The sequence below is a fragment of the Labrus mixtus genome, chromosome 8 (genome assembly GCF_963584025.1).
Source record: "Labrus mixtus chromosome 8, fLabMix1.1, whole genome shotgun sequence".
NCBI lineage: Eukaryota > Metazoa > Chordata > Actinopteri > Labriformes > Labridae > Labrus > Labrus mixtus.
Window position 1 is genome coordinate 12,050,810 of NC_083619.1, and position 72,089 is coordinate 12,122,898.

General features: G+C 40.5%; 2 protein-coding genes across 2 annotated transcripts in view; both read right to left on the bottom strand.

The window, feature by feature from the left end:
- LOC132978948 (uncharacterized) overlaps positions 1–1,028 on the bottom strand; it is a 20,761-nt gene extending 19,733 nt beyond the window's left edge. Inside the window, exon 1 of the mRNA XM_061044339.1 lies at positions 851–1,028. The gene's annotated coding sequence lies outside the window, so the exon portion shown is untranslated. The remainder of the gene's footprint in view (positions 1–850) is intronic.
- A 4,542-nt stretch (positions 1,029–5,570) lies between these two features.
- kcnn1a (potassium intermediate/small conductance calcium-activated channel, subfamily N, member 1a) lies at positions 5,571–56,969 on the bottom strand. Its single transcript, XM_061044338.1, has 9 exons — positions 55,583–56,969; positions 35,814–36,287; positions 32,265–32,360; positions 30,666–31,084; positions 19,379–19,520; positions 19,029–19,139; positions 16,907–17,034; positions 12,567–12,636; positions 5,571–10,217 (listed from the first exon to the last, which is right to left on the bottom strand). The coding sequence occupies exons 1-9, from the start codon at positions 56,819–56,821 to the stop codon at positions 9,912–9,914; spliced, it is 2,985 nt and encodes a 994-aa protein (XP_060900321.1). The 5' UTR covers positions 56,822–56,969; the 3' UTR covers positions 5,571–9,911.
- Between the last annotated feature and the right edge of the window lie 15,120 nt (positions 56,970–72,089).

Consider the following 72,089-nt stretch of genomic DNA (forward strand, 5'->3'; position numbering starts at 1 on the left):
AACCATAACAATGAGTTGAAGGACAATTCAACATTCTGTAGTGTTTGGGGGAATCAAGAAGGCTTGTACCTCATGTATCTATTTAAACCTGTCATACAAACAGATTTAATGTGGATTAAGTCAGGTCACATGAAATACTATTACAAAAAGTAATGTCTTCACCTCTGTGTGGCTTGTCACTATATAAATACAAATTAATTCATTGAACATGAAATCAAAATCTTGCTATTTCATCAGTATAAAAATAGTTGTTGAATGAACTTCTCTGGAACACATTTTATTTCCGGGTTGATCGAATGCAGTCACACATAATTTATATGTCACACGCAAGGTGAACATGAGGCCTATCATTTACACTTTCACATATCATCCAAAAATATTGTTAATAGTTGCTTTTAACTGGGATGACGTGTTCATAATAAGCACAACATCTCTTTTCCTTTTGGTCCATCTTACATTACATTATCTTACAGCTTCATTGTTTGTTAAAAGTTTATGAGTGGCAATCAGTATACGTTATTTGTGCCACTCTAACCAAAACAATTCAAATCCAGTGGAACAGTCCTAAAGTATGCAAGACTCTCTTCTAGTAGAGAGAAAACACAGCATGACTACAGTACAGGAATTTGCTTCCCCAATGCTTGCACTTTTATAGGGTTGTAATGGCTCAACTAATAAGAAAGCAGTTTAAGCTGCGCTGTGAATCACAGCAAGCTTCTGCACAAGCTTTTAATGCACAGCTCCAGTCGTGAAACTGTCACAGCAGATCCCAGTGGGAGCACTGTAATAATACAGAGCACTTTTTTGGAAGAAAATTAGATAAATCTCAAAACCAAAAAACTTGTCTTACCGCTCTCACCCCATTTACCCACTGGTCATACAGATGTTAGTCCCTTTTAGGACCTGTTTGGTACTGTAAAATGGCCGCAGTTTGTCGAGAGGACCCACACAGTCCACACTCTTCAGTCTCTCAGGTGACTCACTCCTGATGGTAGATACTCAGTTCCACACATGCAGGGCGATTGGCCAATGTGTCTGTGGAGAGCTGAGGGGGAAGTAAAAGCTTAAACATTAAACCTGAACCGCCCCCGTGCTGTTAGTGACTGGCACTATGAGGTTAATCTTTGTGTGTGTGCATGAGAGAGAGAGAGGGAGAGAGAGAGAGAGAGAGAGAGAGAGAGAGAGAGAGAGAGAGAGAGAGAGAGAGAGAAATAACCCAAAAAAAAGTTTGGAGTTGTAAACTGGTGCTTTAAAAAGGCCTGGATGTCCATTAGGCTGATTGAAGTAAAAATGACTTCAAATAATTGATAAAGGCTACATGTTTGATAATCCACTTGTTAAAAACTGCTTGTTACATATTAAAGACTAGTCTAGTTATACTTGAAGCATTACAAACTTTAAACTGCAGTGGCTTGTCTGCAAGATTACACTTATTTAAGAGACAAGCATGTATTTGATATTAGCACTATCTAAGATCTATGAAATACTGCTTTATCATCCCATCTTATATGAATAATTCATAAGCCCGTTAACTGTGACATAGTGCGCTGTGGTCAGAGGGAGACGGAGTGTTTGGCACTAGAGGGCAGCATGCTCCTGTTCTTCTCACTCTGATCCCCTACTGAGTTTGTTCTGTCTCCTCTCCGTTGAATTTACTATCTCTCTTGCTCCCAGTTGCCTTTTCTCTGCTCCCATTTATTGTTTCCTAACCTGGCTGCCCTTTTGAACACAAACTAACGATCTATGCTCTAGTATATTTGACGACGTTTCTTCAGTACCAGAAGCAAAGAGCAGCATGGTATCCCAAAAAAACCCTTCCTGGTGTTGAGGTATTGTAGTGTTTCCAACGAAGCAAAGTGTGGCTGGTTGTTTTGATGTAGCTCTGCCCCTAAGCAATGACTACATGTCTTTTTTTTTTCAATTCAATTTAACTCATGTGACTCCAGGAAAAATTCCTTGTGTATAATGTGACGTCACTCTGTGCCAGCGATTGTTCCAGAGCAGAGCTGATTTTCAGAGAAAGCTCAGGGCAAGGACATCTGTAGTGAACCCCCCCTCCCCCCCTCCCCCCAGTCTCACATACACACATGCTCTGTGCAGCACTCATAACTAATACAGTACAGTAAACACATAATGCAGCCCACTTTCTCAAGTGAGTACACTGAATCCCACCAGTGGCCGTGGCCCGGGGCTCCCTCGTCTGTTGGTACCATGCATGTCCTCTGCTTTAGGAACAGGTGCCTGCTCAGCTGCAAATAATATGCAGAACAATGCAAGACGTATGTAGGCCTATAGGTTGTGTATAAAGCAAATAGCCTAACATGTCAAATAGTTACATAAAGAGCATACATGGAGCTTGCACTGTCCTGTTACATATATTCAGTATTAGAAATGAGTACTGAACCAACTGTTGAAATTGTTTTGATATGCAGCCCTTACAAAAAAAGTAAATTTAGTTAAGATAAGTCATAATGACATTTTTTGTTCACCTGTTATCACTTGTTTGACTTCTAATGATAAACCTGCTAAATGAGTGAGTGATGGATATTTTGAAGGAATATTTAGAAATGTCAAGACCTGGCTTTGTTCAATAACAAACAACCCTGTAAGTCTTAAAGCAGTACTAATGGCTCTGTTATGTTGGAGTTGGGCACAATGGCGTTTTTGTAAGCTTTTTCTCTATGTCTAATTCTAAGTTGATTTAGTTACATTTTCCTACATTAAAATGTTGCCCACTATTCATTGCCCTTTGTGTAGAACTTGATATTATACCGTTGTGACTGATGTGCAGTTTTCTGTTGACCTTCATTCTTTCTTGATATTTTGAAATGGTTATGTGTTGTTTGATGGCAGGTAATTACTTATATCCCCTGTAAAGCCTGGGTAAGAGCCCGGCATCAATCAATAGTCTGACTTTAGGTGACTAACTAATAGTGATGTAATGGTGATATTCAGTATTGATGGCTAAAAGAAGTGAATCCATATAGCTGACAGAAATACCTGATGTGAGATAAAAGGGTCTGAATTTCTAGCCTTGACTGAAATGATTCTGTCAAGTGGAGGACATATAGGAGGATAAATGTAGGCCTATACATTATTTGTGTATCTGTGTCCACACATGCACACACACACACACACTGTAGATACATGTGCACTGTAATGCTTGACCTCACATGGCTTGAGGGCACCAAAAGTTTCCCCATTTCTTTACCGCTGAATGAAGCAGGGAGACTACAGTACGGCAGCCTGACAGACAAGCACATTTGTATGAGATCATCCTGCATCAGGTTTGTTGGAGAGAGAAGTGATGGACAGAGGACGAGAAAGGTAGAGGTAGAAAGATAGAAAGATAGAAAGAGAAATGATTGATGCAGAAATAAATGACTCTCATAAAAACATTTGATGGAATGAAAAGGCCCTTCACACCCACTATCTACCACTAGAGCATTGTGCATTTAAAAAGGCCAAGAACCAAGATCAATACTTATTCTCTCTGATTTGCCAAAGTGCATGCCAAACCACATTAGCTGAAAGTGATAGTGGGGGCATTAAGCATAATGCAACTACTAGCCATTTGCTCCCATAGGAAAGACAGGGAGGAAAGTGGGGCCTTTAATAAATTCAATAAATTACTTCCCTTGTTGGCCACAAGCTGTCCCTGAAGGATCTTTTCACGTTGAGGGGCGATCCTCAACACCAACCCTGCATGCAACCTGATTCCTCACCCCTGTCCTTCCTCAGTACCAGGGTCATCTTCAGCTCTCTTCCTTTTTCTCCTGGCCGTCTCTCCGGGTGGACTGAGCTTCAGATCCCTCGAGGGGAGATCTCTGGTAATTTGATCCCCTCTTTTCTTGTCTTTCACACTTAAACTCAAGATTCAGTTGGACCCAGGTGAAGTCTCTGTGCTCATTAAAGGACGCAGAAGGCAGAGGTTAATTAAAAGGTTACCTAAGCAAGACTTTAGCTGAGCTGTTTATTTCCACTAATCTGATAAGAATCCTGTTGTTTATTATGCGGTTAATAAACAACAGGATTCTTTAATAATATAGTTTTTTAAGATTTATTTTTGGACTTTTTCATGCCTTTTATTGGAGAGACAGGACAGTGGATAGAGTTGGAAATCAGAGAGAGAGAGAGAGAGTGGGGAACGACATGCAGGACAGGAGCCACAGGTGGGATTCGAACCAAGGCCACCTTAAGTACGCACAAACTAACCACTAGTCCACTGGCGCCCCAGCATTCCTTTAATTATGCCATACTTACTTACATAATTATTGCAAAAGTAAAATCCAAGAAAGTTAACCTGCAAAACATTTTCTAAGCTGGGTATCTTTTGCTAATATAGGCCTATTTACTCCTTTTGTGCACTATGCAACACTACCCATACAGATTAGAACAAATGTATTATCATGATATATAATTATAATAACTTAACTGGGTATTAGGCCTGCACGATATGAGAAAAATAAACAATGAGCGATAACGTTGTTGTATATTGTGATAACGATATGAAGTAGAACCGATTAATAAATAGGCCTACTGAAGAATACATATTAGCTGTAACTCACAGTTTGAATGTGTATTTCCCTTTTGTTCACAAAGCCCTTTGGCAGCATGTTTCTCCTGAATAAAAACAAAACAGTTTCTTATCCACCACTAAATTGGCACCAATTAATCTGGTTATGCTGATGTTCCGTGAGAAAGCATGGCTTGTTTACAGAATAATTTATCACGATAAAGTCAGGCTTCTGCGATGTGTTTATTGTGAATGCGCAAATCGCGATAACAATTAAATTACAATTAAATGTGCATATGTGTGCTACTGGGTATGTGTGACTAAATGAGCCTCATTTCTTTATTTTTGCACTGTTTAAGACAAATAGAGTGGCATGGAGTCTGAAACTATCATCACACATCTATTATCAACTTCCACTGCTGCATGTCTTTGGGGTTGTATAGCAACAACTACAGGGTGACTGACTCTGCCACTCTTGCAGGATATGGGTCTGCTGCCAAGTCCCTTCTGATTTGGCTGTAATTAACCAGGCTGAGCCTTGTTTGTGCATGTGGACATGAATAGTAGCTTGTTATTTCAGCATTAATGGCTGTGTGTTTATGTGTGTGTGTGTGTGTGTGTGTGTGTGTGTGTGTGTGTGTGTGTGTGTTCGTGTATAAATGTGTGTGTGGGTTTGTATATGTGTGTGCTGCCCATAGTTCACCTTGGAACAGTGCCTCAGCAGCTGTGTGTCCTCTGGAGCAGTGTTTATGTTTATGTCAATACATCCTCCTGTAATCATGTTTTAGTATGTCCCTGCCTCACAATTTTACAGGAAGAGACGTGTGATGTCTGTATCCATCAACACGTGTGCCAACCAACCTCTCAGTGTCACTATTGGCTCAAGGCAGCTGCCATTTCCCTCGTCCTTCGGGTGGACCTTGTGTGGAAAAGTTTCAGACTGGAGGACAGGCTTTGGCAGGGATTTGGACCGTTGTATTGTTGATTTAATGAGAAAAAGGCACAGGGCATTTAGTCTGCAGGGGCCAAATGAAAAAGAAGAAGAGAGTTGGGGTTATAGCTGAAGATAGTCTTTAATGATTTGACCTTGGTGTCTCTCCTTGCTAGGACAAAAAGTTCACCTGCAAAATGAAGGAACAGCAAACAGCATACAGAGAACATGTTGAACCCATTTGCCATCCATTAAAAGTCAATTTATTCCAGTGCTACTACGTACATTATGCATCATGTGGCAGTGTACACAGAACAATGATTGGGTTACATTTTTTGAAGGGGGGGGGGGTTTCACTTTGTTATTGTTCAGTGGAAATGTGGTCTGATTCCTGCACTATGAGGAAAGCCTACTTTTCAGGATAATGAAAACTCTTGGATGCTTTTTTTCACTTTGACTCATCTACCATCATTGTTATAACATCATGAATTCCCTCGCTAAACTACAAAATAGTTGTCTTTTTTGAATTTCATGGTGGAGAAAATCAGGTCACCATCAAATATTGGAATGGTGTTTTGGCAGGACTTTGTTGGCGAGAGGAAAGGGAGAAAACAAACCTTTGTATCAGTGTAAAAAATATAGCAGAACCTGATCATAGCAGTTATAAAAAAGAAATTAAAGGCTTTGATTCATTTGCCAGTAAGTCAAACATTTCCTATCATCTCTATTTAATGTGGTACTACTGTAAACTTGCAACATGCTGTTCTTTGAACCCAGCCACCCTTACCCCCTGCGGTTCACCATTTGTCCCGTTTACTTGGCGACATCTACAATGAGGTCATATTTACAGGACACCCTCTCTTGCTGTTAACTACCCCCCTGGGCAAAAACGACATCTGTCAGTAAATGAGCTTTTGCTCATTTTACTCTTTTTTTCAAACTACTCTTTCCGGCTGCCAGGTAAAGGATGGAGTCCTTAACACCATCTCTCTGGGGAGGACACTCCAGCATCTGTGATCCTTCCTGTTGTAACTGAATATTACACACTGAGTGCAACATGGAACATGACCTGGGGGTTCCCCTGCTTCTCTCTCTTTTTTTCCATTTGAACCACTCTAAGGTCGTAGCTGTCGGCTATTTAGGAAGCCTCTTAGTAGGGGACTGATGCCCTTAATGATGACAGATGACAAGCGGGCGTCTAAAAACCTTCGATGTAATGAAGAGGTGGAAACCTTAGATCTGAAAAAGCAGGTGAGGTCGTATTCAAGCAGATAATCTTCCATTAGCCTTCCTGACTTGTTGGATGATACTGATTGAAACAGGGACTGTAATGGCATGATGGATTCCTTCATACTTGAAGGGGAGGAGGGGGGGAGTGTAGCAATGCACGTGAAGTGGCTGGAGGTGGGGGCAGTAAAGAGTCATGCTTCATCAACTCAAGATGAAAGGGAAAAAAGCTAATACTCATGCTTAAGTTCCAGTTGTTGAAATCTGAATATGTTCTTAGATGAAGTGCTCTCTTGTCATTGCAGAGCATGTTGGAGAGTGAACTTTGTCCCTGTCTCATACAGATACAATTAAGATCAAGGAATTCATATTGACTGTATTCACTTAGCTGAAGGGGCAAAACATTGTTTTGTTCTTCAGTATGAATCTTTGATTATTTACTATTAAACTATTAGCATGTAGCTGGCTAACTATGGAAGTAATCTATAAAGACCTGAACAAAGAACCCAAGAATTAGTCTGATTCAGTCATATTAGAATTGCTTGACTGTCACATTCACCTGGACAGTGTCTATCCTCTGTATTTACATTACTTTTGAGGAATTTGAGTATTGGGTTTCTTCTACTGGCCTAGACCATCATTTCCATTTAAAATACTTTTATCAAGTATAAAAGCCTTATAAATTAAGTAGTAAAACAAGCAAGACAATTGGAATTGTTTGCAGTTGGAGGTGTTGAGTAATTTGCTGCAATACCCAAAGTGACCTCTGGGTCATTTGTAGAAGGCTATCCAGCTGTGCTGTGTCCCGGTTTTTATGCTACAGGGATGTTGAATCTCATTGAATCTCTGAATTTTGTTTTGTCTTCTGTAGATAACTTTGAAGATTTTTCATATTTTCCCTCAAATCTAAAAGTAAAGTCATCACAACTCGAACTCTCTATGCATCAAACACCATGCCTTTGATATTTGGATTTAAAAATGACTCCTTCGTGAAAGTGGATTAATATGAATGTCCTAATAAAAGAACAAAACAGAGGCTAGATACTGTAAAGTTCATGTAATAGTTGAAATATTAAATATTAAATATATCACTTCCTTGCCGAGAGAAACATGAAAACATTGATCTCAGAAAAAGAAAATCAGAAGCTACCGCTAACAGCTGATTAGCTTAGCTTAGAATGGAGACTAAAAACAGAACAAGGCTGGGCAGTATCTGAAACAAATTGCTTGAACCAGAACATTAAATGCTCAGTAATCAACATGCAGTTTCAAAGTTGTTTTATATCTCCAAAAATTGTACCTGAAAAGTGTAGGCCTATTAATTGGGATTTTTTTTCTGGTCGTTTTGTTACCGTGAGATACTTTCCTGGGTGAAACTCCAGGCCACTTCTATCAACAGCAATATTTAAATATAAGTCTTTGTACAAAAAATAGACAAAAAATATTGTATGGATATATTACTGGACATGACTAGTTGTTCCTCATGTTTCCAGTCAATATGCTGAGCCAAGCAAAACAGCTGCTAGCTGAATCTTTATTTTTTCGTTAAAGGAATGAGGGTGTTCTCACTTTTCTTCATCTAGCTCTTGGTTAGAAGGTGTAGAAGTGCATTTCCAGAAATAAATTCTGGAAATTTAATTTATCCAAGTTTCATCAGCACTTTTTTATTGTAGCAACTTTTCTTTGCCTCATATTTTAAACAGGGAATGCATTACAGAATGACATTACTGCACCTCTCTAGGTACTGCAACTTTAAAAAACCCTAAGTATCCTAGTAAAAATGAGATTTTAATAAAAAAAAGAATTAGCAAAAGAAAGGCAACAAACAAACAAAAGTTAACATTATAGAATCAAAATCAAGTAAAATCATCAAGCCATTCGAGGAAGATTTTTCCTGCAAACAACCATGCAAAGGGGCGGAGCTAGTTTCTCAGTCAGACCATGATGGGATGTGTTCCTACGTGGCTGATAAACCAGCTGACTTCGAGCCATGCCATTATCTGAAGGAAGCTTGAATTAGTGGGGGTGAGAAGAAGGATAGAGTACTACATATTTCATTGTTTTGTGTATAAGCTAAAAGTGAACTCACTGATTCTTCAACAAACACACTCACAAATATTCGTCTATGCTCTTTCTCGCTCAACTTTTTCATTTCTTAAAGTGTTAGTAGAAAAAGAAAAAAGGGTTTCAAAAAACGAGTTGCTGTGCAATGGAGGCAATGTAATGCATTACATTAAGACATTTTCTTTAAATTTTTGGAGAGGAATGTATCTGAAAAAGGAATGCAATGCTGTATTCAGACTGTTAACATCGTAAAAAAGCTCTGAAATTAGTAATTAAATAACCCTCTACTATTTATACATTCAGGCACTGAAAAATCACATGTCAATATGTAACTAAAAAAGATAGTCGCTCTCATTTTCCCTTGGTAAGCTCAGGGAAGCTGAAACCTTGAAGTTGGCAACTGTGTAATTTTTTCCTACCCAGTAGTTATGCCATATGCATTCCCTTGTCTCTCTTGTGACAGTTTCCCCTCCACATTGAGCTCATTTTCATTTACTGACCTCAAGACAGAGCTTTCGGAGCTTTTTCTAAAGCTTTCACCCAAACCTATGGGAAAGAATCCATGACACTAGTCTTTTGAAGGGAAATCCAAAAGGACGTCTCTGTCTCCATCCTGTATAAACAGCTAGCCGAGTCCCTCAGCTCCACAGACCAACTTCCTCCCTCGTGTTTAAGGACTTTCCGGTGTGACAGCCAGCTCTCACCCCAGTGACCCTGAACTCAGTTGTTTTTTAACTATACAAGGGCTTTTACAAAAAAGCTAACTTGAACAGCCATACAATGGCTAAAACATAAACCATATCTCTACTTTATCTCGGTTTTTCAGTCATTTAAACTTTTTTTCTATTTTTCTTTTTTTAAGATGCATTTGTGTTTTTTCTTGTCGCAAGTCTGTTTGCTTTTCTTTGTTCTTTTGGAGTAGCTCTGAACCAGTCCTGTGCTGAACCACTCAGTCACAGAGGAATTGGTTTTTGGATTTGATGTTGGGTGGGGACTGGGGAAGGGGTGGGTGATAGGGAGAGATAAGGTCATAGATCAGGTCAGAGGTCAAGATATGGGTTCATTATAAGTCCAGACATGGACTCGGCCAGCAGTTACAGGGACAGCTTTGGATGAGGTGATGCGTTGGTTTAGGAGTTGGGGGTCAAGGGTGATTGCAATGCTTTGTCAAGGTTATCCACTATCAGAGGAGGTGTGTGGTGCTGTGGAGGGAGAACGCCTTCTACGGGCGGTGGAAGTCCAGGATCGCTCAGAGCGTTCAGAGCGCTCTGAGGCTAGCGAAGCGGGACGAAAGCGGTGAACAAAGCCGTCCAGGAAGTCCTGCTGCTGCTGGGTTATGGCTTGGGAGATGAGGCAGGGCAGCGCCTGCAGGCTGCCAGTCACAGAGTCCAGCTTGTCCTCCAATGTGCCGATGCGCTTGTCCAGCTCCTCACTGCGCTCCTGCAGCTCTGACACCAGGTCATACATCACATTCTGGGTCTAATGAAGAGGAGAAGGTAAATGTGTTTGGGGAGGAGAGAGGAACAGGAGGACAGAGAAGGAAAAGAAGAATGGAGCAACAGAGCAGGAGAAAAGATAAATAACCAGAAATATTTTGTTTAAACTGGATATCCACAATAAGACTAGCAGCTTAAGATAAAGTGCTGTATGTACATATTACCATGTATACATGTGCTCATAAATAACACAAGTAAATAGTCTTAATCTGACCCTCTAAATCTAAGGAGGAGAAAACAATGACAGGACACATTGTGAAGGGGAGCTGTATAGTTTCAGCGATTCAGCACAGATTTTATCTTTCCACTGTTTCGGCTCCTCCAATCCATTTATAGCCAGAGATGCTCTTTAATGCTTTATGTATAAGCCTGACACAACTCATTCATTTAATGAAAAGCGTCTCCATTATTTAGCCACTATTTGTTCCGCAGTGGGTGCAGCGAGGCCAGTGATAATGTACGTTTGTATCCTGCGATTTTCTCATCAGACTGTAAGAGCTTAGTTATATATAAATATACTGTATGTGTCATTTTATGACTTTATATGTTCTACTCTGTGACTTTTTTGTCAAAGTATTTGACACACATTTGAATGGTCCGTAGAAGAGTTAAAAAAAAAGAGACATTAAGCTGCTGTACACAGATGCACCTGAAAATGCCATCCACATCAAATGAGGCCGCTGTCATGTACCTCTCTTTGAACCCCCTCTCTGCTGTGCTTTGGTGGTTCGGACAGCAGCTATCGAGGCATGACTGCATTCCCTCTCTTACAGCCGGATACTGTCTTTTTAGACTTTTTCAAGACTGTGTGGGCATGGGGGCTTGTGCCTGTCCTCCTCCACAAGAATAGTCAAATCTGTCATCGGTTTAATGCACCACTTAACAGTATGTTTTAGTCGTCTTAAACCGAATCAATGAAGCAGGCATTAGGACTTACATTTCCAAAATTATTCTTTCAAGCTGGTCACTGAATAGTGTGTTATAAAATGCTTTGGACTAAAATCTGTTTCTGATACAACTCATTAAAGTATATATTAATAAGTAGATTGGTTGACCAATTATCCAATCAAATCGATGGAAAGTCAAATATCCATCTACATGGACATTTTAATGATACTCCTTTATTTTGAAACACAGATTTAATCTCATTCTAATCCCATAATGACAAGATATGAACTGTACCTATGCTACTTTGAGACACCTGGAGAAAGAGTAGAGGGCTAAGAGAAAGAAGAATATGACTGTCAGAAAGCGGTTGCCATTATGGACAGTGATCAGACAGCTCGACAACTAATTTGTTACACCCCTGCAAATTAACCACTGCACAGAATATGAAGAACATGAAAAGCTTCGGGAGTCAGCGGTCGACCTCGATCAATCAGCTCAGGTACCTGTAAAACAGCAACACTCTCAGCAAACTTTGGCAGAGTCATTCAGCAGAAGATTGCCTTATGATAAGAAGGGCAACATATGGCAAGAAATAAGGAACACTGTCACCAATTATGTTGCAAAGCATATGTTTCCAATTCAAGTGGTTCAAGAGAGATGGATAAAAACAGCTTTGGACTACTTTGGACCAAAGATACACTGTGCGAAGTTTCAAATGCTCCCGTAATACACTTAGTTGAAATATTCAAAAAGTAAATCCTGTTGGCCACTTTGACATGGACATGGATCATTCTTGTACTGTTTGATCACCATACCTGCTCTGGCGATTTCAGTGGGGTTTTTTTTGTATTTACTTGAATGACTCAGTTTTACAATTAACCTGTTACTCTTGAACAAGGTGTTTTTTATTTATATCCTTAACAACATCTAATAAACTTTTAAAAAGAGCGAGATAGTTTTGAGTTTTTTTTTAAGGATGCAAAATATGTTCAATTATTGTTATCTCGATATTTGATGGGATTTTTCTGAATTTTTTTCTGTCAATATCGCAAACCCCTCGGTGAAACACAAGTCTTTGTTAGGGTTGACATTCTTCATTCAAATGTCAGAAACATTAAAGCAATAACATTGTTTAAACATTTGAAAAAAAAATTATCTTTATGTGAAATGTAACATAATGTTGTCCGAAATCGGTTGCAGGCCCCTGAATTGAATCTAAATCATTTCATGGCAGACGTTGGGATACGGGTAAATATCAAGTTGTTGTCCAGAGAATGGATATCGTATCATGATGAAACTAGTGACTAACACTCCTGGTAAGAAGGTTATTTTTGATTTGGGTTTCCAGTGCATTTCCCACCCAGGGACTATACCAGGAATCTATTTGTTTCATAGATATTTTTTCCATTTATTGTTGGTTTTAGTAAGTATACGTTTGACTAACCTTCGCCAGGTCCACCAAGGTGTTGGCCTGATCGTTGAGTTTCCTCTGCTCCATCTTCACACTGCGCAGTCTGGTGGAGGCACAGGGAGGTGGGGACAGGAGGAGGGAGGGAACAGGCGGACAAAGAAGAAAGAGGGGGAGGTGAAGAAGAGTGGCAGAGGGAATAGGGGAATAGAGAGGAGGAAGAGGAGGAAGGCGGTTCGCAGGTGTGGAGCATAGAGTGAGAGACAGGTAGAGGGGCAGAGAGGGCCAAAGAAAAGAAGGATGGAGGAGGAGGAGGAACAAAACATTTTTTTTATCAGGCGTGCTCTCTCACTGATGACATGGACAAGAGAGAGGACAGCCTGCATGCATCATAAATATACTTTACACATCTATACGTATACATGTGTAAAGAAATATATATATGTATGAATATAAACAAGCATTCCTTGTCTTGGTCAATGCAATACCAACCAAAACATGCAAAAATGTGGAAGCATACTACGCTCATTTAAAAGAAAGACCTGTGTTTATCACATTTGACTGAAATCTATCTTTTACTGTCACATTGTTTTAATTATAATTAGGAAGTGGTTAAAGTAAAAAAAAATGCTGTAGTACTCTGACTGCAATCGACATCTTAATACTTAGAGATGATCTCGTTTCAACCAGTGAAACATAATCCAATATAGTGCCAAACAACAAACTTTTACTGTGATAAAACGTAAACATTTTTCCTGTAAAATTGCAATATGCTTCCAGAGAAGAAAACCCCCAGATTCATGTCTGAAATCAAAACATTCCCATTTTTCACCCACCGTAAAGTGCGATGTTGAAAAAGTAAAAAGATGACATGCCCTGTGTCAGTGGTAGGATTCATAGAAACACACTGGTCATTCAGTAAGCGTGCAGTGACTGTGAGTGATTTGGTGCACAATGATCTGGTGGGTCTGGATTTTGTACGTGTTTGTGTGTATGCTCATGAAATTAGAGATGCACCGATTGCGAAAATCAGGACCGATACCGAGTTTTAAAATAACATTTTAGCCGATTGCTGAATCTTCTTTTGGTTTAAGGCAATGGCAGCATTCCTCATGCCTGTAAATGAATACAGATCAGAGTTTGTTCCCAGGTTACTTCTTCTGCCCAATAAAAACCTCTTCACTGAATCAGTAGTAAGGTGTACTAGGTGCCAGCATAAAACTGATTCGTCTTAACAGATTTAAACATCTGCTACTGACATTGGTTCATGCCACATTATTTGCAGATGTGCCAGTGTCTGTAAAAAGGTCTGTTATCGCCTGATACCGATGTTAAACATAGGTGCATCCCTAGTTGAAATGTGTGTGAGTGGATGCCACAGATAAAAGATGCCAGAAATAAACCGTCTAATGACACTGCAGAACATACAACAACATAGACATTTGAAATAACTTGCATAGTGATATATGGGACATGTTTTGTGATGCCTTTGTGCCTCTTTATCTCTAATCAAATACATTATAGCAGTGCCAGAGCTGCTAGCGCTAATGCGAACAATGTGTCATTGTTAGCGGTGGCATCACACAGCCATCAACTGGATGTACGAGAGGAAGTTCCCTGTTCGGCAAATTATGAGACAGGATGACATTCAAGGGCATTTATTCATGTGCAAATCAGTATATCAGAGCAGAGTGAGACTGCTCGCTTTCAGCTCCATCTCTGTGGGAAGCCATTTGGGCTGGTATGTGTCTGTTTGCTCCGCTTTGTCATCCCTTATGGCTGTCGAAGAATGGGGGCCAAATGCTACAAGTGCGACTTATTAGTGTAACAAATTATGAGTGCAACTGTATTCTACAAAATGTCAACCTATTGTGATGTAATGTGTCTTTTTTTAGTCCCTCCGTGATTTTGCAGGCTTTCTTTGTGATTGTTGAGGCCCGATCTTAAAGCAGCTCTTTTTCCAAATTGCTTAGATTTTATTTTATTTTTTCTAAATGAGATTGCTTGATCATACGAGTACTGCACGTGTGGTTGCAACTGCTTGATTTGTCTTACTAACCTTACTAAAAAGACTTTAGATTACAAAGTTGCTTGTTTGATGTGTGATAATATTCAGTATTACAATAACTATGAAGTGTGATTAATAAAATGTAAATACATATTAGCTATAACTCATAGTATGTGGTTTGTTTCCCTTCTGAATCCAAATACATCCAAAAAGCTTCTTTTTTTTTTTTTTTAAATGACTTAATTGACACCATGCCTCTGAGGCTAGCTGATAGCTAGCTGGAGCTTCACATGTGGGGAAACGTGGCCTTTATAACAAAGACTATATCCAGGAGGTAAAAGATGCATACTGAGAAATAAAGCATTGTTTCTTTACACAAAATGTTTTTTATTCATTACCACAAAACCTTTCAAAATGTTTATTGCTCATATTGTGATAGCATGAAAGTGGAATTAATTGTGCATCCCTAGTGAACATAACAGAGCTTCTTTTATCAAAGCAAGGGGGAACTAGGGTTTTTGGTCAAAGCTGTGGTGATTGGATGTAATAACAAGGTCACACAAATTCTGAGGGAATGGTGTTCATTGCAGCCGTCGCAGCTTCCTGGAGGAACTGATTTCAGTGTGAGCTCATGCACAAGCCTTGATGTTTGATCCCGTTTAAGAAAGACAAGCTCAAAATAAATATTAAGAAACATTTGAACTCTAGTATAACTATAAAAAAGTGTTTGTGTTTTCATGTCATCACAAAAGCAACAGGAGTGTAGGATGAGGTTAATATAGCCTCCAGAGCAGCTATATTAATCATGGGCAACACTGTAGATGATAATGAACCGCTGGCAAGGCCAACCAAGTTCCAAGCTCATTCTGTACAAGATGTTTTTTCTTTCACACGTTCTCTCCAAACAACCTCCACTAGTGACACCGGTGGCAAAATGTTGATGCTTATTTTTAGTTTCATTCCATTCAAAGGGGGGATGGGAGGGAGGGGGAAGTAAATGGAAACACTGAAGTAAAAGGATAAAAAAAAAAAAAAAAAAAAATGCATCCAAAAAATCTTCCTTTTTTTTAATTTTTTTGTCATGCATGTCAATCGCGACATGGAGAGGAGGTGGAGGAGGATTATGTTGAGGAAACAATAGGAGAAGGATACATAGAAGACTCAACTTACTTCTGAGCTCTGCGGTGATAGAGCAAAACAAAGACAAAACACAGTACAGAGTTTTAACCCCACAACATTCACGAAACGAGTGAAACCATTACACTTGTCACTGTAAGCACGGGGTCAAAAAGGGGGTCGGAGGGAGAGGGGTGGGGGAGGGGAAGAGGAAGGAACATTACACTAAATTGTAAATGTGTGCGTTTGTGTGTAAAGGTGTAATAGGAGTTCACATGTTGGCAGAAAAGCTGAAGGCAAATGTACTCTCGGGGAGGATATAGTAAGGAGCCTGGGTGATAGTACCAAACAGTCTCATTTTCACCACTGTATTAGCATTATTAACAACACAGTTAAAATACTCAATATGACATGGACTGACTGCCTTCTGAAAGTTGAAGATATATCATTAGTCAAGAACACCCTTATTCAAGCCACATTTTGTCAGTCGAATCCTTGATCTTCTTGACTTTTTTGTTAGCTGCATCATAGTGCATAGATTAATGTGGGAGCGACAACATGGAGGAGCGTGAATGTTACAAATCTTGTTTCAAAATGTTTTTAATGATAACCAAATTACTGACTGAGAGTCCGTCCTCTGCAAAACACACAAACCCTGTAAATAAAACGGGTACAACTCGGAATAAATCTGTTTAATGATAAAAATCTGTATTTCAACGGCAAAGTGGAGCTAACGGTGCATAAATAATAATCACATGCGTGATTGAAATGTTGAGCTTCGACTTGTGTCACCAACGCCTCACTGAAAGCCATTAATTGACGAGCCTCTGAGTGTTGTTGTATGAGTCAGCAGCTCGTCAATACAAAGCACCACACATCCGTTTGTCCACCTTCAATAAAAAACATCTTTTCCAACATCAGATGGCTAAAATCCGGTTTAGTAATTTTTTTTATAAAAGTGGTGATGTGACTAGAAAGGTATGGGCTACTGGAAGATTGATGAATGTAAGTCTTGGAGGTAACCTTAACGGGAAAACAATCTAGCCAGCTACAGGAGTTTGGTGTGTTGCTAAATAAAGGTAAGAGAGAATAGTTAAAGTTTTGCATTAAACAGCCAACTCCCATTCGACTGACAAAATTACCCTTACATTCAGAATTCTTTTTACTAACAGTCATTTTAAATGTTGTTGATTCATTGCCCACCGTGGTTGTTGGTAAAGAAATCATATTTCCGTCACAGAGCAGGACTTACTGGTGAATGGCTTGGAGAAACTTGCGCTGGTGTTTCCGCACTTTGGCATGATCTATCTTCTTGACCAACTTAGTGTGTTTGTAGATGAGCCATGTTTCCCTGAGTACATTGGCAGCTGTGTTCTTTACCTGTGAAGCAAAGGTAAAATCAAGACATCAGATGTACAGTAGCTTCTACAAAGTGTTGAGTCAGGCACCGTCATCCGTGATTAATATTGGCAATTTTGTAAACCAACCTAAGTCTATATTACATGCAATCCAGAGCAAGGAGGAACATGTATAACAAAACAATAAAATATACATTTATAGTATAGTCACACAGAAAAATAGAGCGCCACAGGAATGAGTCCTAAAACCCGGAAGTAAGTTAGCATTTGAGCGCCATGGGGTCTATCCTCTCAAACTCAATGCGGATTTTGAATGGCTTTGTGGTTAGACACCTGAAATAAGGTCTGTGGTTAACACAAGCTTAAGAGATGTTGATGTTTTGTTAGACAACATAAACTACGTTAGGTAATACCCCCACTTGTGAATTTTGAAGTTTTTACGCGTCATTAAAAAGGCGGTTGCTAACAAGTGGCTAAATGTGACTACAGTGGTTGTCGGGGACATTAAACGTCATCACGCCGGACACAGAGGCCGGGAACTCTCTCACTAGTCTGTGATGTCTCCTGTAGGTTTAATCTTTAGGTTAAGGTGAATATTATGTTAGTAAACAATTTATTTATCTACGCGGATTAGTTTATCGTAAATCGTCTGAAGCATAAAGGTAGTGACGTCACAATCATCCGACCGTGGTGTAGTTCACTTGTAGCATTACGTTAGCTTTTTACTTCTGTCGGCCGCATTAACGCTTCAAACATCATAAAAATGGTGTTGATCTGTGAAGATTATCCTGCTGAACAAAACGCCTACGCTTCAGAAACGCGGTTTGCCACAGAGCTTATTTTCTGCAATGATCCAAAATCCAATGCAAAAATCCCGTAGGCGAATTCTCGTTAAGACCTCATGGTGATGCTACTTCCAGGTTGGCCTACAAACATACGTCATATGGTTTGTTCTCTATAACTAATCAAATGACCTGACATTAAACCACAGAAGTTGTAAGTAAATCAAGTGCAGCTTGGAGAAAAAATTCTAAATGAAAAAAATACTTGCAAGAAAATCTAACAAAATGCAAAAAGGTGACAAACAAAAGAAGAGTCTGAGCTCTAAACAATGCCGCTCAGGGCCCTTGCAGCTCAGTACAGTACACTCTTTGACTAATTGTCACGACTCTCCAACACTCTGTGCCCCTCCAACCTCCAACACTCTCAAGCCTCCTCTTATATAGGAGTTGGCACCTACCAAAAGGGGTAAGATTTCAATTTAGGTGAGTATTACCTGTTCTACAAACAACACACAATATCTGCAATAAGGCCAAAAGCATATCAAAATACATTCCAGTTGAATAAATACTTAAACAGCCATTTAAATAACACATTTAATCTCAACAATCTAAACACCCCTCCACCTCGACCTAACATGGCGCCTTACACTTGGCACTTCCCAATATAAGCCCAAGGCAGACGTCAGACCTGTTTGACAGTACTGGTTGAGAAAGGAGTGCAAACAAGGCTGTGGAGCAACAGGTGACTAACAAAGATATATTTGATGTGTAACAATGAATAAAACATTTTAATGTTAACAATAGTCCATGTGTGTTTCTTTTGCTTGAAAATACCATGTTTGAAATTGTTTGCCAATGAGTTATTCTTAAGTTTTGTCAGAAGTCATTCACACCAAGTACTAGTAGCTGGTCATGCTAAGCTAACATTAACACAGGCCTCTCAGCCGGCTTCATGTTACTTCAAGAGTGTCTGTTGTAACATTAGCACATGCATGTGTGTGAATTACTTTAAAGGGCACTGGGTTGCCCCGTGACAAATACCTTTATACCTTTTAAAACTACAGTCTGATCTTTACGTTAAAAATCTTAATCATTCTATAATCAAAATTGTTACATTTCTTAATATGCAACCATTTGTCAGTGGTCACAAGCAGACTAAACTTAGTTTAAAGGGGTTACAAGTCAAATATGTATAATAATAATAATAACACTGTTCGCTCATGCTGGGACTTACTCGTTTGCAGAGTTGTGTGTCCATCATGAAGTTGTGGACGTGCTTCTCAGCCTTGGTCAGCTCCAGCTTTCTGGCTACCACTGCAACCACCAGTGCAGTGCAACCAGCTCCCTATTGCACAAAGAGGAGGTCAGGGAAACTGTTTTTAAAGTGCAATTGGTTAACCTTATTATATTAATCATCTAAATAAAACAAAGCAGGTCAAAGTCAAGAAAAGTCCGGGAAAGTTGTTATACCAAGAAAAGTAAGTTGCAATAACAGATTTGCTGAAACACAAGTTCACTTTTTCTTGACATCAACTACATCAGCAACACATTTTTTCACCAGCTGAAAGTAAAAAGTAAAGTTACCATAATCCCTGTAAGCAGGCAAACGCCCTTCCCACAGTACGTGTTGGGTACCATGTCCCCGTAGCCGATGGAGAGGAAGGTGATCGAAATGAGCCACATGGCTCCCAGGAAGTTACTGGTCACTCCCTGTTTGTCATGATACCTGAAATTATGAAGAGAAGCAGAGTGGGGGATACACAGAGTCAATAAAACAACACAGACCTTCTTGAATGTGAGCATGCTAGAAAATGAAGTGGAGAAGTGTGAACAAAGCAGGGGTGGTGGTGGGTGGAGGAGGTGGAGAAGATCGAGGAGGAAGGAAAAGTCATGATGTAAGGTTTTTTTTATACCTGTTAGGTAAAAACAGTTAAGTAATTGTCAATTCTGAACAACAAAAATAAAGGTATTTTCAATGGATTTGCAAGAGACACTGTAATTCAATTTGTGTTCTGATTGCACTGTTGTAGTTTAATGGAGGGACATGTTTAATGGGAAGGAAACTTAAACTGACATGGGGGCAGAAAAAAGCAAATAGTGTCAGGTTTTTTTTTTTAAGGAAGTTGGTGGAATGATTTCAAACTGAGAGCAAAACCACTGAGCATCATGTTCAGTGTCCTTCAGTAAACAAATGAACCCATTTGGTGAGAGGAATGGGATATGAAAAAAAATCATCTGGGGCCAAATCACTTACTCTTTCTGCACATTAGCATTGGAATGACTTATTCATACAACATGCTGCTATGACAAAGAGATGGGCCATATCACTGTTAATGACTGATACTGTATGTCAAACTTGACTTTAATATTATAACAACAATGTCAGAGCATCCAAAAAGTGCAGACACTGCTGCTTTAAATCAAACTTACAATCTGTCTATTAGTCAAAGTTTTGTTGCAAATCTTCCTCCATTGATTTTATTCTGCCTCCCAAGAAAGGTTTGGCAATGCAAGTCATTACTTCAAAGACGTTTGCTGAAAATAGCTGACAGCCATGCTTGATTTGACAGTCCAAAGCCCCACACTTCTTATGCAAAGATATTTTAAAAAATAACACACTACAAAGCTGGATTGATGATGACATTCCCATATCTTTTTTAAGCAAGACAAAAGTCCACCACAGAGGCAAATCTGCCTCAACCACCCAGTCCCTATTCAACGCACCTCATTATTCCCAATGGGCTGTCTAGGAGGAGATCAGATAAGATTTAATTTTGGAGTTAGAATCAAAGCTTCATTAAACACTTTGAGACAACATCTTGCAAGGATTCTGCGGATAAGAGTACAGAGATAGGGTCCAATTTTGGGAGCGTTTTTCTAAAGGGGGCTCTGACTAGACAAATCATTAATAACCAAGGTCTTCAGACTACCTAGTAGTGACCCAACATGTGGGCTAGATGAGGAATTTTCTTAATACTCGCTTTCCAAACAAAAAACAGATGTATATTAGTAGAAAAGCCAACTCCTCCTCCTCCTCCTCCTCTTCCTCCAAGACAGTTCATTGACAGAAATTTCATATCAACTAATCATGCCTCTGCACTTCTTAAACTCTCATTCCAAAGTTGCTATTCATGCTCAAAGTCAGTGGGAAAATAGCCATGAGCACTTCTTTTTCCTGTGACAAAAAAAAGTGTGCAATCTGTGGGATTCAAGCCCCGAAATGACATGCAGAGAGAAGCAGTCTGTACAACACCATGCAGGAGTAAAGAAGATGTCTGCATCATGCATGCTTCAAAGCCAGTATATTGAGAGCAGGGGGATGGGGAGGGGTTTTGGGGGAAACCTGGGGTCCTGTTTTAGAGATGAAAACCACCTGAGACAGATTCTGCAGCACTATCAGGTGGAGGGGGATCGTACGTCTTCTCGGACAGGCCTTCATTTGTAAACAGCAGGGCAGGATTGGATGAGTAACAAAGGAAGAAGCTCATTGAATTTGACACCCCTGTCTCTTTTACCTGCATCCCAAGCAGCTGCCCTTTGATAGCTGCCGGGGGGCTAAACTTGATCAGCTGGCTAAATATTGTAATTACAAGTGACTAGTATGTTAATTTTATTCATCTTGTCATCAAGGCGTGCAGAGAGTGAGTCATTTCTTCAAGGCAGGGTGAGAAGTGCTGCACCTTTTGGCACACCAATACAATCTATAGCATGACCCTCTCTCTTCTGTAAATATTTCCCATAAATATGCCTGACAAAAATGCCAAAGGCTTACTTTTTTAAGCGATTTAATCTTTTACAAGATGCATTATTTTTTTATGATCTGCTTTCCTAATGGTGGATGTGGCTCTATATTCTCTAGGCACACATATTTCAAGAGACAGCAATAAGGGAATAGAGACAGAGGCTGACGGGGAGCTAATCGATAGCATTTTAAGGCTCTCAATATACTGTGTCAAGTTTTGGAATAGCATGGAGAAGAGCTGGCACCACTTTCAACCTATTCCAGGACAAGAGGTATATAGTGTCCAGAGAAGACAGTTTTATCCCCCGCTGTAAAATCCTCCCTGACAGACACTCTGCAGCGAAAGCATTCTCCTGAAATCACTGACTCTATATCTCAGATTATGCCATTTAACCAGTAAAATAATACTTTAATTTACACTCAAATGACCTTTATAACTGCTTCCGTGGTGGATAAGAGGAGGGAGTACAGCGACAAACACACAATATTAAGAAGCATCTTTATGGCTCAATCTCCAGCTAAACAGCACTACAATAATCCGTTTATTAACCTTAATAAATCTGCTTCCTTGTTGTCCTTGATGTCTTTTAATAACCAGCAATGATTAAACTAATCGAAGTCAGCCCTGCCCTTTATTCAACTATAACAGCCACTCTTGTGTTTTCTCTTCATGTTAAAACATTCCCAGACATGTAATGTTTCAGCTGCAAATATGTACAGATGAGCTTATGATTCTTACAACAAGTGTTAAGTTGACAACGCAACCTCTACAGATGGATCAAATGTGAAACACACTTCCTGCTGCCAAAACACACACATGTATTCATGCAAAAAGGTAATCCTACCCTAAATCTAAATTCAATTTGTGTCACATATACAGTATATATATGTGTGTATTTTCAGCTTTCCCTCTCTCAGTTGGTCAGCGTCTAAACTAGTGCTAACAATTTCCTCCACATTCAAAAGCTACCTCTTAGCATTCTATAGATCCCCTGCATACAACAGCAGGTCTTCCTCTCATCTTTCTGATATCTGGTTTCACATCAACAAAAATAAATAATAAAACAATCAACAAGTACCACCCTTGTTGATCCAACTGAATTTGAGCACCGCCTGAGATTACTTTTGGACAAAATATGTAGTGATGCTCCTCGGGGAGAGTGCTAGTTGCAGTAAACATGAGCAGATTAAACTCAAAGTGATGATGACCTAATTAAAAAACTGCAAACGTAACAGTGTTTTTACAGCGCAGCCAATATGCAGAGCAAGCAAGAAAGCAGGCAGCAGCAGCAGCAGCAGCATCACCATCCAAGCAGGGCTGTAGCAGTTGTATGAGGTGCATTTTAAAAAGTTTCCAAGTTGTGTGAAAATATTAAAATGTAAAAAATAAAAGTTTATTCAGCTTCAACCAAAAACACTGCTTTTAAAACATCATGGCAGTATCCAAAAAACAGATTTTTAATCAAAGTGTAGTTGCAGCTGTTTTAAAGCCAACTCTTGAAACATGGCTTTAGAGATCAGTCTGCCTGTTGGTCTGTCTTTCCCTTTTTACGGATTGAGCCATTTTGAACATCTGTTGGATGAATGTTGGATGAATTACCAAGATTTAAATGTATTACTGTAGTTTCTGATGATATCCCAGCAAAAACTAGTAACACTTCAATTGACCTCAACTGACTTTGAGTTCAGCACTAATTAGCAAATGTTAGCATTATAACATGCTAAAACAATATGGACATGATGACACAATGATGCTGAAATTAAAATGTTAGTATTCTCATTGCAAGCATGTTAGCAGGCTTATGTTAGCATTTAGCTCAAAACTATACTTTACAGAGTGTTTAAAAAGGCTTTTGTCTTGTTTAAATTGAACTTGCATCTGTCAGTAACATTTTATTAGCCCTCTAGGGCAGAAGACACATGTTTGTAACACAAAGTCTTTGCTTGCCTGAGCTACAATGTAACAGAAGGTTTTCACTGTGAGGTCTAATTACACTTTTATGTTCAAGTCAAGCATGTATGCAGAGGACAAAAACGAGTATCTGCAGCCATCTTCATTTTTTGGCTTAGTGCCCAAGTTTAACTGTGGTCGAGTTCTTAAACACACATGACCAGTCAAGGGGCTCAAAGTCACAAATATCTCTCATCTGTTAATCAAACAGGGAGTAGTGTTGTTCTTAGACTGTAGCTTGTATTTGAACTTTAGCCAATCACCATGAAATATGAACCTTTCTGTGTTGCAGAAACTATAGACATCCGCCTTTGATAAAGTGGGATTTGATGATCCTTTGTTTCCAGACAACCTTACCTCATACACCTACAGTATACGTTGTAGGGATTGAATTTTTGTTGTTGCACCAATGGCAATATGATTGCACTGCATTAATAAACTGAACATTTATGTATTTCTGTCGAGCAACTAGGCTATGATTCTAAAGTAAAGAGCTCCTTGGGTTTGCTGACTCGCAGATATTGCAGAAAGGCAGAATCCAGGCCTCTGTTGCCAGAATTGATTAAGTGTGTTTGTGAATCTCATCCATTTCAAAGATGTTGTGTGAGGACTTTATAAGACTCTGCTTTATTGGAATAACTTACAAGATTTCTTGCATGAAACCCTTAGAAAAAAAAAAGTAAGATACAAGACCTACGCTTAAATAAGCCCTCCACATAGCCTTGTATCACTCTAACTTCAAACTCATTTTTGAGCAGAGAACTTCCTTCTTTTTTTATTCCCCACAAGTCAAACCTCTTACATTTCATCTTAATCTACAAATCCACCAGACAGGACACTACATTCGTAAAGCCCTTAATCTGGATGTTACAGAGCTGGAGGGTGGTCATGCGGTTGTCAGACACCCAGTATCCTATGACAGTGGTTTCTTTGAATTAGGCTGCAGTCGGGTCCCAAAAACTAAGCCATGAGTTTTGGTATCAGAGTCTCTGTTGTTCCTTTCAACAAACCCTTGCTTACTGGAAACAAGCTCACAATAGCCCCCATGTCATCTTATGGAAGATATTTCCTTATATAGCTGGGGAAGTTTAAGTTTATTATGCTGCAAACTCTAGGTATTCAACCTTCAAGGGATAACACACGCTTTGAAACACCATCACCACGCCGCCTTCACTGACAACTAAGAACACCAAAACATTTCTTGTTCCCAGTCGTTCCAATGCACCGAGCACTCCACAAAATACCTGCTTCTCTGCCCACAACACCAAGTTGGCTTTAAGGTAGAAATGACTCATTAGGACCTCTGAGATTGCCAGAATGTCTTACCAATGCCTACCTACGTTGTTGTGCCCTACAGTTTGCCTTTTCAAAAGGATTCAATTGTCTTTAAGTTTGAGTTGTATCATATCAAAAGGTTTAACATCTGGGAAAGATGTTTACAATGCTGGGAGACACATTGAAATCTTTTAGAAAAATAAGAATTCTTCTATAAAGCCAGGTTTCTTTTTTACATTTGCACTCCTGAACTTAGAGAATTTCAGGAGGACTGCCCCTGAAATCGTCCTGATCGGGTTATTCACACGTGCACCCCACAGTCGGGAGACGATCTCTGTCAGACAGAATGGGGGTGTCTCCTGAGGCAAGTGGGACGTAAAACGAATGACGCCGAATTGGCAGAGGAAGCAACAGAGTCCGTTATAAGATGCTATAATTAGAATATTTCTATTTATATCAATGCTGTGTAACAGCTCTGTTTCTTTGTTAGCTGTTTGTTTTTATATTGATTCATAAAGGGTTGAAGTATATGTTAACATTTATATTGTACAAATTATTGCTCAGATTTTACAGGACGTATTAAGGTCACGCATCATTCTGGGACATTTAGGAACTTGTGGGTGTATACACGATTGGGGTAATAATTTAGCATGAAAAGAAATTACTTGGCCCTTGTGGAAGTTAAAATCTTAAGCTAATGGAACAACTGTGATATGATTATATTACTCAGCAATTACAATGGTGCATTTTGAATTAAAAAAAAAGACTATGCAAATGCAACGCAAAGGTGTTTCAAATTTTAGTGGAAATGATTGGTTTATTTTAGTTTGAGCTCAAAAAGTGCTGCCGTTGTGGATTTGGTCCTGGCCTAGAGTACTGCAGATCCCAAGACAATGCATCCAAGCTGTGCTGTATTAATACCTTATACACTTTACTTCAGGTAGAGAAATGCATTTCCAAGATCTAGGGGTTGCAGTACTCAAAAACCAGCAAGAATGCCACTGCTGTTTAATGGCTTTGATATCAAATGATTAAAGAAACTCGTACTATTTTTGCTTGGTAACTTGCAGGAATTGAAACATTGTTTTCCTATGTCATGACTCAGCATTAAGTCAGTTTCGGCAATAAGACATTGATAGGAGGATCATCTGACCAAACTGATGCACAAAATCAGTACAGAAAAAAGTAAACTATTCTCTCCAAGAAGTAGGCCAAGTGACTTGAAGGACTTGTTTGTCTGTACATCAGGGACAGCAGATATCTTAGAGTTTGAATTCTCCTGAACTGATGGGAAACATTAACCAGTCTTTGTTGGTTCCAGTTAGTTTCTTTTAGAATGCTAGTTTTGTCTTCCTGTATATTCATTGACGAAGCTACAGAGAGAGTGTAGCCATTTGACCTTAATCTTTTGGTTGTTTGCTTTTCAAAGTCGAAAAGAAAAAGCAATGAGAAAAAACCTCTGAGGGAATTCTTTGAGTTAAAGCGACCACCATAGCTCCTGGAACAAAGGAAAGCACTGGTTCAGCTCATGATCTTCAGTGCAGATCATATCTAAGTTGATAATAACTTCCAAATTCTCTGTTATGCAGACATGCTTTGCGGGCCTTGTATGACTTTGCCATAGTCTGCGATCAATAATGTGCCTGCAGAGCGTGCATATTATTAAAAACACTTTATCAGATCAAGTCATCAAACCGTTGAATATCCACCTGTCCTTGAGGTTGCCATCATTTGCATAAAATCCATCTGTCTTTGTCGTGGAAGAGAGGCTTATTGTACAGATAATCTTGTGAATTAGTCAGATTGAGGGAAAAGTGGATTAGATGCTTTATTTCACGATTAAAAATGCATAGAATCAAGATTAATTTATTTTGTGATCCTTGGGGTTGATTGTTTAGTGAATGGTCTTAACTTTGAATTTGTGTTTTTTCACGAGTGTCCATGACATTTCTGCAAATTTGCACCGAAATGCTTTGGTGTTTGTGCTGTTGCCTCAATTTGTCATTGAGTTGCATTCAAATGTAATCAAACAAACAGAATTAACAGCTTTTTTTTTGTCTTTTCAGCAATGGAGCTGCCTTGTTTCTTGTAGATGTCTGTTTTCCTGTAAACTGTAATATTGTCAAATCCATTTGAATATTTCATGTAAACCTGTGTTTGGTGTGAGAAAGTTCAGGTTGCATTGGTGTGTGTTTCTCTGGTCAGACATTCGGACAGGTTGTTCTTGGCTGGCGCTGTTTGTATCTTGTGGCTAAGTGATGACACAATCTGGTTGTCGGAACTCGGGTGTAGGTGTAGCTGACTAGTAACTCAAGCCTGATAATCCGGCACTGCGCTCTGTGGGAAAGTCAGCTAAACTCTGTGTGAGCTTGTCTTTAACTCAGCCTACGGGTCCTCACCAGAGAAACAGAGGTCTCACATCGCCTCAAAATAGAGCTTTTTGTTACATATACCAGAACAGGGGAGGAAGAGAGTTAGATAACATGTAAAGAGAAATAGGAGCAAGGAACCAGGGAGGCAGGCATGGCATGCATGTCAGTGTGTAAGTGAGAGATTAGGGCCTGCTTGTTATGGATCATGGCAGGCAAAGGGACAGGGAATCAGTAGTGGGGAGAGATGAAGAAAAACTGCAAAGCATGCCACGTTAGATGGGTTACAGTACGAGATCTGCAAGGATCAGTCAGGAGTAAAAGAGAGGGATAGAGGGAGCCTTGTAGTAGTGCGGGAGAAGCCATAGGAGCTTAGTTAAGGAGCTTAGTTGAGGTAGGTTAGCTCTGAAGATGGGCCGTATCAAGAACGACAGAAAACAGGGCCAGTGACCAGTGTAAAATCCATCTACTGTAACATTAACATTTCTCACATCTCCAGCTTTCCTCCACACCTCCATCCCTCTCTGTCCCTGCTGGTGGTGTGTCTTTCATTCCCCCCATCTAGGCGTTTTCCAGGTGGACTCCTTGCTCGTCCAATCTCACACCGCGCAGCCCTTTGATTGGCTCAGGAGCGTGTCAATGTGACAGTGTAACGGTGCATTTAACAGAGGACACAAAAGTAACACACAGCACTTTGGGAAGCAAGCGCTTCTTCTCTATCTCTTGATTTTTGTGCTTGAAATGCTGGGATTGATAAGTAAACAGAAAAACAAGCATGCTGTTTCAATGTTTACCAGAGCAGGAGACAAAGGGGGGTGATGGCACTCAGTTCATGGGTGTAAACATAAACGAGAGACACTGCATTAATTCAAGAAAACTGTGCAACTACTCACAAAGTGATGCTCTAATTCCCCTGCCTATAGCTTTTAGCTGGGTGCGGCTATTCATGCATATTTTGCGATCAAAGTCCTGCTGTGTCAGATATAAAGATGCACTTGAGACCAAAATGACACCGTCTGTCATTTGTCCCCTCCTGGCATACCCAGACCTTTCAAGACAAACTGTCTTGGCCACGAGAGCAAAATCTTTGGGGTAGAAGCCACAAAAGTCTGCTAAAAACCATTACAACACTGTTCAATTAATTTGGTGGAGGGAGACGCATAATGGGATGGTAATGTGTGAACAGAAATAACAGAAAGGCTCTTGCTCCTTGACAAATCTTTTGAGTTGCTGCAAAAAAGACTTTTTGTGTAATATGGATCCATAACAATTACATAAGAAGAGAGAGAGAAAGAATGAGTAAAGACAAATTGCCCTCTGGCTGGTTTGTGAAGGTGACTTGAAGGAGCTGCTCCATTTTAGCTCAAATTTCCTCCTCCTCCTCCTCCTCCTCCTCCTCCTGCTCCTGCTCTCCCCCCTTCTCCTCCTCCCCCTCCTCGCCTTCCAGCTTCTTCATATCCTTCTCCAACCCCTAACGGCCTTACACACAATAGTTAGCAAAGAGACGCTTGCTTCAAAGTGCTGCTCACACCTGTTGGTGTCTGCTGTGCTCCTATAGCCACTAAAAGCCTGATTTCCTTGCAGAAGGTTGGTGCCACTTTCTTGCCAACTACAGGGCCTACCTTATCCTTCACCATACTAAGTGTGTAAATAGTCATTGGTTCATTGGTATAGAGTAGTTGCTCCTTCTTCCCACTCCTACTAACCCACCCTCAAACCCCACTTAGGGCAGTAGTGGCGCCAGCTCGGTGCAAAATGATAAGTTGTTCTTTTGTTTTCCACAGCTAGAGAGCGAGGACTCACATGGTATCCCTATGGAGCAGCATAGTGGGGAAATAGAAAGTACAACAAAACATTATACAAACACACACATGCACGCACGCACACACCTTCATGTGCATGCTTGCACCAGTCTTAAAAACACACATTAACTTACATTCACAAATCCATCCATCGGAACTCAACATATTAATCTGCAACTGAAAGCAAAGGACTAACAGCATGCACTGCTCATGGAAAGTGTGTGTCGAAGTATGTGCGTAAGAAAACCAAGACTCTGATAAATATACATCTCAACCAATCATCTTTTTGAAGCTGTAAAATGTCCTCTCTCATGTATTTTCCTGTGTTTCATGTCTTTTGCCAAGCTAGGCTTACTGGCTACAAATTACAAGTATAGTCATAAGTGTGGTATCTGTTGTAGCTAAATGTAGCCCAGTTAGAGACAACATCCCATTAGCTTGGCTTAAATTAAAAAAGGCTTTGTACCATTTATGGTCTATTTAATGTCTTTTGCTAAGCCGGCTAACTGGCTGCTTGTTATAGCTACATATACTGTATAAAAATAAGTAACGATATTCTGTTAGCATTTTTTTCTTAGATGTCCAAAAGTTCTAAGCTATAACAAGGAGAGGGGGTGAATAGGTTTGCAGCTTTAGTCATGGAATTCCTAAATAGATCTAGGGACCAACTGCATAGTGTGTTGAATTGATTGTGTGCCAAAATCAGGCCCAGATGAAGCCTAATTTTCCTGCCTCCAGAGGAGCTGGGGTCAAAGGTCAGCTTCTATTTTCACTGCCGGTTCACCATGCGAGGTTTAAACCCACCAATGAACAGCTGGAGGTACTGAAAGCCCAAGGTCCAGGACTGGGCGTGCGAGGGGTTATGGTTAGTGACAGGTGTTAACACAGGGGGGTAGTTAAGAGGAGAGGTAGGGGTGGGTGGGGAGGGGAGGTACTTAGTAAAAGCAGGAGAGGTGAGCTGCAGGAGGACACCGTGCATCTGTAGTCCAGCCCTGGACTACTTGACTTTTACAGTTCAGTTCACATGTGCAGGATCACATTGTGTCTGACATAAACTTCTGCTTTCGATCTCCCACTCTCCACCCACCAAACTTAAGCCCCCCTCCTTCTACTCCAGCTACGCAAAAGTGACTTATAAACATCAAAGCTGGCATTAGCGTCTCATTTCCCTATGCAAATGCAAATGCAAAAAAAAAAAAAAAGCTTTCATTTTTCCCTGCCTCTTTCATTTTCATTGAGAATCGTTGCTGCCCTCTTGAGACGAAGCCCGATGTGCAGTTTTGGGGGAAAAACGGGTTAGGGGATCCTGGGGGCTTCTCTGTATTACCAAAACAAACCATTCAGCAAACAAACAATTAAACGCTCATGAATTATGGACTTGCTTTCTAAAATAGCGCTAAACCCACAGACGTCGGGAGTCGTGGAGCAATTGCCGATCTAATGAAACTTACGTCAGGGTGTTTGTAACGCTAAGGCAGAGGGGGAGTACATGGGCGAATCAGTTTATGCCTTTCTGTACACGTGTGAACAGAATTTAAACATAACCTATCCTGATGATACCACACATAGCTGTAAATGAGTGCAGATGAGCGACTTAAGAAAACGAGGTAACACTGAGAAGCCGAGAGTGATGTAGAAAAGAGTACTAAAACCACTATTATAATCCACAACATATGAACGTGCATCAGCCATTTTGTTTTTCAGTATCCATTATTTACAACCCGATGTTTACCTCTCACAGACGCGCACAGTCCATGCAGCAATGATCCAGGAGGATATGCTGAACACCAGCAGAACAGTTCCTGGACAGATGGTCATGAGGGTCTTCATGACAAAGCGTGTATTGAAGTTGATCTTGTTGAGGGCGCCGATGCTGCGAGACGAAGCGTCCGTGAACAGTTTACTGTGGAGCAACATGACCCTGCCTATCAGGTAGAGTCTCAGGAACATGGGGATGGAGAGGATGATGTCCACGTCTGCATCTGCCACCGATGGAGTGTAGGTAAAGGCCAGCCGCGCCGTCCATGTGAAGACGTACTGGCCTGGGATGGGATGGATGGCACACACCAGCAGCTCCAGCACGATGAAGAAGATTCGCTCATACGTCATGGCTATCCTCCAATCGTCTGCACCATTGTCCACCATGAACAGCTGCAGAAGAACAATCACACATTTTAGAACTTTTTGTATCTCCCATCTTCAGTTTGGACATTTGACATTTTCAGCATTTTCTCATCAGCCGCAACACCTTCAAAGGAATTATTACCATTACAAACTGAGATTGCGAGACAAACATTATTTGAATCAAACCCACATGTTTTGCTTGAAATAGGATTAATAAGATGAATAAGACACAATGATGTGTAGCCTACCAAATGAGGTTTAAAGAAATGTAGTTTTTGTGTATTTGCCATTCAAAAATACACTCCTCACAAGATTGAATTTTTTGATGAAATTTACATTTGATGAGTCAAATAAAACAGATGATACACATACTCAGTATGGGATAAGATTCAATTTAAAACCATGCAGAAAATAAAGATAATATAGAGATTTAAAGGTCACATATTATACTATTTGTCAACCAGTTTCAATAAGTCTCAGAGCCCCCATAAACATGTCTGTGAGGGGTTACTGCCCTTTGCGATGTCACAAAGGGAAAAGTCTCCAAACGGCATGTGTGAGCACACATTTTCTGAAAAGTGGAGCAGGCAAACTATGGAGAGGATGGACTTTTCTCATAATTGGGGGTTTTGCAGACAGGCTACAGACACATGAGTGTAAGAAAACCATTGTGAAGTGTATTTAGCATAATATGTGACCTTTAAGGAATCAGATATAATCTTATACCTTTTGTCTACAGATCTATTGTTCTTTTAAATACTCTGATGATGATAGCATCATGTTAATCAACGGTCGTGCTTTCAATGATATGCTGTGTAGAAAACGATATGATATCTTTTAATATAGAATAAAATACCTAAAACAATGACATCACATTAGAATTAATCTAAGTATTTACATGCATACATTACTTTTGTCTGTACCAAGATTAAAAATCATATGCATATTTATTTAGATTTAAATGATAAATATTTATTATTGATTTAAATATTAATTATGTAATTTAATACATTCAATTTGTACAGCAACAATTTTCTAGCATCATTTAATAAATAGTTTTCAGTGTAGCATTGTAGCATTATTTTTTCAAAGTCCAAATGCAAAATAAGAAAACCCTTTTTGCCAGTGCCTTGCTCATTGTTTTCACAATACTGGCATGAAAAGCTGCTTGTATCATGAATGAAGTTATTTGTTGTTGTAGACTCACCTGGATTTCCCGGGCATGGTACATTATTATAAGACCAAGCAATATAACAGTGGAAAGGCTGATAAGGCATTTCAGTGCAAATGAGTATGAAGATTCCTATGGTGAGAGAAAAAGACATGGGGAAAAAGAAGAAATTAGAAACATAATACTGTAGTTAAATTAATAACATTCAAACATTTTTCATGACAATATACAAGCTGATTATATATGTAGGAATACCAAGGTAATCTGCTCTTCTTTGTAATCATCAAGGATGGCATTTTCCATACTTTCACTGTCTATATTTAGCCTCAATAGACGCCATTAGTGACTTATCACTACACAACCTGTGATTTCTGAGCTGCATGTTATTGCTTAGCAACAAGGTGAAATGAGGTAGTTGAGTGAAAGAGGGAAAAAATCAAGTGAAAGCTGAGTGCTTTTACTGTAAGTGAGAATTTAAAATCACGAAATGACGAGTTTTGTTGGTTTTCATTGGTTTGGTTCAACAAAGGTCCCCATAAAGGCATAAATCCAGGTATTCTCACTGGAGTCTTTACGCACACAAACGGACATGCATGCATGCACACACTGTACTTATTTACTTGATAGCCTCACTGAGACCAGATAATGGGGTTTTTACACACAAACAGCACCGTCAGGATGTTGCTTAACAATGCAAGTGCAGGTGTGGGTGCAGCCTGATATTATCTATGGAAGCTGCTCCCCACCATCTAAACTACCAATTAATCAAAGCCCGGCACTAACAGGGGGACTTTCCACTTAATGGTAGGTGCAGAAAAGGCAAGGCTAGCATTAGCAGGGGGGGCACCAAAGTAAACGTTGCTGGTGATAAATAGGCCAGCTGGATGCTATCACTGTAGTGATGTATGTGTGTAGTGCCTACATGGGGACAATAGATCTAGGAAATGAGGACCTGTACTACTCAAGTCCACCATCTATGTTGGTACCATTTGATAAATCAATTTAAGCAGCCTTGGTGTAAAAAAGCCTCTCTGCAGCAGGCTAGTGATCATCGGGTTGTTATTATAACGACATCAACAACAAATGACAAATACAACAAGTGGGAATATCATTCATAATCGTCAGTGAAATGACCGTGAGAGCTGCTCAATATTACTCTGTCCTTCGTTGGTCCATATTACGGAATTTATTTTTAGCTATCAACGAGATTGCTTTGCCCCTTAGGTCGGCAACATTTTCTCAAGACGTTCTAATGCCTGAAATTGTTTTGAGAAATCCCTGGTGAAATAATATTGAGTAAACCAATTAATCCACCTGCCAGAGGTTCAAGGATTTTTCAGTCCCAATGCTCGCTGCCTCTTTGCGTGTTCCCCTCCTTCAGCGCTCAGGAAGCCTTCGCTGAGCCTCGAGTGTCTGCTGCGTGATGTGACGTGACGTGAGACAGTTAAGGACCATCCACAGCACATGCTACCTGTCTAGTGTTGGAGGCAGTGGGTGCTTTGCCACTTTGCTGTGGAGGTAATCCTGATTTCATTTGAGGTCTGCTTGATGAATGGACTGAACCCCACTAAGTAACATCCACAGACAAACCTATTGACCAATTGATAGTTGACCGAGTATAGATTACCACTCTGACTTACACATACACATCTGTAATCAAAAACCCCATTTAGAAATTCTAATAAATCACAAATGGGGGGAAATCTTACCTTAGAAAATACCAATGAGGGGAGTTTGTGCGTTTAGAATATACCTACAAATGTTAAAATCAATGTGTAACTTAAGCTGTTATATGCCAATCTACATTTGTCCACCAGCATACAGCATTTTGACAGTATATTATGAATTATTTCAAAAGGTTCTGGTTGGTCACTCTCTAATGCCTTTTTACAGATACAGCTATTTGTGACAGTAATTTAGCTTTAACATCATTACATAGTTGTCAATATTCCTCTGAAACAATGTTACACAGATGCTTGAAGCCCCGTTCCCTACAGTAGGAAGATGACACTGAATCTGTCTTGTTCTTTGGTGGCCTTTAAACAAAATAAAGCTCTACAAACAACCACTTCCAGTAAAGTGGAAACCAATGGACACCTTAAAGTTAGAAAATAAATCCAATATTTTAATCACTGCTTTAAAATGTAAGCATTTTAGTTTCTTTTAGCTCCTGTTTTGTTCTACAGTCTCCTTTTTTAACAATCTTTTTTTTTTTGCTTCTAATTCATTGTTACAAGGTCTAACAAACCCACTGACACAAAGCAAGAGAACAGATGAAGCAGTCAATATAGTGTAGTATGTGGCGATTTCAGACCTGTTTATTTTTGTAACTAGCTTGTGAAGTAAATCTGTGATTTTCTTTATTGAGAGTTATGGACCCCAAGTGATATTACTGATGGGAATAATGTGCAAAACCGCCTAAAGGTTCTTTAATTCTGCTCATGTCTGTCCTCATACATAGAGTGTGATGTTTAGAAGAAGGAAGAGGCTGTGACCCTTTATACTGCAATGTCACTGCGCAAGTAAACAGCCTTGTAGGTACTGATGATGAAACTGATCACAGTCAATCTGTGATCTGTTCAAATCACCCCCCATGAATCAGGCCCATAGTGATCAACAGATAAATGGAAAATTAAGATTAAGATTAAGATTAACTTTTATTGAATTTCTGTTTTTACACTCTGTAAGTCATGCAACACACACATAGGCTGAAATATACACACATGCACAAACAGGATCCTATGGACATGCACTAATGGAGAGATGTCAGAGTGACGGAGCTGGTGCTCCTGAGCTGATGGGGGGGGGGGGGGGCAGTGCCTTGCTCAAGGGCACCTCAGGAGTGCACAGGAAGCAACCTGGCACCTCTCCAGCCACCAGACCAACTTCCAGACCTGGTCCGCACCGGGACCTGAACCGGCGACCCTCCGGTTCACAGCCGAAGTCCCTACAGACTGAGCTACTGCCGCCCCTTACTGTGTAAAATACACAGTTTAAAATAAATGTTCTCCATTGTTTAAACAAACTCTGAGAGGGAGTGCTGTATTCAGTCCAAAAACTGAAGATACAGAACCTAAACGCAAGCTCCCCGCTTGATTTGTCTGACTCGCATAACACAGGCTGCAGGTCCTTGCTTAAGAGTCTGGCTTGATCTTAAAGCACGTTTGGCTTTCTTAACTCTGATTTACAAGTTTAAGATGCTGATGTGACGTGTAAAGCATCTGTAACTTACCATCTCTTATCTCCATTGCCCTTTCTCTTCATCCTTATTTGTTTTAATGTGGCAACAAATCTCTTTTTAAAACCTTGTTATCCTCCTATCCATCTCTCCATCTATCTCTTCTGCTGTGAATGTAGTGATTTAAGTATCTAGCTTCACAGGGTATGACAGAATGACATGACACTCCTTTTTATTTCTATTTTTACAATAGTCCCCTGACCTTTGTTAAATGGTGTATGTCAGTGTCTGTGATAATAATCACTCTTCATAAATCTGACAGTTGCCATCCACACAAATCAAAATATTAACAACAGCAATAACAACACAAAGCTCCCACTCATGCATCACACACATGCGCAACCTACCTTAGTGTAAACCCCCCATGACAGTTCCGTCTCTGTCACCATGACAACAATCCCAAACATCCCAAAGATGAGTGCGTAGTCGCTGAGCCGCTTCCGCTTCTCGAACAGTGCCCTCCTGTGGCCGAGCTTGTAGCCAATGTCCCTGTTCTTCTTCTGTGGCGCCCTGCCCCCGCTTCGCCCGCTGCCCTCCCTGACCAAGCTCTCATTAGACGCCTTGCTTGGGTCTTCGCCGCCGTTGCCTTTGGATACCACTACCTCCAGGCCAGAGCTGTGCAATGTCTGCAAGGGCTGCGTCTCCGAGTCAAGCTCTGCGAGGTTGCGGCGCGACGAGGATGCCAGGCTGCCCACTAGTGGTCTCACCACTCCGCCATTGTACTTGCAGGTGTTCATGGCTATCTGAGGATGTCGGCCGCTGCTCTCGGAGAGGGAGGGCTTGGATCCAGCATGGCTCAGCTTCTTCTGCTCTGTTGTGGCCTGAGAACAGGAAGAGGAGTGATAAATACAATACTATCACAACAAAAAAGGTGTAAAAAACCGACAGTAGAATGAAGAGACACATCCTGTTTTAGACTTTAAATAGACCATTGATGTGGGAGTTTCATCTCTGTGGATCTGAAGAGGGCACATACAGAGAAGGAGCTTGCAAAACAATTTTGGTTATAAAAGTAGACGGATTTAGTGCTCAGTGTAAATAAAGAGTAGACGTAGCCACTGCTGAGTGGTATCTGCTGTTTTGGAACCTTGAATCCGGCATTTTTGCTGTAACCATCTTTTTTTGCTGGCGATTGAAGATAATGAAGGTGAAAGGCACATTGACATATGTTTACTTTTTGCAAGCAAAAAGGTGTGTCCACTTCTTATACAATCTATTAGCTAAACATACAATTATGCTCCATATCTTCAACAGTTCCAAAGACCCAAATACTCATGGTCTTTTTTTCTTCAGCAACGTATACCGCAAGCAGGTAATGGGAATCGGTTCTTCAATCAGAGCAGCCCAACTTAAACATAACTTTCCTAATAAGAAATGTCCCAATGTTGATAAGAAACACTGTTCACCAATCATTTTGTCAACAACTCAATACTAGAGGCAGAACAGCGCAGGATGTTGTAACATTACCAGAGAAAGGTGAGCAGACAACAGAATCATTTTTACCTGCCCTCTTTTGAAAATGGTCTGACCAGGACAGAGGAAAGTCTGAGACTAATGGAGGCCAGTTTGAGAGAAGGGTGTACAGTACCAAGATGATATACAGCTATAATTTCCTGTGGAGATAAGATTTGTGTGAAACTCGAGAAGAGCTTGTGGGGAAATCAGGCATCAGTCTTTTCAACCTCTTGATGTCTGAGTTAAGGTTTTTACCAAGTCAAGATGAAGATGCCAGTAGCAAAACCTCACAAGAAATGCACCTTTTTACACCTGTTAAAGTCCACTACCTCAATGTATGCCAGAGGAACTGCTTTTGAGAATGTGCTAGTGGCGATCTTGTATAATGAATCAGTTGGTACTAACCACATTAGGCTGTCATTTTTTGTTTTAAACCTGGGGGAGAAAGGGGGGTAAATGTGTTGGGGGGTGTTCTTATGTGTTCAAATATGTGTCATGTTTTAAATTCGTTTTAAGTTGTTTTTTTAAACATTTACGTGACTAAACCACATCCCCATTTTTTGCTTGAAAAACATTCACCACGGAGTTAAAAACTGGATTTATTTAACAGATTGTTTCTTCTGGATCAGCTTTCCCTTGAAGAAAATTGCACCCGAATTTGATGGCTCAAAAGCATAAATTATAAATGGGCTTTGATGTATAAATAAAAACCATATAACTAACAGTGGACCCTACAAAGTGGAGGGAGTAGAATCTTTGCACTGCACAAATTTAGATATAAAACATTAATGCTCAGCATGACCCTGTTTCCCATCAGAGAAACACTCTCTTTCCGTGCAGAGATTAAAAGTAAAGCAAAGAGAATGCAGACAAAGAAATGCGGACCTTCTCAGCTGACTGCTGAGACCAAATGTGAGAATCCACCTTAATGTGTAAAGAAACACCAAAGTAGTCTATTTGAAACATGAACTCTAAACTGTGCTGTAGACTTAACATTAACCTTAGTCTACAGTGTTCAGGTTAATGTCAGCTGAGGGGCAAGTTGTAAAACAGAGGTAAGCATGCACATGAACACCATGTTTGACAAAACCATTATATTTTGTCGATGAAAATTCTATTATGAATGAGATGTCCAAAAACTCTGATTTGAACTTATTTTACTTCTTTATCGCTTGAACAAAATGTTCCTTGTTTTCTTTCTGACCTGCTGCCATTTATTCTCCTCTCTTCTAGGATTGACTCGTTTATTATTGCTGCTCCTCTTGGCAGATAGTAGTGACTTTCTGTCCCGGTTATGCAGACAGTCAGAAAATGTCCTATCCCTGCAGAGTCTGTAGAGCAGTCACCCCAGAAGCATCTATCTGCCTGTCTATCCCCTGCCCTTCAGAGACTCAGCCAGATTATCATAATGGGTTATGAAAACTTCACATGGAACAGTGCTTTTTCCGAAACAAGTCGGGGTGTGTGATAGCACTGCTGGTCCTTTTTATTAGCCTTGACAAAGCATGCCTAATGCCTTTAAATGTTCTGGTGGGAATAAAGAAGGGCGGCCCTAATGGAAATTTACCAACTCTGGTCCTGTGATGCTATCATCCTGCACATATTGTGGCTCCATGAGAACAGGACTAAAGGTTAAGGATTAGTGCAGCCCATAGTGTTTCTAATCCCCTTTTCTGTATTAAATTGCTTTTTAATCTGTGCCATTAGGACCCCTCTACACTTTTGAAGATGGTGCGGTGAGTGAACTTTAGGTTTGAATGACAGGAAAGGCTCCAGAAATAGATGCTGATATGGCAGGATTGGTGGGGTGAACAAAAAACCCAAAAGTGCCTTAAAAAGGCTGAGTGAATTAAATGTCTTGTTCATTCCACAAAAGATGAATTCTTGCAATACATACTCGCAATGAACTATTGCACCATAACACTAAATCACTATCAGGGAAAAGCTTATTGAAGTTAACATGTTCAAACACACAACTGTCCTTCTAGGCTATTTTAATAAGTTGCTTTCCATGCCTCCAACGTATTCACACCCTACAGTCCTTTGTATGTGTTGAATCATCAGGATGAATTTTACAGAAGAACTACAAAACATAATTATCCCTTTGATTGTTAGAGTCACGACATGATGCCTTTCATTGTCAAAAAAAAATCATTTCCTGTTTAGTTGTAGACAGTAAATAACTTTGAAGTCTAAAACAAAGTCCTGCTCTGATCATGTAGTATTTTTAGTTCCAGACAAACTTTCAGAGTGTCTCTGACGTGCTTGATATGGAAAGATGGGTCTTGGACTTTTTGAGTGCATCCAAGAGAACTATCTCGAACCAAAAATGTGCATGTTTGAAGAAAACATTGCTCACTTTTGATGAATATATGAAATGTACCACTGTTTCGCCCAAAGTTAATAACATGAATCATGTAAATGTGACGACTTGCAAAAATGCTGGACAATCTGGGATTTCATTTATTTTTAATTTGTAACTTTAAACTGAGTTCACTGACAAATTCCTCCAACCTATCACAAAAACAGGGGTTCCCGTTCCCCAAAGACAATAAATCTTCCTTTTAAACATATCTATTGCAAACAGAAAAGCTGAAAAATCAGACACTTATTGTAACACTGATCTGGTTTCAGATGACCAATTATACAGTGATAGATCAGAATAAAAGAGCTATGTTGTGACAGTCTTAAGCCACACTAGCGCCTGGGATGTAAAAGGAGAACGTCCCAGGAAGTGTTGCTCCAATAAGGTAAAAGAAGGAGTATTAATGATGGATGCCAGGTGAGCAGGGCTGTGGTTACATCCTCAGCTTTAGTTTCCCATTTCTGGTGTTCATCAGTCACTGAAGCAGGTCAGGACTGACCCGAATCTGGGCATCCTCCCATCAGTCAGTTTGTATGAACAATGATAAATTGGTTGCGATATGAGAGAATCACTGTGCAGGAAGTACGTGGAAGAAAGACTAAATTCACAAATATACAGGATATCTACCTGATTTTTTTAATTTTCCTTCAGAGTCCTTCACAGTTTCAATCAATCCCACACCGTCGCCCATTTAGCCAGCTACCCAGACTCTGTCACATTTCCTCTGCAACCCGACTAAACATTGCAGTGAAAGGGCATGGCGGGCCAGCTTCGCCCTTGTCAACCCCTGATGCCCCCGCAGAGGAGACACTGGGAGGCTGCCCGTCCAGCCGATCGACGGCTCAATTTCATTCTGAATGGCACGCAGCATCCAGCCTCTATGAAATGGAGCCTCATAATCAAATTGAAAAGCCTCAGTGCAGAACAGTTTAAATGAAGGAAACTCTCTGCCTCGCTCTCTCTCTCCAGACAAATCTAATAGAAAATCCTCATTCTTTTGTATTGTGTGGGGCTACTGTGCTGCTGAGAAGACGGCTTAAATATCCCAAAAATGGAATTGTGCATTAGGAAATACTGTTCAACTCTGTTTTTGGGAGTTGGAGCATGTGGATGTCTGTCTGTTTAATCATGTATGTGTTTGTATGTGGGTGGGTTGGTGGGGGATGTGAGCATATGTGTGTTAGTTGAACAAGCTGAGCCTAACCCAGGCACTGGATTAGATCTTGACGCAGACAGCATGCGGCAACGAAATAAAAACTAGGGATTGTTTGAGAAAGCTATCTGTACGTGAGTGTGTAAAATCTGTGAACAGCAGACACATGTCGACAAGGCTGGCATGAAAGGAGACGCGTGAAACAGAAGGGGGGAAAAAGGACAAGGAACCAAAAAAGGTAGAGCTCCAGGAATTGAGGAGACATGAAAGATACAGCGTAAAAGAGAAGGAGATAAATGAAAGAGAGGGAAGACAGCTCCCTGTGGGTGTCTCTGTCAGCCCCCGGAGTGATTGAGAGCTGCAGGCTTTACTCTCCAGTTTGTCCCTGCACACAGGAGACTGTCACATTTCTTTGACAGGCCAGCAGGCTTCAGGGCTCCTCCGAACATCCCTGACCAGCATGTGGCTCATCACTCAGCACTGGCCAAAAAAAGAGGAAAACCAGAGGCTGCTGCCGAAAATTCACAATAGTCCTTAATCAGGCTATATGCCCCTCTTCCCAAATAAGGCCCCTTAACCACCCCCCTTCCCCTTGTAATTTATTGACAAAAATATTTATAGATTAAAAACCACAGTGTTTCCCACACATAGACGATGCCTGGGTGAGCTGTCCAGGTATATTTGCAGACAACTTTTACTCTTTTTTATTTATCCAATTAAGTTCGGCATCCGCTGAACTAGGCAAACTCCCCTCGCTCTCTGCTTAGCGTCTGACAACCTGCAGCGCCACCCTGAGACATGCTCAGCAGGTGATCAGGAAGAGAGAGAGATGTCTGAAATGCATTGTTTGAATTAAGAGAGGTGTATGTGTGTGTATGTGTGTGTATGGGCAGTGAAGTGAGCAGAACAAAGCACAATTCATATGCAAGCAACTTAAAAGCAATAAATAACGTTAAGTAATGAAACTTTTTGCACACGGCTGAAACATTTTGAAAATACACAAATCATTTTTGTGGTGAAATTGATTTGCAGTTTTTCTGAAGTTCTATTATAATTTGTCATTGTTTTGCTTTGTATGTATTTCTGGCTACATACCATCCAGCTAACCCATAACTAGTCCTTTGCACTGCTACTCTTTAATGTAATCCTATGATATTGAAATAACAAAATATCAAAGAAAAATCACAATCTCTCTGTAAGCTTAGAAAACAGTGTTTTGGTATTTAAACTAATTATTCTTAGGATCATCAGCCTCAGATGATTTGAACAAACGAATGAGTTTGAATACTTTAAGGTATAAAAATCAACAATCTGTAATGGAAACTGCATATTCTATAACATAAACTGCCAGTTCTACCACCTCAAATATTAAAGCATGTTTGATTTGTGGACTGTTACTAGAAAGCTGTGGGGGTCTGCAGTGTAGCGTGTGTAACTATCAGTGGCGCTATCAGAGGAGCTCTGCAAAAAAAATAAAAAAATAAATGGAAACATAAAATCTTCACACAATAAATTGTGATAACACATTTTAAAAAATCAGGCTCAGCTTTCAAGTCGCCCCAGGAAAGCTATAACCTTTACAGAGGCAAATAACCCAGTTTAAAATATGGAGCAATAGCCTTAAATCACAGCAGAACAAGACGACCTTCTTGTACCATTTAGTTCAGTGTTGGCATTATTTAGAGATCACATTCAGTCCAACTATGAATCATCCAAAAAATGATATGGCCAGAATATTACAGGGGTAAAAATACTGTAATAAAATTGATAGAAAAGCTAAACAGAAGTAAAAGAACTGTATCACTACTTCGAAGATTCTAACAAAACAAAATCCTTTCAAAACAAGTTATTAAACTTGGCGTGTGTGAACATACAACAGCTATTGAAATACTAAGGCCGTGTTAACGCTTGACTTCTTTTTTTCAGCTGCCAGCGCCTTTTTTACATACAACCCTATGGAAAAAGGAAAAAGGATGACGCCTTTTCAAAAAGTAGACGCCTTTTAAAAGCGCTGCACCCGACGCCTTTTTCGGTTGAAATATTTTAACTTTTCAGAAAAGCGCTGTTTGACGTCAAGCGCCTTTCTGACAGCTGACCAATCAGGACGAGTCGAGTAGGTGCGCGTGTACCTTCCCTAGTAACCTACGTCCCTAGTTACCGGTGCCCAAAAAGACACCCACCAAGATGGATAACGTGAAAGTACCAATTGAACAGCTTGTGATTGCAGTTTCACACGACACCGAGTTATATGACATGAGTCACAAACGATACAGCAACATACATATAAAGGAGTACATCTGGGAACAGATCGGTAGATCTTTGGGTCTTTCTGGTAAGTATACAGCGGAGCTCCTGGATCCGGTTGCGGAACGCTCCCTTTGACTCTCTATTGAGGAGGATGTCATGCACCCATAAATGGTGCATTGGCTGTTCAGGGGCATCCTCCTCAAACGCCAAAGCCAATACAAAAAGTTGCACTTTATTTGCCATTTTACCAGCCAACATTATCGGTAGAAAGCTATCTGGTAGACAATAACGGTTGCGCCGTTGTTAAGGTTACAGAACACTCGCACAGAAGCGCTCAAAAGGTGCTGAAGGCAGCGTTTCTTTCTGAAAAAATAAGTGAAATGTGAACACGGCCTAAAGGAATAAAAACACTGGATTAATATCTGTTGCAAAATCCCCATCAGTATATTTGTCTCCACAACATGCAGTTAAAAACAATAACAGAAATCTTAATTGGCCTCTTGCAAAGCACAAGCCCCCGTTTCCAACTCTTTGCTCTTCTTTTAGAGATTAACGACCAAAAAGTACCAAAAACAATTGCAAAGCTTCACGGAGAGCCGGGACACAGGTACATGCCTGTGGGAATGTGTTATTGTTAGGACTAATGGCACCCTGTGTTCAGCAGAGACACAATGCTATTATAATTAGGATCTAACAAGGTTAGTCTATAAGTACTCCAGTGAGAGTGTGTCTTGAAAACTAGGTCCTGGGGAGATTGGGGTTAGAACTGATTGGGGGCTGCTTTCCCTGTGGGACACCTTCTGTATCACTGGGAACAAGTTCAATTTCCAGCAAATTAAAAGAGAGCATTGTTATAAGCAGGATTTCTGGATCGGGGCCATAACTGTGAATATACATATATGTATATATTATTTAATTTAAATGATCAATATACACACACTTATTTATGTAAACACTGTAATTGACATCTTAATTGACCAATCTGTCACATAACTGCATTTTACTTATTATCATGTTACTTCAGCATCTTTTGCCTTATTCACCACTGCACTGTTTCATATTTAGTCATGTAAATATTAGTCTTTTCTTATTATATTTATTGTTGATATTTAATGTTGTACCTGTACATAAGAGAGCACAGTTCACCGAAGTTAAATTCCTTGTGAGTGTAAGCATACCTGGACAATAAATCTGATTCTGATTCTGATAACATATGGATCTATTCTGGATAGAAAAGTGAACACTGAGGCTGGCAATTTGTGAAATAATTCATTTTAGATTATGAGATATAGGTTCATCTCCAATTTCTGTCGCAGGTTCATGCACATACATCGTTTAGAGGAAGAAAGCGATCCTACTTATACAAAATTTGCCAGAGAATCATGCATCAATTGATGAGAAATATTAAAGTCATTAGGTGGTGGTTGTTTTTATTTCCAGAGATAAACTGCAAATACCCAATTTCAGTGGCTAATTTCAGTTTACTTTTAAAGCAACAATATGTCGAATTTGGTTTGCTGCGCTTTAGCACTGACAGAAGGTCTCAGTGTCGTAAAACACTTAGTGCTGTTACCTTGCCCTTATAGACAACGTGCATTTGTTGACAAGCAGAGGGCAAAGACATTGTGAAAAGCCAAAGAACCCTGGTGACTGACAGGGTTCAGAAATATAATCAGATTTTGTGCAAATATGACCCAGCTAGCATCTACAGCCAATTCTCTGCAACAGGCCGTGGCTAAATGACTACAATGGAAAAGTAATTTATAACATGCTAGTTGAGATTAGTTTGTTAGGCTTATACTTCCAAACCTAGACACAACCTTTTAGCGCCTGAGACATAACTTGGGTTAGATGACATTCTGCACCCGGTAAAGCTGCTAAACTTGAGTCAATGATGACACCAATAGAGACACAGCCGGAACCACATGTTACCTTGCAATCTGTTTTTTGGCTCTTGTTTTTTAATATCTTTTGTTTTACTGATTTTTTCCTTTATGTAATGAAATAAACTAGCCACCTTTAAAACCTGAACGAACAAAAGGCTGGTTGATATAGAGGGAAACAATACTGGACCTTCAAATATGCTTGAAAATATTTAAGTGCACTTCACTCTTTAATGGATGAGTTGAGTGCATTTAAGTATATGCTCTGGTGTGATAAGAGACAGAACAATGTTATGTCTTTTGAATATCTCACATTTGATATTCTGTTAACGCCAAAGTGTGAATTCTTTCATAAAAGCTGCTTCTTTGTTGTTTGATTTGTTTGACAAAATGGAAACAAGACAAGTGGAGCATTTTACGATACGTCCTCTTTGTGTTAGCTAATCAACAATATTATTAACAATACCTATTCGTCCCCATAGACTCCCATTATGGCTGATTTCTTGATTGATGCCAGATTTGTGCTGATATCCCAGTCCTTGATACGTTCCCACACATACTGGGTCCTATGAGCAGAGTTTTAGACCGGAGAAGACTCTCATTCTTACACCACTGCAGTATTTACTAAACATGTGTTTTTGGTGACACACAGTCACCACTTTAAAGTGGATAAGATGAGGCAAACAACATTTCATACAAGGGTTAATACTTTTTCAACAAATGAGTGAAAGCTAACAAGTCATATAAACTAATTGAAACTAACCATAAACTTTGTTGCTCGGCATATTTATGGCACCTCTGCAGCATAAGTTGAGTAACAAGCTAACAATCTATTGTCGACCTTTTCATCATTACATGATACGATCAGCTTGATTATTGTGCTACTAATGTGAGGCGTCATGACAGGTTCATTTTTGTCACAACAATGTATCTGAAAGGCAGATGTTTCTTTTCTATAGCACACAGCCTCACTTTCATTTGTAATTTTCCATTTTTCCAACAACATTAAACATTGGATTTTGAGGAGAAAGTGACAGCAAGGCAATTTTCTGAAGAATAAAAGTCATGTATTTTGCATCAGAGAACAGGGAAAACTGCTTTTTATGTGTTTTCCCCTCCAGCTGTATATATGATCAAGGTTGTTAAGGTAGTGAATAAACAATGTGCTGTTAGCAGGTATGGCTTAAATTTAGCAACCAAGGATCAGACTTGTTTACAATTGTGAAGTCAACACTGAGCTGAAGCAAAAGTTGGATGCAACGCTGAAGACTGATTCTTTGTAAGTTGAACTCTTGAACTTGTGAGTATGGGAGCAGAAGGAGAACTTTCCTTCATTGGAACAAATTGTTGCCAGAAGATGCAAAAAAAACTAAAAGTGATACAAGTATGACAAATGAAAGTATGTGAGAGTGTGACTGTGTCCACTTCAGTGTACATTAATGTCATGTAGATACCCTCCACTGTCATCTACATGTTCAATGATCCTCTCACACACACAGTAGAGTCTGTGTGTGGTGTATAGGTTGTATTATGTGGCTGCTTCCGCAAGCTTGTATAGCAGTGTGTAGGAGAGTGTAGTGTAACATTATGTAACATTACAATGTTGTGTGAACAAGTATGATTTATGACCCTAACGGCCTCTCATACCAATACTTCCTCCCACTTATCAAAACGACCAATAATGTGTGTGGTCGGATGCACACACGCTTGAAATATGGCTCAGTCTATGAGGACCCAGAAGACCAAAGCATCTTCATTAGGGGACAGATCCCCTGGCGGCTATTTCACATCCTACAGTGGTCATATATTCTTCACAGAGATTATCACCCTTAAGTGACCCATAACCCACTCTACAATCCGACAATCTCTGCCTCTTATCAAACCACAGATCTGACAACGGCACCAGTGTAAAAATGCCACCGCCTAAGTACTTCTATTTTCATTGGGAGGTGATTGTAAGTCATTTGAAAACAAGCCAACGGTAAATTCAAGTGAGGGCAGTTTCTTTCCATCCTAGTGGCAAAAACATCAATTGTGGAGAGAGAGAAGCCAGGACAACCTATAGCACAGGACAGATCGATAGCCCAACAAACACAGTAAAGATTGACTGGAGAGTTGCCTGGAAACGTCCTGTTCAAGATTTATGATGGGAGAAGGGACATGAGCCAACAGAAGAAGCTTGAGGATGAGATAGAAAGATGGAGAATCAGAGGATTTCTCTATTTTGGGCTCTTTAGGGTCAAAGTGAATCCTTAGAGAGATATCTAAGAGAGAATAAAAAGATATACGCACCCAAACCCACCCAAAGCTTGACGCTATGAGGGCAGAGAGGCAGAGAGGCACTTTCAGCAGAGCTCATTGCTCCTCTCTCCCCTCTTGCTCCTCTTCCTCTTCTTCATGTTCTTCCTCTTCCTCATGTTTTTCCCTCCAGGTGCCAAAGCTTGCTCAGCTCTGCCGATGGGCACCTCACGTCCACACGGCCTACATGTTATATTATATTGTGTGTGAAGCCGTCACACTAGTGTTTGTGTCGCTGTACCGTTCTTATTTCATACAACAAGGAGACTAATCAGAGTTGGTGATTGCCAAGGTTGGTTTTTTGAAAATGTGTAAGGGATCCTGTGAAGCTTTGCAACAACAATATACCCATGAAATAAGATTTTTTTTTTTTGAATGTTTTTGATGGGTTTGTTTTATGAGTTTTAACGCATGTAAATGCCACAAAATATGCGATTCCTATGTCACTAAAAAAAAGAATAATGGTCATCACACCATTTGGTGCTAAGCCCCCCCCATCCCCCACCACCACCACAAATCGTCTTCATTTAAAATAAATAACTTTTATATTTGCTGTTATATGTCTGACATTTCATGAAAAAAAGGAAACAATAACAAGATGAAATGAGAAGATATGAGGTTTCACTTCTCCTCCTTTACCATATGTCACCCTGCTCCTGCATGCAGAGCACAGGAGCTCCGCAGCAGTGGTCTTCTATAGACTCCAGCTAATTGAATATCCTTATCTGGCTTTAACTCCACTTTCCCCTGGTGAACTGTAAGGCAGCACATTTGTATTCACCCACTGATGCTTTCAGGAGAAACCTAAGACGCACACAAACCTACTGTACCACATTGGATGTAATCTTGTTTTGTAGGCAGGTGAACCATAACCAGACCCCACACTGTACTCTATAGAGTCAAGACTGGCTGTCTTTCATTCTAGTCTATTACTTCTCACATGATAAAAGTTGTGCTAACAGCCTGCAGCTGTGATTTTCTTTTTCTTTTGGTTATGAAATTAAGTGCTGCAGTTTTCTAATGCCCCCTGGGCCCTTTAGTGTAAATTGATTCTATTTTAAAATCTTCTCTCCCCTCAGACTTGCAGCCAAGAAGAAGCAGAAACCAGTGATTGTGACTCTCGATGAAGGGGGAAGGGAGGGATGGAAGTGCAGCGTTGTTGATGAAAAGGGTTAAAAAGAAAATGGCAGCAACAAAAGGAGATGTGCGCACACCGTGATAGTGGTCCGTGAAGGGGTTAACAGTTGGAGGGAAGCCGATAATGGAGGCTGGAGCAGCTGTATAGAGAGCCACACACCAAACGCTGACATAAAGCCGAGAAAACAGAGAGAGGAAACGATGCGCTACACTGTCTCAAGTCAACATTGTGCAAACACTGAATAAATGCAATTGAAATATCTTTCACATTTTGTAATAAAATCGATGCTTATTTCATTGACACCTCCGAAAACACATGCATATTGTTCACACTCGTTCTCACATATGCTTTTCTTTGTAAACAGGCCTGCGGATACATAATTAAGCATTTGTGAAGACTACAGTGAAGCGATACAGTGCAGGATTTGTGAAGTGGAGGGTCTTCCTCATGTCTACAAGCTGCCATATAGTAAGTGCGACCCTTACCATGTAAAGACAACCCTTTGGCATTCACATTCAAATTATATACTAACGCTATCCTCCCACTCATTCATTCTCTCCTTGTGATTTACATAAACACACATACAAATTAACTTGCATACATGAACAGAAACGAGGGCAGCAGAACATACACACATACCAGAATAATGCCTGATGGAACAGATGATGTTTTCCTGCCGTGTAAATCGCCTGTGGTCAACCTCAGCGGACCCTGTTGCTGCTGTACATACAGGAAAGCTGCGTTTTAATCTCCAGCAAGGTGATTTGAGGTAACGAAAGGGTGGGGAGGGGAGGGCGCCAAACTGAAGGAAAAACAGCTTCATTCAACTCATCTTCTGTTTCAATTTGTAAAGCCTGTGTGTTGGAGAAGAGCCACTAAGGCTGGAGACAGCGTAGCACACACACACACACACACACACACACACACACATATGCATTTTGTAATTTGTAGATATTAGCACACAGACACACACACACACACACACACACACACACACACACACACACACAGACAAACACACACACACACACACACACAGACACATAAAGAGGCCTCCAGATTAAAGGCTGGGCTAAATTCTAATTCCCAGAGAAGCATCTTTGTTTGTCTAAAGGTAACAAATGGTACTCACATTTTCTATAAACAGCTGAAGGCACAGCAGATCAGACGAGATACGGTTCAGCTCAGGCTTTTTGTTCCTCACTGAATATTTATCAGTGGCCGGAGGAGGCTGTGATTGAGTTTTACAGCAGAAAAGTTGTGTATCATGTGTTGTAAATTAAGTAGCACGGCAGCTCAGGGGATCAGCAGTCAAACTCTGACCTGAGGGCATAAAGACATGATGAGAAGGAAGAAAAATAGAGTGCACATGCAGGAAGAGCGGAGAAACACACACATGTGTATGCACACTCTCTGCATGGAGTTTCACAACAGCAGGAGGAGATTTCCAAACTTACATCTTTCATGCGCGGACTTCGAGCGAATTCGTTAGCGGATTGTGTGCACGCAGAGTGATGAAATCACACATCCCTCACATCTTGTTTCTGCACTCTAAACACTGTGCTTAACAAACATCCAAAAACAGCCAGCAGGCAATATTGAAATGATGAGCTGCAAAGCATGGACAATTTCACTAGATATGAGAATAAACGCCCACATGCACATACACCTGCCCCCTTCACAAGTTTATGAAGCCATCATTGCATGTCTGAATCTCCCCTGTGTTGTAATGAACGACAAATATTTGCTTACAGCTGCATTACTCATACTCTCATACTCTTTTGTGTTGTGATCACGCCCTAACGTGGAAACAGCCTCAGATCAATAACCTAATTAGCCATAAAGCATATGCATTGTGGTGATACATTATATGCCTGGCATCCCTTGGCTAACATCTCACAGGAATTACCATATAAATGAACTGCGGCCATTTATTAAGCTAAGAGCCGCGGCAGGGACTTGGCATGCTAGCACGGCGCGGATGGGGAAAAATGTAAGTTACAACACGCATTAAGAAAGGAAACATCATGAGAGGTCGAGCAGTCAGGTTACAAATTGCATTGACTGCTGGCAGAGCGAAAACATCTGCCATGCTGTGCCTCCACCCGTCGAATACGCAAGTAAGTAAGCGGTGAGGAAACCCCCAACACGCTTTCTTTCCACTCTTTGTGTTCAACTGGACTGCAAGTAATCCAATACACTTCTCCTTGTGCAGGCTCACTCAAATGAAACGCAAAGGGAATGAACTACATCAAGTGGAGCACTGTTTGAACCACTTACAGTAACACCAGTGTGTGTGTTCGTTACCCTTCAGTGTGTGTGTGTGTGTGTGTGTGTGTGCGTGTGTGTGTGTGTGTAAGGTTGCATGTGCCTGTAATGTGTGTGTTTCTGTTACTATGACTCTTAATCCAAAAGATAGTCTTGTTCTGCACATGTTTCCTTGACCAAACTCAACACCCCGCGAGAGAGAGAGCGAGAGAGAGAAAAAAGAGAGAGAGACAGCTGCACAATACCAGGCTGATCTCTCCATAGCAACACACATGGTAACACAAATCTATTTCAGAGTAGTGAGTGCAGCGTAGCACTTAAACACAGCCGACTAAAAAAAAAAAAAAATAGGGAAAACAGCAATCAATTATTAATAGAGCTTCATGTTCATACTTACAGCCTGTGTGTCGCCAGCTGCAGCCCAAACTGAGCGTCTCCGGCAGCTCCCACCTACCTCTCTGTGTGCGATTGTTTTGCCTTATCACACATCTACAGTGCCACTCCTTCATCACACACAGAGGATGTAAACTAAAGGATCTGCCCCTTGTCTGACATTTAATTTTTTTTAAGCGCGGTGTGTTTACTTTCAAGGTGTTGGCTGCCCTCACACACACAAGCACACACGTAGAGGAGGGCAGTGGAAACACGGACGCCCAAATGAGAGGAAAACAAGTACAGGGCCCAGAAACAGCAGCAGAGATGACCGATATCGAAAGTTTAAATCAACATAATGTTTCTTCTGGCATGAGTGCGTATACTTAATCATAATATTGTAAGCACATCTGTCGACATCAATTGTTCCAAAGCTCCAGCATTCCACATTACTAAGCGTTATTAAAGAGCCAACACAAACAACTGATAAGATGAAGTCGTTTCTTAAAGAGACCTGGCTGCCAAATTGCATCAACATTTTTCTTAATTTAGTCTCCAGACAACCTTTATAAAAAAACACAAGAACTGCCCTTTAAATAAATGATTTCATGGGAAAACTGAACACTAAGTGGAGGCAACAGAAGAAAAGGGAATGACTAAATACAACGCTTTGAAAGCAGCAAAACTGGAAATTTCAGAGCTCAAAACACACAGCCCACAAAGTCATCTTTATAACATTTTTTTTTAAAAACATGCAGCTGAAAGTACTTCATACTGTATACCGACAAACAGATTGTTCCAAACAGACACAGGAACAATAATTGACTAAAAGGACAAAAATCCAGAAGCTAGAACTGTGAAAAAAAAGTTCTATAAAAAAGTAAATAGGACCAAATGAACAACCACATTAGAACTATTGTCAAAATAAAAATATTAAAAACTGTAGGTTAGGTTTAAACATTACTTTAAATTTAAATCTAGATTAATAAAATATACCTTTAATTGTATTTCAACATTACAGAGAAGTTTTACCATGTTGATATCTAGAGACAAGAGTTAGACACAACCTGCACTAAATCCTGCATACAGTGTCACACAGACACTAAAGTTGGTTGCAGGTGCCATTTTGATGAACACAGTGTTGACCTTTCTCAGATCATATAGGTGATTATAGACGTGTTGGACCGCAGTTTGGCAGCATCTGCACAAAAGGCTCCGATGTAATGGCTTCCCTCCTCTTTCAAGCCATCCATTCTGCAATGACACACGCAACCTTATGTTCTCCAGAAAGGTGGGCTGGCACTCGTCTGACACACACACACACACACACACACACACACACACACACACACACACACACACGTACATACATACTCAAACACACACACAGCAAAGGAGCTTACAGGACTCAAGCACCTAAAAAAACACGGGCGATGTGACTGGAGAAGAGAGAGATGGCACCTTACTTTTTTTTTTAACATTTTTATTTCTTATTCTGGCATTTAACCCGCAGTCTGATTACTACTTCTTCAGGCCCAATCTTATTAAACTATGAAACAATACATTTGCATGGATTATAACAAATCACCAAAACAGGCATCATAAAGATCAGTTTAAGTCTGAAAAATTGTAATATTTAATAATAGTATCTTGTATGCTGAAAAGGGCTGAAACAATTAGACATTTATCAAACCAGTATAAAGATGGTTAATTTAAAAAAAAATGTTTCAAGCAGAAACGCTTACAGCCCCAACAAGTCTGATGATTTTCTATCTTTTTTACGTCTGCTTTTAAGTTTTCTGATCAAATTTAGAGAAATGGATCTAAGTCAATTGTAAAATTGTGTTTTCACCATTTTGTGGGAATCAGTTCATCATGTCAATTATATATCAAATAAAATGCAGAACTTAAGGTGGTTCACACATATGAGTGTTTGGTACTTAATTTGAGTCCTTTGGGGTTTTGAAGTAATCTAAGATTCTTCTTTTGTCTTCATTGGAATAAGCCCTGTATGGCGCTGGGACAGCAAAGATTCAGGATTATATTTAGAGGATTGACAAACCTCTCCTCGGATATATGTACACACATAATCAACATGTAATAAGGAGAGCTTAATTACTAACTCTGGTGTGATTAATCACAACTTTTTCCTAATCCCAATTTCCTTGTATTCTGAAAAAACGACAGCCAATCCCCCCGTGTTTATGTAAAACAGAGTGACTGCAGGAGATATCAGCGCAGCAGTAAGTGGCAGCATTAGAGTACTTACACAGCTGATCACAATGGAAGCAGCAAGGCACCTTTCAAAGCACAATGTTATTGAGGCAGGACACAATATTGTACGAGCTGCCATCAGTTCAGTGGGTGGGCGATCAAGTTTCAGGTTGTGCTGTAATCGTATACACTTTATCAGGCTTGTTCTGTCACAAGTGTTTTGTTTTAGGGATTTCAAAAGGGGAGGCTGTCTCATTGAGGGCCACTCAATACCATGTAACCACAATCCCACAAATATCCCTGAATGGATAAACGTGTCTGGCCGGATCAAAATACTCGGATCAGAGCGAGTGGAAAAGGTTTGATACTTAGAAAGAGGGTGTCAGGGGAGAACTTTGAAGATTTATTTTCCCTTTCAGATTTCCAACTCTGCGTAGTACTTGAGTGACAATTATATTTTTTGGCCTACAGTTGATATTGCTTTCCATTTAATTATTCTTAAGAGTGTAAAAAGGGTCAAAAGAGGTCTTGGAACTCTTGGTTGTCGATTTCTTCGTATTCTTGCAACAGTGTCTAAAGATGTTATTATGAATGGTACACTACTTTTAACAGACTATTTGTCAGCTTTTCTTTTGTCTTTGCCATTGGACACCAACAATTAAGAAAAGCCCAATAACATCTTTGCATACTATTATCGACAGGATTCAAAGACAAGTCCTATAACTCCAAACAGTAGTGAGTTTTAACTTGGACCGATCAAAGACTTTTCTAGTGATGTTGTACACCATATATTGCTTTAAATTTTTATTTATGGTGTTGCAACAATCTTTAGAACAAATATGTTTTAAAGTGGAAAAAAGATGGAAACCCTGAAGTTTTTTTTACTTTTGGTAACTTTTATCAGGGTCCAAACAAAATAAAGATGATGGCACTTGCACAATATCTGAATACCTTTACTAAATTCCTCAAGCGCTGCAATGCATCAGCAGTTTAGGAGGAAGGAGGAAGGAGCCCTTGGAGCAGTACACTTAACAGATGACGCTGTAACTGTCCCTGACTTTGGACCGGTATTCTCAGAGTATATTTATAGTTAGTTAGTAGAAAAAGTTCTACTATCCGTATACCTTTAGTCTCAGGGTTTAGCTTCCCTGTCAGTGATTTTATCTTGGTGCAGGAAAATGAAGTTGAAGAAAAATAAGTTGACTTTCCCTTTAGTTGTTTGGTATTTTGTAGTTCTGCTGATGCTCCAAGATTGAGCAAAGTTCAGAACAGTCATGTCAAGGTGGTTCAGTGTTCCACCTTTTGCGACTGGCGCCAGCTCAGCCACCGAAAACATCTGCAGCATTTAAAACAGGCGTCTGGTGCTCTTATTTAGATGCTGCAGCTTCATCAGAGGCTCCTTTGCTTTCCTCTTTCTGTGAAATTAAAAGTATCAATCTCATCTATAAAGTAAATGCTGAAGGGGGGGAAACCCATCTAACTTTTACTCATTTAAAAATGAAATAGCTTGTGTTCAAATATTCAGTCAAAAGAGACAAATAATAATACGTTTGTTTTGTCTTTCGATCTACTCTTCAGAAGAGTAGTGTTAAAAAAGTGAAGTGTTAGCGTTTAGTTCAAAATACTGCAGTTAGTGTTAGCAGTATCTGCTTTACCTTTCTGTACTAGATTTATATTGTACCAAATACGATCTGAAAAATATCAACTTAATCATAAATCAAAAGAAAATTAGGACAATATACAAAACAGCTAAAATCCAAATTTTTATATTGCTTTTTGAGAGTTATATGGAGAAGGGTGGGTTTCAACATAGCCTATCTTCTTTAAATGAATTAATCAGTAGAACAATCAATGAAAATAGATCAAATAGAAATAGATCAAAGAATTTTTCATTCCATTTTTTTACTTTTTCTTGTTCATTCCTCCTTCTGACATCTCTGTATTTTTTTTACTTATTTTGTGTAACTTTGAGTCTTCAACATATTTCCATCCATGTTGTCATTTTATAACTCTGTGCATGTCCTCTAGATGTTCTTGTTTGTCAAGGTTGGTGTTTTTATTGTCATCTTTAGGCAGAATATAATATAAATGTACATAAAACACTGTGTACTATGACATAGTAGTGGACTATTTAGTGCATGACCACTGTCCAAGCAGAACATGAGGCGCATAGCATATAAAGTGACTTGTGAAGTACGTTAGACAGACAGGTGCAGGCCTAATGTTCTAAAGCTAATCACTGTGTCAGTGTGTGAGAGCCAAACTATTACAATTCTCCCGCTCGGAGACCCCTCTGCTCTGTGGAAACATCAAACGCTTTGTTCCTAATTCAGCTGCCGGGGAGCGCCGTTTGAATATTTTCAGTGAGCTACCCAAAACACCAAAACAACACTGCAACATGGAACAGGTGTGTGTGCGCGTGAGGGTTCTCATCCGCGGTTTGTTTGTGCGCGCTGCACGCGCTGGGTTACATGTACGGTACTGACATTAACGCTTTAGGAAAAAAATGAATGACGATTCAAAAACATATACCCCCCCCCCCCCCCCCCCCCCTCTTTTCTCTTCAAAAGACATACACACATGCCACGCGCGTGCACATCGTACACAAAGCAAATTATCTTTATCAAAAATCATATGACAGGCGTGGTCACTGATTGAAAACTGTATTTTTGTGGTAAGATGCTACTTAATGTGATATCGTAGCAGAAAATGTGAAAAGCTACCTTGTGGGGGTCGATGCGGATCCTCTCTTCTCCTTTATGCGGGCTCTCTGGCCACAGGTGATAGCTCGAGCCGTAGTTGGGGCTGTCTTTGCTGCTGTTGCTGACAGTCGTTGACGAGTTCCCCGCGTACGCCTGTTGTGTTACCGGGGGGGAGACGCGGGTGTCGCGGTTGCCGTCGCCTGGTTGCCCGGAGATCCGCGCAGACTTTTGTCGGTCCTGCTCACAGTGCTGTGGACGCTGGGGACAGAGCCCCGGTGCGCCGTGCTGCTGCTCGTGCTGTTGCAGCAGAGGAGCCTGGTGAGTCCTACATAGCTCTCCTGAGCCGCTGGCGCAGTAGTTGATCGGCAAGCTGCTCCCAACAAGCAGCTGTTGCTGCGCTCGTAATTGTGGGATCTTTTGCTGCTGTAGGTCCTGAGTCTGACACTCGAATGCTCTGCTGTTAGCCTCGGTTGACTCACATACATTCGAAGAGCGCCCTTTCTGCGAGTTTGCACGGATTCCTTTAGGGGAGGGGTCCCTCTGTTGGAGTCTTAAATGACTGTGCTGTTGCTGCTGCTGTTGCTGTTGCTGCTGTTGCTGCAACAACTGCCTGTGGTCTTGGTGCCCTCCTGCTCCTCCTCCTCCCCTGCAGCGTTCCACGATGCTCGCCTGTTGGTAATTATCGGCACTCCTTCGCAGCCGATCCTCCCGTTTAGATTCCCGGGAAAACAGCAGAGAGGAGGAGGACGACGGTGGCGGAGGTATAGGAGGCGGAAAAGGTGGGGAGGGCTGCGGTGGGAGATGTTCGAGAGAATGGGGCTGTTTTTTAGAAACGCTCTCCTCCTGCTCGGAAAAACTGCAGTGGCAGCTCGGAAAAGCAGGCTGCTTCTCCGTCAGCGACGCCGGCGGCTGTTGCTGCTGACTGCCGGCCGGGGCCCAGGGATCCTGCTGCAGGTGCTCCGGCTGCCTGGTGCTGGGTTCACCGGCTCGGTGTGAAGGTCGCTGGACGGCGTCGTAGCTCGCCAGAGGTAGAGGGTCTCCGCTGCGAACAGGTCTCCGGGAGGGCTGGCTCAGACACGGGAGCTCCTGGAGGCTCTGGCGCTGAGCGGCGGTGGTCGGAGCGCGGTCTCGGTGGTGAGAAGAGGGCGGGGGCGGCAGGCTGAAAACAGGAGCGGCTGGGTCTCGGCTCTGCGCGCTGCTTGCTTGCTTTTGGTCGGGAGTTTGGTGCTGATAGACAGCTCCCGCGTACCGATGCCGCATCCCCTTGATCGCCGCGTCTCGCTGTGGTTGCTCCTTTGCCGTGCAGAGCTCCGACACCCGTTCATTGCGATCAGTCCCAGCAGAATAGGAGCGACTTGTATCATTGGTAGGTTTGACCAGGACCTGCCTTAAAACGTCACCGTACAGCCAAAACACCGCCTTCGCCTGAATATCGCTTCATCGCCTGCTATGCGCACAGGTTGCAGCGGATCGATCACTCCTTAAGGCTGTGAGGATATGACAAGAACGGGATTACGTGAGGGATAGAAAGGTGTTTAAATCCCGCTCACATGGTCGATCATCTTAATCCACTGTGGAGCCAATAGATCGACTTTGTCAATGTTGCCATAACCACCCTGCATAATCAGAAATCACTTTTACTGCTACGTCACCCGAACCGATCCATAGGCCTGTCAAACAATATATCCTGAACGTCACTATAGTTTATGATCAATTCTTAATCACTGCCTTGCTCCTATATTGATGCGCATAAAGTGTCAGCATTTTAAAAACCACGACAGGAACAATAAATACAATCTTGATGTCTTTTTTCCAAATTCCCACTTGTTGGCACCACAGAGAATAATTAAACAAACCGGGCTGCAGCGATTACCTCATGCTACACAGCACCGAGCCGTGCAGTCTGCATGGTATTTAATAATTTAGCAGAATATGACTGGTTTTGTATTACCAGGCAGAAGTATTAAGAATGGGAGCTGCATGCAGAGCTGCAGCATGCTCTGTGTGCTCACTGCTCGTTGCATGCTCGCTGTAAAACGTGTTGAAGAAGGTTTACAGTCGCAGCAGCAGCAGCAGCAGCAGCAGCAGCGGGAGAATCGCTTAGATAGAGAAAGAGAGGCTGTGCGCAGACGGAGCTGTCCTCGGTGCTGAAGGAGACCGTCACAAAAATAGCCTCTGTTGTTGTGTCAAGCAGCCAGAGGACGGACAACTGTCCATCACATGTCGGTCAAAAGTGTCTCCCAGCTGTGAGGGGTTATTCGTTTAGCAACGTGCAACTTGCATTGAAGGATAAATCGGGATTGTTTTCCTATTGTTAAACATTACTCACGTATTTATTCTGACAAAGTTACTGATGTACTGTTGTCAATGCTGGCATCCCCTTCCTTGCAGGACTCCAGTGTAACAGATGGACAACAAAATCCACTCCACAGTCCTCCCTCTGTGTGTGTTCCTGGGCAGAGATTTGTTGCGGAGCTGTAGTAAAGGGATAACAACACAAAGTAATTTTATACTTAAAAGCCCCCCCCCCCCCCCCCCAAAAAAAAAAACGATATACTCCATTTATTGAGTAATCTCATAGTGGTGAGGCCTCAAATGATGTCATTTAAGATGAAACCTCAATCAGAACTCTCAGGTTTACTATTTACTATTACATTTACATCATTGTCTAAGTAATTAGGGAACTTCTCATCTATAGGAGCATAGAAACCAGGGTTAAGATTTAATTCTTAGGGGCACATAGAAGGTTTTATACTGTTGAGTCCAGAAACATTTCAAGCTCCGACATCATTTCAACATGTAAGGTATTTTGGTGCATAACAAGTAGTTAAAAAGACAGGAGGGAGGGAAACAATAAATACAATGAGTCACAGTGTGGAAAACATTTTTGATTGCAAAAAGCATGAGAACATATCATTATTGCCTTATTTCTTCCTTTAGTGAGTCGCCACACTGTAAGTCATAACCCCCTTCGAGCTGTCCATTACATGGTTTTTATAGACTCTGTGGTAGTAAGTAAAAATCTGATAATGGACACCTTGTGAGGATTATTCTGTATAAGATTTGGGTGAGGTGAATGGGACAGACTATAGTGATGAAATGTAATCCAACTCACCCACTGTATGTCAAAAAACAACAGAAAAGAGAGGTTTATGTTTGGTTATTTTCTCTCGTATCGTCTACGCAAAGTGATATTAAGAGGACTTGTTATCCTCTGCGTCCTTAATACTCTATAGGAATAGGTTCATGATTGAAAATATGAGCATACACACAAAAGAGTTTAAGAGAGAGGTGTTGAGGCTGAGCCAAAGAGACAAGAGGATGGAGATGGAGTTGGAGCCAACTTTTACATCATACATTAGCCTTTCTTAATAAGTAATAATCCTTCCCTTAAAGCTGGATCAGCCATTCTGAGTTTTGATGAGTCTGAAGAGTGCAGCAGTGGCACACTTTGCCTAACCACTGCAAGAAAGCTGAGGTACGCTCTGTTTTATAGTTATGTGGAAAGTGCTGTAGGATATTTGGAGAGGAGCTCCGGCCAGGCCTGCATTAGAAACCTGATCATTTTCATTAAGTAATTGGTCGCCGTGACCTGTGCGAGTTCCTTGGCAAGATGGAGTTTCATTTGCCAGTTTGGGAAGCAATCTTATTGCTTCCACATGAATAATTAAATCAGACTTTACAACTCGTGGAAACACACAAACAGTCATTCACAGAGTGGCTCTGAGCGCCAGAATCCACATTATCTGTCTGTCTTGATTTTCCCCTTCCCCTCGTTCTCTCCCTCACACTCAGCCACAATAACACAGCAATATTTCACTCAAATAGCCTCTTTCGAGCAAAACCTGCCACCAGAATTTAGTGCCTCTTGGATTGGTCCCATGCAGCCGTCAAACTTGGCCGGTCCAGCCATGTCAGAGTACACTGTGTGGCCCTGCCTTGTTGGCTCCTGAAGGGAGAGCCAGCGGAAGATCTGTGACACCAAATCGGTAGAGGAAGAAACATGAAGGAGGCCAATGGCTGCCGCACGCAACATATGAAGTAGATTAGAAGCCTGTAATTACAGAGAGGGAGAGAAATCCTAGCAGGGCAAAGCAGAGATATGTGTAAGAAAGACGGTGTGCAGGAGAGAGAAAGAGAGTGAAACAGATAGTGTGCACCGTGTGTCTCAGAGAGACGGGGAAACGGGGCCGAGAGGCAGAGTTATCTAAAGAGAACAGGTGCAGCAACACAGAAGAGATCAAAAGTTTTCAATAGAAGAAAAGAGGAAGACAAAAAGTGTCGAGAACTGTGAAGTGAACAAAAAAAATAATTACACACAGGTACAGAGATTACCCTGTTATCTAATGTCAGAATCATCTATGTTGAGAGATAAGTCATGTATGTTTGTAACTGCTATTCAGAAGCTGTAAAGCTCCTGTGTGCTATCCTTGGTATCTTACAGTATACTGTTTCTAGTACAAATGTTGTTGAAGGATATTTATCTAAACTGAGGTACTTTTGATAGAGGGTCTCATATGTAATACATATTTCTGTAATCTTTGGATGACCTCCTTTTAAACAGTTTATTACCTGAAGTTATAATCTAAAAGACTTTCAGGGAAATACAAGTCCTTGAAGTTACCGTCTTTTGTGAATCGGTTAACACAATGTTGATTTAGACCATGCTCCAATGATGAAACCCTTGTGTCCTCTCTTTTTTTCATTGATTATAAGAATTATGAGTCAACTAACCATGGGAAAATTCACAAGCTATCACCCAGCAGTAACTGGTCCACTAGAGAGAGTAAGTAGAAGCACAATGCTAATAACCACTAATGGCCATAGGTGCCACCAAAGATGACAAAAAACGATATCTTTGTAGCCTAAGTGCTAATTATATATGAAACAATTCCGGTTAACTCTCCTGAAAAAAATCAAAAGCAGAGCCAGAGAAAAAATTTTCCCTCTTCCAATTTGTAAATTTTTGAGGCGTTACACTGTTTTTTTGGGTCTCTGCAAGTGAGTCTCCTCATAATGTGTTTGTCGATAGGGGCAAACATCCTGCAATAGCACAACATATTGCTATTTGGAGAAACAGATACTAGAAACCCAAATCTGGGATGTGCTGAAACTAAAAATGTGAGCTGCAAAAAGCTGAAGCAAAAGCCCTGCATGATGCAAATCAAGAACACACTAACCCAAAAAAACAAATGCCAACATAAAACGTTACATAGCTGGTAAATAAATGACTGCCCTGATTACACACAAAGTTCATTGTGAAGAAAGGCAGTCTAAACTGAGAGTCTGAGGCACTCTGATGCAGTATAAATGTCCTTTTTTAACAGGGATGTGTCTACGCGTTGATGATTCTTCAGGACATTATCAAGAATGTTACATATTATGTGTTTAAAATTGAAGTGCACAAGGATCCAAATTGTAAAATATGATGTGGGGGCACTGGTGGCCTACAGGATAGTTCATGCTTTTCATTGGTCAACAGCAGTATGATGCTGAACGTGTCTGTTATACATTTTAATATGGTGTTATATTTATACACTCTGAGTGGAATTTAGTAAGAAAGTGCAGTACTTTTCAGCCTTCGACTTAACTAACAACTTATTATTACAGCTAAAGCTCTGCAGGCAAAAGCTGAACAGACATTTTGAACTTAAAGCAGACAAGAATGAACAAGACAAACTGTGAAGAGGTCTTTAACTATACAGAAACAGCAGAGGTTTTAAGAAACACTTCCTCTTGATCCTTACTGCCTCATGTATGAGCTGAGTGAGGGCAGCCATCTTGAATTAGCCTGTCAATTCCCTACATGTCATGGCGATGGCTGTCATCTTACTCTATGAGTAACCAGACTGACACCTTGAGGATAGAGAGATCGGTGCTGCAGGAGTGACAGCGGGCCCTGATACAGTGTTGTGACCAGAGAATAATGTGACACGCATTCAGCTGGACTGATGCTGCTGTTAACGCTCCACACATGATAAACAACCTGCGATCGTGGAGATAAGAGGCGAGTCGTGACTCAAGCTGGGCTGCGGCATCATCGAACACTCGGTGGGAGAAGATAGCAGGGGCATGCTTAAGACCGAGAGTCTGGGAGATACAGCCAGGGCCCTGCGCCGATATCTGAAGGCTAAGATTATTAGTTAGATTCCCTTGATGACTAAGCAGCTTTCCCATCATTCAGGTAGCCTACAAGGAGAGCCATTGTTAAAATCTGGCATGGTAGCGTCCCAAAGTACCATAAATGAGCAGAAAGGCCGGCGCAGAGAGGACACCTGTGATGAAGTGTTTTCTCTTAACGCCGCAGGCAAAGCCAAGGTGCAGGGGATGATGAAGAGGCCTGAGCAGCTCTAATGCATGCCAGGTAACATTTAATATGAGATGAGATCCCATTGAAGGAATAAGGAGATACTCAAGAAGCATTATGGGTAATCCTGACACACAGTCATAAGCTTGAAGGAGCAGAGAGGAGAGTGTTTTCAGCCATTGCAGAGGATGAACAAGAGAGCAATTAGTCACCTTAGTACACACAAACACACACACCTCGATCTGGTTCCCTCTTGCAAAGCTCTATTCATTAACTGTAATATTAGACTAACTCTTGTGCTTAATTATAACATTATGAATGATAAATATCATTGTCAGTGTTTATTAATTCGACAAGAACAAGAAAAAATATTTAACAAAAAGACAACTGGTGTAAGTATAGAAAAAAAACCATCCATAAACTGAAAATAAAGATAGAGATAAGCAGATCAACTTAAAGCTTTGTTTCCATTTGATAGCCCCACTTTACTTTAACTAATTTATTTCTACCTGAGACGTTATCTCACTAGCTTTAAAATGTCATATTGTTTCCTTCTTCTCATCAACGTGCAGCAGTGTATTTGTAGCTCCGACAGAAGTGTCTCATGGTTGAGACTGCCGCTGGTTGTTTATGACGTCTTCCTGCCACACTACAACAAACACCAGTCTTGTTTGTCTCTGACGTGGCCTTGGCATGAGCATTAGACCATCAACCTCTGTTCACAGAGCGCAATGATGCCTCTGTGTTAAATGGAGCAGCTGATGATGATGACGATGATGATAAGGGAAAGTGAAGAGGGAGAAAACAGGGCAATGTCCATTTATAGTGCAACCTGTCGTGTGTGTGTTTCCCCTGCTTTTAGGTGTATAAATGGAAATCATATGTTTAAGTGTTAAAAACATGTGCCTCAGTGTGTGTGTGTGTGTGTGTGTGTGTGTGCACATGGTAACACATGTGCATACCTGTGTGGGCGGATGGGACCAGCGTTTGACAAGAGAGAGAGGCTCAGTTGTAAAATATGGTGATGAGAGATAAAGAGAAAAAGAGGAAGCTCATCTCCAATGCAAAGGTTCAAAGACACGGTTCCGCGTCTCATCATCAGAGCTGCAACAACCACAAAGGAAATGACCAAGTGACCCCCCCAGTATTCTCCACCAGCAAGAAGAGATGCACTGCACACTCCTCTTTGAACAACATGTCTTAAGAAAGAATCTTTCTCAGAAAACAATCCTCTCAATGTCCTGAAAATCCTCTGCACAATGTTAAACATACACACATGATTGTGCTTATCTTATGCAGGGATTTCCCTTTAAATTCAACACTGCACACTGGCAACACACACATTTCTGCTGCCTTGTCAGATAAGAAAATTCACCCCAGCGAAATAAAAGTCACGCACTAGTGCTCTTAGGCGTAAAATACAAATGAAGTAGCCCATAAAAACTATTATTGTAGCTACACACATTAGACCCTGCAATTATAGTTTCACCATGCAATCTTTCCACACCCTTTCTTTTTTTAACTAATACTGGCAGAAGAGAAGGAGAGAAGGCGAGTACATACCTTTTATTTGATGCAGGCTGCAGAAGCTGGCTCTCTCCCTGCAGAAAATACATCAACGATTATTAGAAATGACAGAAAGAGAATCAATAGTCTCCTGCTAAGAATAGGGGCTCTCCCAGTCATTGCAGCCTCCTGTCTGCGATGGAATAACGGGGAACACTCGCTCTGATTTTCTTTTTCTTTTTTCTTTGCAAGCACATGCTCAGCTTATTGTTACAGCTTATTGGCTGCTCCCTCTTCTCTACCCTCTCTCCTCCACCTGTTTGGGCTCTGCTTTCAGACCTATATTTTGTTCCATTTTTTATTTATTCTTTGCTTTGTGTGCGCAGCGAAATCTCATTCCCCCCCTCTGGGTCGTGAAATTAATTATAGGAGGGGCGTTTAATGTGATTTACAGGCGATCGATACAATTTGGGCTTTCATCAATTCAGGGAGATAAAATAGAATCTGACACGGTGTGGGTCTGCAGGGAAAAAAAAAGGCTGATGGGAGCTGTGACAAATCAAGAAAAGCACTGGAGGGGGGTTTTATGACCTTGTGTGTGCTGACGTCCCCCCCCCCCCATCTCTTCCTCCTCCTCTGCCTCCCCCTCCCTCTGAATTGATGCGGGGATTCCTGATGCTATTTTTAGTCTCTCGGTCGTGGAGAGCCGTGCGTGGGTGGAGGAGAGAAAGGAGAAGGGAAGCAGGAGGAGGAGGAAGAGGAGCAGCAGGGGGATGAAGAGGAGGAAGAGAAGGAGGAGGCCAAAGAGGAGAGGGGGATTTGTGCACGTGGGGGGAGGTAATAGGGGGGTTCCCATGCGGACTGGAGCTGCAGCAGCATCAACACAAAGCTCCACGCTGTGAGGGCTTTGAATCGTGACCAGACAGCCGGAAACACGAGAAAAGGGGAGCGCCGTGTCATTTTCTGCATACAGGATGGTACTGCTTTCTTTGATTTAGCTGCATTTTTATTATTGTACACCACTCTGAAATTACACAGCTCTTTGAGGAAGATTGCAGTGCTGGGACGGTTATGCAGAACTATAGTATATAAGCCTATTTATATTGTGTAAAATTAGAGGGATAGGAGGATGCTGATGAGGGATGGTGTTCAGTCATAAACCTACAGCAATAAACCTGTAATGGCATTTAGTTTTATTATACCCCTTTACATAGGCCTTTGTCATAACTCTGTCGTTTGAATGAATGAATATCCTTTGCTTCTGAAACAATGAAAGGAGAGATCTCTTAAGGTAGCCTAATATAATGTTTCATTATTGGATGACAAGGGAACTTAAAAACAACACAGGTTATACACATCACTTCATATAATGATAACAATTTGTGGTTGTGATTGGTATGTGAGTGTGTTTATTATTTTTCATATTTAGTCAGACTTATAAAGATATAAATATGTGCAGCATTTGAGTGCAAGATTTTCCAAAGGGCACAAAGTGTATCGTGTTGTGTCGTGTCTCATTGTATCATATTTTATGAAAATTTTACCTTCAGCGTGTGCTTACTGTTTATTACAGTATATAAGATGTATCCAGGGTGGAAAGCACCTCAGTGTAATTGAGTAGATTCTTTTTTGTTGACTTCTTTTTGTTTTTTGTTTACGGCTTCAAGTGCATCATGTAGGATGACTGTGAACAGATTATCTTTCCTTACTTGTATTTCTGCTGAGGAGCAATAGTCCACTGACAATTTGGCTGAATAGTGTCTCCTTGCTGGTTATGTGCATCTTTCCTATTAAAGGCCAACCAATGCCCACTGTCACTAATCCCTTAGTCCTCTATACAACACTTTCTCACTCTAAATGAAGTGTTATGATTACCCTCAGACTGAAATCATGAGAAGCACAGGGATGGCTGGCATACGGGGAGCGGTTTCATTATTTATCACCGGCAGACTATTTTTAGCTCGTGCTGCCTTGCTGGCGTCGAGGGTTTCCGGGCACAAGGATGGCAGGTTTCCTCGTCACCCGCAGGTCACATGGCGGGGGGACACCCAGGCATACCATATCGCAGGAAAAAAAAGGCATCAGAGGACTCCTCCAGCTGGTTGTGTTATTCACTTGCGCACTTAATCAGAGAATTATAATTACTGAGAGACACGAGCTGGCAGACTGCCGCAGAGGAGGCGTATATAGTCTATAGATGTCCATGTGCAGAGGAAAAGTAAAGTCATACAGCCGAGAGTCCCACATCTTCACGTTTGAAGCTGCGCAGTGACTGCATAACAATTCATTTGAAGTCTGGCAGGCTAAATCGCAGGTTGTTTATCATGTGCTAAATTCAGGTCGACCTGAAGTATAAACGTATAGCAGTATTAATTCTGATTGCATAAAACACAAAGCCACAGCTCAATGACAATGATAATAATAATCAGGTGTTCATATCATCACATCATTTTACGAAATGCTGAACATTAAATGTCTTTCACCAGGGGCAGTTTGCAGCTTTGACCACACCTGCCATCAAGTGCTCATCAGCTGCTTGGTGGTCAATTTATATATGTGGGTGTTTTCAAAAACTGTCACCTGATGAAGACTGTTTGATCTGAACTTAGTGATTATTTCAGTTTTTTGAGGCATTGACTATGTGTGCAGCCCTGTCCTCCTTCTATTGTATTTCATATGAACGTTAAATCAGTAATATAACGCTGTAGCACTGAGGATGTCAGGTGATGTTGTAGAAAGCTAACAAAACCCAAAGTAACACCTAGGCCACTGAAAACGTGTATTACTTTCTCCCTGTGTTTTTTCCTTGAAGTTACTTTTTTTTTATCAAAACCTCAGTATGTTAGGTTTAGTGAGTTTGTCTTAAAAAATATATCAACACCTTTTGGTTTAATAGGAAGCACCTAGAGCTGTCAGCAGGAATTATGTAATTAGTGCAACCGTCACAGGACTATTTCACAAACTAAGATCGTGTCGAAACCATTCCTGGGTATTAACAGGTACTTTGAAATCATTCTAAAAAATAATATGTCCTAAATGCTGGGAGTGAGCTTTATCCAGGTGCAAAGACGTATCACTTTGTTGCCACAAAGAATTTAGGAGAACATTGGTGTGAAAAACACAGCTGTTAACTCTTTAAAATATGGACATGGTGAAAAATAACATGAGCAAGTGAGGAATAAAGCAAAGGACATAAAGGGAAAGACAATAATGGAGGACAATCGCAGAGACTGAGGTAGTAAGGGATGAAAACGGGGCTGTCTGATTGAGAGGGAGACGTGGGAGGCAGAGGGGAAGGAGGGAGACAGAGTGCATTAGAAATGATTGCAGGGGAGCGATAGCAAGAGCGTATACTGGATGAGGGTAAATTCAGATGTTCTGGATGATAATGCTGCCTTGTGTCCTAATGAAAAAACCCAGATGCTATCTCGCTTCTGGAAAATGCCGGACCTCTTCTCTCTCTCTCTCTCTCTTTCACTCTCTCTCCCTCACCCTCTCTCTCTCTCTTCATCTCTCCTTGGTGCAAAGTAAAGCCACTTTCCCTGCTCTTGAAGGGCTCCTAACTGGCAAAACACAGTAGGGGATTAGCTTTAGCTTCTCGTTACTGCCAAAGTGTCCTCGAGGTGTGGACAGGCAGCGGGTCTGTTGGTGTGTCTGCCCTCCATCCACTTTGCATGGATGTCTGGATTTCCTCCACCCTGACTGCCTGCATGTCTTCTGATCTGTCACTCTTCCTGTGTGTGTGTGTGTGTGTGTGTGTGTGTGTGTGTGTAAACTTGCCTGTCTGTCTTTGTCTGGCCAGATGTTTGTCCAGTCTGTGTATTATTTGTATTCCATGTGTATCTTTGTGTCTTCCTCTCCCTCGTGTCTGTCTGCGTACTGACGCAGGTGCCTCTCTGTGTTACACTACTTCCATTTTGCTGGACATCTCCTCATCCTTGCGGGGCCACATGTCTGTTTGAGTGCATCACTTCTGCTTCAAAAAGAAATAAGAGTGTACAAAGAAGGATCTGCCCTGCCAAAAATCAACGCTCATCTGTTATTCACAATGCAATCTTTACAAAACTATTTTACAGTTTCTGAGCTCAGCATGTGTATAGCTGGGTCACTTGTTTTTAAAATGGAGCTATAAGAAACAGAAACTGACATGTCATTTGAGAAACAATAGGTTTTTTAGATAATTTAACTCTTTATCTTGAAGGGGAGCAGGATGCAACAGCAGCCGTCATCTTTATCAGCTTTAAATATGGTGAAGCTAGCTTTAGCTATTAGCAATATGGTTTTAACCTTTGAGGGGCACAAACACATCTGTTGGATTTCTTTCCAAGCCTTAAAAGCACTTCAGGGAGATTCATTGTCACCTCTTTCAGCTTCTAAATATCAGAACACGCATACAAACAACATTCCTCTTTAAGAGTTTAAATAAAAAATATTGTAGTGTACAGCATTCAGTTAAAAACCCAAACCACTGCTCCCAGCTGTAGACACCAGCTGTAGCGCCACACTTGTTTATCTCTGTCCCTGATCACCAGCCATATGGTATCTAAAGCTACAAAGTTTAAGCTAGCCGGCAAAAAAAAGTAATGGCTAACCTCATTGTTAAAAATTAAAGTTTAAATAAATATAAATAAATAAAACTTAATTCTCTCTATGATTGTTATGCTGCCTTTAATGAAATGACCAGTTTGAAAATTCAGAAAGTTACTTCCTGTAACATATCCCAGGTTTGAGCACACCTCATATTCATGTAACAGCTATTGTGACATTACAGGACCTTTAATCACTTATTTGAGTGTTTTGAATTTGTACTTAATATAATATAAAGGCCTATTGATTTCAGAAATAACACTGATACTTATGTTTCAGATTATGTCCTGATAGGAATAATCCAAGAATACTTTTCCTGGTAAAATAATCAGTTAACAAAGGGCACACTATGAACACTTTAAGTTTAATGTTTGTTTAATTTGCCAGCAATTCATTTTTAATTCATTTTTTCTGATCCTCTGTGCTTCTAGAGCAAAATGTTCTAGTAGGCCTATTTATCCTATCATATTCCCATGATAGTAAAATTCAAATAGAAATGTACATGAGGTGAAAGAGTTTGATAACTGAACATTTAAAAGAAAATAACAGTGACACAACGGCTATGTCAGGAACATCACAGAACATAAGGGACACAAAACAGTGCAGACAACTTGTTTTAGATGACTGAAGCGTACATTTCTTCCAGACTGGTGTGTTTTGGTCCTGATGCGGTTTGTTGGTAATGGGCCATACAGATGTGCTCCCTATCCATTAGCCTACGACATCTTCCGTGTGTCGCTAACAGTCTATTTCTCGGCGGCCCTGCCTCTCTTTAAAATGTGTCATTTTATTGTTCTGATTTCTCTCTCTTCTCTGGGGAGTGGAATATGATTTCACAGAACATTAAGTGGATGGGATCTCAGGGAATAGTGTGAGGACTGGGGATAGTGGTGGTGGAGAGCAATAGTGATCTGGCCTAATTAAGCCCGCTCTCCCATCTCCCTCCTTCCCCTCCACCTTCATGCTCAGCCCTGCAACACCCCCCACCCCCCCAACCCGAGTGACTTTCACCGAGGAGTGTGAAGGGCGAAGGAGTACTCCTCAAATCATAATCCTCCTGACTTTGGGAAAAAAAAGGATTAGTCTAGCAGTAGTATAACTGCCATGCAAAGGCACACATTTCAGCATTTCTGTTTAACCCTGTAAGTCAGCTAAAAAGACTCCAAACGAATAAACAGATATATCAAGGCACTGAGCGAAAAAAAAGGCTTACTTCTTATAAGCTATGATAGGTATGAATAGGGGATAATGTACAGTAAGGTTGTTATATTGAGTTATTATTCCACTATAACAACCCGCTCACTGTACATTATTTTGTTTATTACATGACAACTTACAATCACAACAGAAGTCAATATATTGACAGAAAATATTGATTTAGAAATGATTAGACTGAATTCCTATGGATTAAATCTTTTCTGCTAAAAGAAGCAGCCTGCTAGATAGCAGGGTTTCTAGCTGGGTCCATAGCAACAGTAAACTCTGTAGCCTTCACAAAATGGGGCTATTTAGCTGTTTGAACACACATTAAACTGAATATTTCCACTGACGGTGAAGTGAGGCAGGATAATCAGCCCCGTGCGAAATAGCACAGCATCTGATTAAGGTCTGATTCCTCCTCCATTAACCATGCTTTACCAACTATTATAGTCAGGCTACTGTTTTTGGGAAGTATTTGTTTTTTGTCTGATGCAATTTTTTTATGTCAATGTCTTTAAGCTCTTGATGCTTCCTTTTTCTTTTCTTTTCTTTTTATCCATAGTGTACACATGAAAATGATCGATTGCTCTACCTACAAGATAACTGGAGTCCACTTAAACACAAACGTTTCTGCTTTTGTCTCCTTTTATTTTGAAAGGTTCAGTTGTTTATTTCAAAAAGTTTCCGTTTAAGTTAGTTAGCGTTGTTAATTAGTCTGTTAGCGCTCACTTAGCTTTGTTTGGTGAAAAACCTTGGAAATAGAAGGTAAAACAGAAATTATATATGTATATATATATATATGTGCTTAATGCAAACAAGTAACAGCTTCTAACATTGTAAAGGAAATACACAAATTAAGCATCGTCGTCATCTTCAATACACTATGTTTTCACATAAATTAAATTAAATTCTAGTTCAACTTGTTGCTTTTAAACAAACTTTTAAAGCTTTAAGCATTACCATTATTTTTGTTATCTTCAAATTTTACTCAAACTTTTTCTAAGCAAAAAACAGACACCAGACAATAGTTTTGTTAAACTATGACTTAATCCCATTCCCAGGTTCCCTATACCTTTTGGAACAATGCATGACTGCTGTAGATTGTCAGCCAATAATATTTTACTACTATCACACAAGGTAGTCCATCTTATCAGCTAATGTATTTTCCAGCAGCTGCTGTACCACTGACCCACTGGTGGCCCTGTCACAGCTTTAAGGCTTTACAGGATATAAACCGGTAATGTACCTGGCTGTCTGCTCAGCCATAGCCCAACATCAGAATAGAATGTCAGTGATTCATTACATAGAAATAAAGTAATTCTTAAAGTCTGCCTTAAATCATTCTTTGTAAAGGAATACAAGCCTTTTAAAAGTTAACTATTAGCTTGCATCGCCTGGAGCGTGATTCCCGGAGATCAGATAAGTGCTTATTCATGATTACGGCATGTATCTAGTGGCCATGGGCACATGGAGTGGCAGTTCCTGTGTCAGACATTTCCATCGCACTGACTTGAGCCAAGTCTTGAACATTATCCAAGGCCATCTGTTGGGTAGATCCTGAGATATGCTAATTAGCTTGTGCCAATCGTTTCTATTTACAGTTGAGACCTGACAGTGTCTTTGAATAGAGGAGATCTACGATGTCATTCATTGATTTGAATAGAAATAAATAATTTAAATCGAACCTGGGGCAACACGCTTCCTTGAGATGGAATTTTGCAGACTTCTGGGTGTACCATGAATTATTGAATGATTGTCCTTTTTGTTCTCATGATACTTGATGCATTTGTGCCTAGTGTCATCCTCAGAATAAAGAAGTGCAAGATGTTTATCTATGAAAGAACTCTTAACAAATTTAGTAGACAGTATTATGGTACAAATCAGCACTATTTGGGCTCTAAAATATCACCTAGACTTGATTTCCATTGCTCCAGGTATTGTTCATAGTCCAACTAGATTCTTAAAATCTGAGAGTTGAAAGATAACATCTACGGCGGCATTGTTACCTGCAGATGATGTCTTTGTACGCTGTAAAGTATAGGCCTACAGTGTGCGGTACAACATTGTGTTGAAATGGGACTCAAGAGGCTTATTGATATTATAGTATTTTTATGAAGGAATTGTACATCTAAACCATCTGACGGTCAAGGCAGTTGTAGAGGATTGTTTGATTGTCCATTTTGTCTTCTTTATTGTCCTCGTTATCATCTCCAAGGAGATCCAAATAAACATCCTCCTCTCCATGTTCTCCTCTGCCGTGCTCTTCATCTGAGTCGGGGAGCTGGATAAACAGTCTTCCATCTCATGCCCCATGCAACAAAGGTGATTGGCCTGTCCCCTGACAGACATGGTGGAGCTTTTCTGATTGATCACGCTAGATGGCTCTTCCCATAATGAGATATCGAGTGGGGTTTTGAAAGAGAACAAGAGAGTTTTGAGTTATTCCACGTTTTAATATCAAAGGGGATCTACTTATCTGCTTATATTCATGTCCTGTAAAATATAATTAAAGAACGCTGAAGGTTTATATGAAATGTAGCCAAAGTTTCTGCTTTGAGTTCTGGGTTTTCTTTGCTGTAAGCTGATGTTAGTTGAAATAAAGGTTGACGGGCTTAGGTGTAAATGTTTGTATATCCAATGCTTTTGCCTATTCCTTAGCAAGTCACCAATTTCTTCTGCCTTCATTCGGATCTGGCCAGATTACATATTACTGCATAGTACATTTTTCCACACCAAAAAAACAATTTCATCTGGAAACAACACTCATGAAAGATGTCAATTTAAAGACCAAAAGGAACTATATTGTTCAAGCTTAGCTTTGTTAGCTTTGGTTGGTTGTTGTTTAGTTTTAGGCATTTGAAAATACAATACCTACAATTACTATGTTAAAATCTGTAAATCCACTCTGCTGTTTGAATATGTGAACAT

What these genes read in the sequence shown, in the direction of transcription:
- kcnn1a (XM_061044338.1), bottom strand. Translation starts at nt 56,821, where the DNA reads ATGCGGCATCGGTACGCGGGAGCTGTCTATCAGCACCAAACTCCCGAC. An exon ending in ACCATGCCCGGGAAATCCAG is followed by an intron (nt 31,085 to 32,264) that starts GTGAGTCTACAA and finishes GTTCTTCTGCAG; the next exon opens with CTGTTCATGGTGGACAATGG. An exon ending in CCTTGGTGGACCTGGCGAAG is followed by an intron (nt 10,218 to 12,566) that starts GTTAGTCAAACG and finishes CCTCTTCATTAG; the next exon opens with ACCCAGAATGTGATGTATGA.